General features: G+C 42.4%; 1 protein-coding gene across 9 annotated transcripts; it reads left to right on the top strand.

Moving 5' to 3' along the window:
- Window positions 1-32,480: 32,480 nt before the first annotated feature.
- LOC147642135 (zinc finger protein CONSTANS-LIKE 10-like) lies at window positions 32,481-63,623 on the top strand. Of its 9 annotated transcripts, none has more exons than XM_086803283.1 (7): window positions 32,520-32,853; window positions 32,957-34,045; window positions 34,896-35,243; window positions 35,361-35,606; window positions 62,790-62,856; window positions 62,992-63,157; window positions 63,238-63,623. In XM_086803283.1, the coding sequence occupies exons 2-7, from the start codon at window positions 33,440-33,442 to the stop codon at window positions 63,365-63,367; spliced, it is 1,563 nt and encodes a 520-aa protein (XP_086659409.1). In that variant the 5' UTR covers window positions 32,520-32,853; window positions 32,957-33,439; the 3' UTR covers window positions 63,368-63,623. The 9 variants fall into 9 exon arrangements, with proteins under 9 accessions (XP_086659387.1, XP_086659392.1, XP_086659382.1 ...); XM_086803272.1 differs by having other exon boundaries at window positions 62,790-63,157; window positions 63,238-63,405; window positions 63,517-63,623; XM_086803282.1 differs by having other exon boundaries at window positions 62,787-62,856.
- The last annotated feature ends 8,466 nt before the right edge of the window (window positions 63,624-72,089 follow it).

Below are 72,089 nucleotides of genomic sequence, written 5' to 3'. Positions count from 1 at the left end.
TAGGCCGCAATGGCATATTGTCCTTTGTGATGGGAGGTTTGGTCCTTTGACAATCGTCACAACGTTTCACATATTCTTCGACATCCATTTGTAAGGTTGGCCACCAAAGCCCAGACCACCTAATCAACTTAGCTGTGGTATTGCCAGAAAAGTGTCCACCCCCAACACCTGCATGTCCATGAGTTAAGATTTTCAGATAGTCAGCTTCACATACACACATGCGTAAGTTGCCATCCTTGCCCCTCTTGTAGAGTTGGCCCTCTATCAGCATATAGTTTTTCGCTTCAATTTTAATAGCATGCTTTCGATGTTTAGGAATTTTTTGATCCGTATGACCATGCTGAAGATAGTCCACAATATACTTACTCCAACTTGGTGTAGTTGAAATTTGGAATAATGTGACATTATGAATTGGCTTCTGAATTTTACATGAAGCACAGTTACGAACAAATGTTTCAGCATCTGCATGCATGGTAGGCCACCATTGCCCATCCTGAGAGATACGTCGCACACAAGTAGTAGCTGATGCATGGATTCCATCGATACCTGCATGTGCCCATTCCAAGATCTCCTCATATTGGTCGGGGTTAGGTATAAGCCTCAACACTCCATCATTACCCTCACGATATAATCTCCCTGAGATTAACTTGAATGGTCGCCATAGGTCCACATTAGGACCTGCTAGTTGTATCTGCCCACTTGTCAAAATTTCTAAAATGGATTCAGACCATCTAGGAGCTGTCTCTACAAGGAAAAGTGTTGAATCTAACATATCATCATCCACACCCACAGGAGCTTCGCCAGAGGTGATTCGAGACAAATGATCTGCCCTTAGATGAGTTGTTCCTTTTCGAACTGCAACTTCAAAATCAAACTCAAGAAGGATGATAAACCACCTCACAATCCTTCCAGTTGCACAAGGCTTATTTACCAAATATAGCAATGCTTGATGGTCCACAAAAAATATGAATTTGTTTGCCAAAAGGTAATGGCGAAACTTTTTCACTGCATATATCATGGACAATCCTTCTCTTTCTGTTGTGGTGTAATTCTTCTCAGCATTGTTCAACTGTCGACTAGCATATGAGATTGGGAAATCCTTATTATGTTCACCCGATTGAGCCAAAATACATCCAATTACAAAGTTTGAAGCATCAATATGGACATGAAAGATTTGGTTCCAATCTGGTGCCCGTAAGATGGGTGCAGTCACTAATGCTTGCTTCAACTTTTCATAGGATTCCTCACACTCATCAGTCCAATTAAACTTTACAAGAAGAGCATATAATGGTCTGGCTAGGACAGCATACATGTAGATGAATCTACGGTAATAGCCACAATGTCCCATGAATGTTTGTACCCCTTTAGGGTTGATAGGCCGAGGTAATGAGACAATGACATCAATTTTATCCATATCTGTTGAAATCCCATTGCGAGAAACAATATGGCCCAAAATTTTCCCTTGTCTTACCATGAATTTGCACTTGTCAGGATTCAAGCATATACGATAAAGTTGACACTTTTGAAACATAAGTCTCAGGTGTTCTATATGATCATCATGCTCTTGTGAGTGAACACATAAATCATCCATGAAAATCTCAAGAAATTGCCTAAGGTACTCCTTTAATACATGACTCATTAACCGCTGAAAGGTTGCTGGTGCATTTGTTAGACCAAATGGCATAACACGATAGGCAAAGATGCCATCTTCAGTAGCAAAGGCTGTCTTGTGTTGATCCTTTGGATCAATTGACACTTGATTGTACCCGGAGAATCCATCCACAAAGCATCAAGATTAGGCTACACTTAAGCATAAAAATGCAACTTATGCAAAGAATCTAACATGCAAAGAGCTATCACACAAGCCTCAACTACACATCATTTCATGCACAAGCTTCATCACATGCACTCTACAAATCAGATTTTAGCATCAAAACATCATTAAGAAATCTAGATTAGCAAGTGTGTAGACCATAACCTCATATCATTGAAAATGTAGAGAATAGAGAGTACAAGATTGAAGCAAGAATGGAGATGGAGAGCCTTGGGAGAGCACATGAGAAGGAGCTATGGAGCAAGCTCTCTCTATGAGCCTCTCAACCCAAATGACCAAAGAGTCCTCTAGCTCTCAAATGGGCCACCTTTTATACAAAAACTCTAGAACTCCCAAAAGTTCCCATGTGGGATTATTGTCAAGCCCTCTCCCACATTCATCTACAACTTGGAACTCTTTTCAAGAGCCCTAAGTGTCTTTTTTGTTGCATCATTGTATTGATCTTCATTCGTCATGCAACATATAGCCATCAAGGATTGCCTCAACGAGATGACATTAGAGCAACAATTTACAAAATTGGTGCAATGGTGCGTTGGATATCAAGGAAAGAGATTAGTAAAGACACATTGGAAGCAGCATGGTTAAACTCCATCGAGGCTGATACAATGGCTGAGAAATACTTTCCAACAAGTATTTTAACCATTCAATGTGGTTGATGAAGTTGTTGTGGCTAGGGTTGTCCATAGCCGATGGATGTTTTTCTTGGAGAGATTTATGAAGATACTTAAAGGATTTGTTCGTCAAAGAGATCGTCTTGAAGGTAGTATGGCAACGGGATGGCTTGTTCAAGAATCACTTGTATATATAACTGAATTTCTCAGTACGTCTAATCCAGATATGCCAAGATTATGGACACAAGATGAAGATGATCGACTAGTTGGGGAAGAGACACAAGGGAAAGGCCTTGTGAGAACAATGGATGTAGCATTGCATGAGAAAATCAATAAATTTTGCATCTTGAACTCACATGCTATTTATGGAGAAATGGATCGAGAGATATAACTTGGTTAAGGCTGAAAGGGACCAAGCTCGTTTGAGTTTTAGAAGGAGTCGAACAACCCACACACTACTATACCCAGCAGAACTTGCATTTCTTCTAGACTTTCCTTCTAATAAATGGCTCAAGCACACCATACTGCAAAAGCTAAACGCAATTGTGAATCAATAAGTGATGAGGAGGAGGAGCTTGCATATGGTTGTGATTTTCGTGTATGTGAGTTTGAGATATCTATGCATTGTCTTTTATGTTGTGCTTTCCGTGTATGTGAGTTTGAGATATCTATGCATTATCTTTTATGTTGTGCTTTCATGAATTTATACAATAAAAGTACTTATTTATTGTGCTTGTAGTATCGTAAGTTTGGGGCAATTTGGTCACGCGGACGTCACTTTCGAGTAGAAGGGATAGATAAAAAGAGAACAACATTTGATTATGGTGTGAAGGCTAATTTCATGCAAGAAAGTCGTTCAAGTACAAGTGATGGCAATACTGAAGTAGGCATGCTGGATTATTGTGGAACAATCCAAGATATTATCAAGGTTGGATTTAGAAAGTTTGATATGTTCATTTTTTATGTGAAATGGTTCAAGTTGGTAACTGAAGGGGCGCAAGTAACTGTACACAAAGACAAGTGTGGATTTCTTCAAGTAGACCGCACAAAGATATGGACTGACCAAAGGGACACATTTGTGCTACTAGAGAAATGTGAGCAAGTCATCTTTGTGGAAGACCTGACATATCATAAATGGTTGTTTGTGATCCAAATAAATCCACGTGGTAAACAAATATTTGAAGAGGTGAAAATAGTAGTTGACGAATTGCAAGATGCTGAGAAACGCCCTCCAAATCATGTGATGGTAAACAAATATTTGAAGAGGTGAAAATAGCAGTTGACAAATTTCAAGATGCTGAGAAACGCCCTCCAAATCATGTGATGGTTGAGCATCCACCACTAGCACCTATTGAACAACAAGAAGAACAAGAAGAAGACATAATAGTTGAGGAAGTAGGTGAGGCTCACACTCGTGGATTAGGATCGAATGAAGGTATACTCATTCAGAAAATACAATGAAGCTAACAAAACCCCTTTATATAATAACAGTCTTTGTCTTCATGTCCCCTTTTCACAGAAGGAGAAATGTCTCCTCTTTAGGCATTCCTGGATCATGTGTCGTGAAGACTAGCGTAGGACACACCACCCATTTCTTAGCTTCTTATTATGTCTTTAGTTCTTCAATATCCTTCTTGAGTTGGAGCATAATGCTTCTCTTATTGTGAGGTTTATGGCTCACTTTAAATGCCTCTAACTCCTGCTTCAACTGAGCCACTAGGTCATCTAGTGGTGTTACTGTTGGAGGTTTAGAGCCCACATCATGCTCAACATAAGGCCTAAGGCATGCATTTTCTAGTTGGGAGGATAGCTCTCCTAGGATTCCAACAATGTGGTTGGTGGTGGGGCCCAGGTAACTCTTTTAAATCTTCTATTGGGTGGTCCTAGGGGAAAGCATGTGTCACCCATTTGATGGACCATGAAGTTGCCATGGTATGTTGGTATAGGTGGTGGCCCCCAACTAGCATTGTGGTTCATGTCATAGTTCTAACGCACTCTCCCCTAGTAGTAGTTTTATAGTTTCCCTAGAGAAAGTGGCAGTCCTCATAGTTACCAGGTTGGAAGGTGTTCCTTAAGGTGGCCGAGTCCACGAAAAGGTCAGTTAAGGAAGGGCTTAACCATTTGTCTATAAATCCTTCCATAGTGGTGGATGAAAAACATACCAAGAAGGCATCCTTCTACTCAAGACCTCAGCTCTTACACACATGAAAATGGATGTGGTCATCTACATCTTCAATGGTGCATCATTTTAAAGTGGGAAGCTTGACCTTTACCTGGCCCAACACTATGGAAAAGGGTTTCATGCCTATAGGGTTGGCTAGGCCTCTAGCATTGTTACCAAAGGTGGGATTACCAAGATTGGGCCCGTCACATAGAGGGAAGGGCAGAAGGGGGTCCCTAGGAGGTACGTAATTGAACCTCTTCCATGTATAGTAATGTATTGAGAGGGGACTCTTGGTTGGGCTAACTAGACTAGCATGGTAGCATGTAGTGTATTGAGAGGGGACTCTTGGTTAGGCTAACCAGACTAGCATGGTAGCATGTAGTGTATTGAGAGGGGACTCTTGGTTGGTGGGCTAACCAAACTAGCATGTATTGGGCACATAAATTTTATGTGCATAAATAAAACAATTTTGCATGTATAGTAGTGTATTGAGAGGGGACTCTTGGTTAGGCTAACCAGACTAGCATGGTAGCATGTAGTGTATTGAGAGGGGACTCTTGGTTGGTGGGCTAACCAAACTAGCATGTATTGGGCACATAAATTTTATGTGCATAAATAAAACAATTTTGCATGCACAAAATTAACAATATTATAATTTCACGTGCACAAATAAAACAATTTTAAGTGCACAAATAAAAAAACTTTACATGCACATAATTAATAATATTAAAATTTCATGTGCACAAAATATGAATATAGGAATAAGTGTATGAATTCGTTGTGGTGGGTAGCTCTTATACATCCTAATGCATGCAAATGATTAAGATAACATAGGGAGGTTGTAAGTTAATGCCCTTTGCTGCTCCTTATTACCATCCACCATAAGATTAAAGATACCATCTAGCCCAAAATGAAAAACCAAGTACTCTCTCATGTTTGACAGGTTCCAATCACCACTTACTATAATGTGGTGCACATCATTTTCATGCACCATGATTGGAAGCTCAACTTCTTGCCTAGTGATGGTATGGGCTCCCAAACATTCCTAATATTTGTCCACCATCTATATGGGAAACTCCATTGTGATTTTTTGCTTGCCTATGTGAAACCTTATAATGGTCTTCTGCTTAACCACTGAACATTTAGTCAAGTCCACCTTCATGCCCTAGCCTTTAGGAAGTAACATATCAAGTGTTTTGCTGGCACTCTCCTTGCAAATATACATAGTGAATGTCCTATGCACTCCACACCTAAGGAAAATAAAAATAAAAACATGAAATGAACCAAGCTAAATTAGCTCTGTAGTATGAGCCATACGTGCACTTCATGGAGACATGGATGTCGATATGTAGGCAATGTCGATATGTAGGCAATGTTGAAAGCTTTCAATGGCCAAGTCATCGAGGAGAGGCCATTCTTGGTTGGTTAGAGATGGAAGAGAGAGAGGTTCAAGTCTCCCCATATCCATGTTGATGAAGGGACAATGTAAGATGCATTGTAGAAGAAAACCCCATCACCAACTAGCATAGACTCTTTCTCTCTGCAAATGAGATCTTTCCAAGTTCAGAATGAAGTGCTTTGAAAGACCCTAGCAAGCGTTCTAGGGGCTTCCACTACAATTTCAGGGAAAAATGTATGTGGCATTGACAAAAAAGCCAACACCAAAAGCATCAATAACCACTCAAGGAAGCCTTGTGATTATCATGCAATCGACTAAGAAGTTTGTACTTATAGTTTGCCTAAAAATATTTACATTGTGTAGCTCCAACTTTGTAAATGATGGTGGATAAATATGTTGAACTTTCACATGTTTACCATCTTAAACTTTCACAACATGTTCACCATCCCTATTGATTTAAAAATCAAGGATTCTACCTTTCCACCAATGTTGGCTAGGAGATAAGATGAACCTTCTTGGAATCTTATGAGCCCCTTTCATAGATAGTGTCAGTGTCTGGTCAAGAACCAGCACTTGCATGGTTCCATACCACCGAGTCGGCGGCTCCAGAGGAGACATCAGAGGAGATGTGACTAATGCAACTTCACCTAATGAGATAAGATAACATGCAATTGTTGAGCTACCGTCTGCCTAAGTGTGGGGATATTGAGCATGAAGGCAAGCAGGTTAGTTCCTATGTTTATCAAGATTCCAGGCAGCCTTTCACATCCAGACAAGAATAACTTAACACAAGATTGAATACAACACAGATAGAGATGAGTAGACAGAGAGCAATAGTGAGATGAGACACAATCCATTCCTCAATATTATAGTACAATGCCTTAGAGGAACGCTATCCATGAGCTGCCCACTCACTCTCCTATGTCCCTGTTCGGTACTGTTCCTCTCCTCAGAGCCTAAGTAGACTCGAGATGTCTCTCTATCCTAACATTTATGCACACCTTCTATAGTCTCAGTTTCGTAGACTAGACTCGTGCTAACTCCTCTATCCCCTTATCTGACTAATCCCTTCTTTCCAGTACTACCATGGGTACTGCCCATTCATTAAGAAGCTGTTACAAGTTTTTTACAAAACAAGAATACCTGGTTGTTGCACAACGGTCAGCTCTGGAGGAGACACGACTAATGCTGTAAGATTCCTCCCTCCAGCTTTTGAGGTGTAAAGGTGTAAGAACCTCCCTTCTGTTCTTGTCATTATTCCCCTCTTTGAAATAGAAGAAAGATCTTGTTTTACCTTATTTTGGCCTAGAGAGAGATAATCCAAAATTGAGATATCTTTGGATATAAAAATCCTCCTAGTTGTTAAAATGTCAAGCTCGTATACAGCTGGAGGATAGCACATGGGTGCTGACAGAGTGACAGTATGGTAGATAGATATCGTGTGGTGTGTTTATGACCGCGTCCAGCTGGTCATGTGTGGTGTGGACATTACATTAGGTTTACTTTGTAGTGTGGACATAACACTATGTTGTGTTCTCCTTTGTGTGTGTGTGAGAGATGGTGACTATGGCTTCTCTCCTTCTTTATGATTGATGGATATGGATTAGGGTTTGCTTCTCTTATGTGTGCTCTCTCCTGCTTCTGTTTTTTATCATGGTATCAGAGCCTAGGGCTTATTAGTTGTGTTGTGAGAGTGAGTGAGTGAAGAGGGAAGAAGAAGAAAAAGCTGTGAAGGAAGCCATTGGAGCTTGGAGCAAAGGAGAAGCTATGGAGCACACATCGGCATCAAATCTGAGAGCTAAGGACCATTGGTAAGTGTAGCAAGACCCCCTCTGCGGATTGCAGGTATCAAGAGCAAGTGTAAGAGAAGATTAAAGGTGCAAAAGCAAGCAGAAAATTTCTGTTTTTTGAAGCTTTAATGGAAAGCTTATGAAGGAGTGTGTCTTGGCAAATGTATTGGATCAAATGCAAAGCAAACACTGAGGCTCTCATGTATTGTGAATGAACACATGTATTAGCAACTTTGGGGCAAGTCATTGCATGGAAAATTGATGCATTACAGGCAATTTGTGAAGGAAAAAATTCTGGTTTTTTGGACTCTACAAAAACAGAGAACATATGCCTGGTGGAGGATCGAATGCGGAAGATTGAAGCAAAATTGAGCCAAACCCCTCATACCCATGATGCATTAGGTCATTGCTAAGAATCTTATCAACTCAATTGTGAAAAACCCCTTCTCTACAGGCCCGAGGAGCAGGCGGCGCATACTAGAGCAGATTCTGGACAGTTTTCATCATATTCAATCCTATTTGATCATTACAAGGTCTTTTCATGAGGTTGAAGTCACTTGGAGCTTAGCAAATACTTGTTTGGAGCTGACATTAACATTTGGGAAGCTTACTTGAAGGATTTGGAGCTCATTCAACTCAATAACCAGTCATTAGCAAAATTATAAAAATGTGTTGCAGAAACAGAGCTTCACTGATGCAAGCATTAATCTCTACTTGTTGAGAATTGGACTAATTTCTTTGGTACAAGCAAGGAGCAAGGTGTTCCTAAACTTTTGATTCAAAAATTTTTGAATTTGGATAAGATTTGAAGGAGATAGAGCATTTTTAGTGAGAGGTGGTACCTGACAGATGCAGAAAAAGGCAAACCAGGGAGCTACAAAAATTGGTGGTTCTCATTCACCTTGAAGAATTTGATCAAACCCTTCTAGGATATGTTGGAGCAATGTGTTGGGAAGCCAATGCAAGTTGAATCATTGAATTTGGACAAGATTTGAAGGATTTAGAGCATAATCTTAAACTGGTTACTGGCGAGAAATTACTGGCGAGAAAAAAAACCAAAAAATTCAACTTTACCCTTTTTCAATTTTGATGATACAAATGAAGTTCTTATGCAACATGAAGTCATTTGTGGTGTGAATGCATATGTATAGCACATATTGAGCTTGGTTCATAATCATTTGGAGCTTTGGAAAGCATCGGGAAGAGTGTTACATCAGGGTACATCACAGGTATTCAAAATGGGAGATGGTCCAGTACAAATTGTTGGAGAGAAGCTTGACAGAACCAACTTCCAAGTGTGGAAGTTTCGAATGAAGAGTTTTTTGAAAGGCAAAGGATTGTGGAGCCTTGTATCGGCGGATGAAGACCCGGAGCCATTCCTACCCCCTCAACCAAATAATGCTCAGTTTGGCTCACAAGCAATGGGTAGAGCGGTCTTCGAAAGTGTTGCATTATTTTTCAATATGTGTAACAGATGCCTTGCTTGTTCACATCCAAGATGCAAATACACCGAAAGAAGCATGGGGTATATTGTGCCAAATGTATGAGACAGACACTGGTGCAAGGAAGATACAACTAAAGCAACAGATTCACATTGTAACACGAAGGAATAGGAGTATACATGAGTATGTTCAGGAAATCAAGGGTTATGCAGATTCCTTGTCATCAATCCATGCCCCAATGGATGATGATGATTTGGTTGCTCTCACATTGCGTGGTTTAGGCAAAGAATACAAATCTTTTGACACTTCCATCTCAGTAAGGTTGGGAGGAATGCCAGACTTTAATGAGCTTGTGTCATTGCTCATTGTGGAAGAATTGAAGCTTGGCCTTGGTGGTATGAGTGTTACAGGTGGTGCATCCTCGTCAAGCAATGATGAGCATGCAAGGAATCAGGCTTTTTACTCATCTAGAGGCTTTCGAGGTAGGGGGAGATTTACCCCTCGAGGCCGTGGAGGATGTGGTTGGAATGACAGGTCTACTCAACCACAATCAAATCAGAATTTTCAGAATTCACAGTCATCATTTGGATCACGTGGAGGTCGTGGATTTCAATCCCATAGGGGGAGATTTGGAACAGGTGCTCGTGGTAGAGGACGATGGCAAGGTCCTCAAAAAATTTTGAATGGGATTGAATGTCACTATTGTGGCAAACTTAGACATATGGCAAAAGATTGTTACAAAAAGCAGAATAATGTGAGGAATGGAAGACCACAACATGGAAATTATGCATCTACTAGCAACAATGATGGGAATTCAAATCATCTTTTTGCAATGAAGCACATTATGGGGACAATGGATTCTCAGAATGCTGGAGATGAGTCATGGTATATGGATTCAGGTGCCTCAAACCACATGACATGTCATGGTGAGTGGTTTGAGAAGATGCAACCATTGGATACAAATGGTTATGTGGTCACAGGAGATGATACTCAGCATCTTATAACACATGTTGGCAGTGTGCCTTTGAGGATGCATGATGGAAATGTGAAGAATATGTCAGAAGTGTTATATGTACCATCCATCACAAAGAATTTGGCATCAGTAGGCCAAATGGTTGAGCAGGGATTACAAGTAAGATTCAATGAGAATGGCTGTTTTGTGGAAGACTTTAAGCATGGCTGTAGATTGATTACCAAGGGCAAGAAGGAAGGAAGGTTGTTCAAATTGGATGCAGGCATACCAGAATTGAGCTCAGCCATGTTTTCAAAGAGCAATGGGATTGTGCAGGACATTGACATGTGGCACAAGAGGATTGGACATGTCAATATACAGAGATTAAAGAACATGCAAACAAGAGGCATTGTCAGTGGATTGCCTCGATTCAAATATGATGGACATATGCATGTTTGTGAAGCCTATCAGTTTGGAAAGCAGGCAAGGTTGAGGTTTCCTAGAGAAGGAAATATGAGTAACAGGCCACTTGAGATAGTACACAGTGATGTATGGGGCCCTGCACAAAATCCATCTATCAAAGGAAGTCTATACTATGTGACATTTATAGATGACTTCAGCAGGATGACATGGATATATTTTTTGAAAGAGAAGAGTGAAGTGCTGGAAAAGTTCATGGATTTCAAAGCTCTTGTAGAAAAGCAATATGGCTGTTGGATTAAATGTTTGAGAACAGATGGAGGTGGTGAATACACCTCAAAAGCTTTTGAGCATTTCTTGCGGAAGCATGGGATAAGAAGACAGTTGACATGCAGGTATACACCTCAGCAGAATGGTGTGGCTGAGAGAAAGAATCGAGTCATATGTGAAGTGGCAAAGAATCGAGTCATATGTGAAGTGGCAAGGGCAATGCTCAATGAGAAGAGCATGCCAGATTACTATTGGGCAGAAGCATGTGCTACTGCAGTGTATATCCTGAACAAAACACCTACAGCAGCCATTCATGGAAGCACGCCAGAGATGCGGCTTACAGGTTACAGGCCAGACATTGGACATCTCAAAGTCTTTGGATGTGTAGCTTATGTCCATGTGCCTGATGAAAGAAGATGGAAGTTGGATCCTAAGGCAGAGAAATGTGTATTTGTTGGATATGCACAGGATCGAAAGGCCTACAAATGTTATAACCCTCAAACTAGACAAGTAGTCATCTCACGTGATGTGGTGTTTGATGAGCTTGCTAGTTGGTACAAAGCAAAAGATGAGGGAGTCATTGACTCACTTGAGGCTAATGTGCCTGTGAACTTGCCATCACAAGCAAGTTCTAGTTCTACTACTATGTCTGGGCCAGCAGAAGCTGAGAGTAGCAGTGTACGTCCATGGTCAGGACATTTGAGGCATGAGAGTGTGAGCACTGGGAGTAGTGCTATGGATAAAGGCAAGAAGAAAGTCGAAGGAATTGGAATCACAGGTTATGAGTCATCTAGTTCTGAGAGTCTGGATGAGGAGCTCGGCATACCTGTTTTACGCACACCTGGTGCTAGGCAGGACAGATATGTGCCCCCACATGCTAGAGTTACAGGTGTACAGAGTGACCCGCATGCATTGCGGAGTTCCCTTAGAGTCAGATATCCAGTTGAAAGATTGACATATAGAGATTTTGCTATGCACTATGCATACATGACATCTATGGTAAAGCATGTGGAACCTACATGCTATACAGAGGCTATTGGAGAGCAAGTATGGGAGAAAGCCATGGATGAAGAGATGGATGCTTTGGACAAAAATGATACATGGGAATTGGCTGAGTTACCTCAAGGAAAGAATGCAATTGGTTGCAAATGGGTGTATAAGGTAAAGTGCAAGTCAGATGGCAGCCTAGAGAGACATAAGGCAAGGCTGGTCGCTAAAGGATATGCACAAACTTATGGTCTTGATTATGATGAAACTTTCAGCCCAGTGGCTAAGATGGCTACAGTGAGGTCTATCATTGCACTAGCAGCACAAAAAGGTTGGGCTTTACATCAAATGGATGTAAAAAATGCTTTCTTGAATGGTGAACTACAAGAAGAGGTGTACATGGAATAGCCAGAAGGATATGTACATCCAAAATATCCGACTTTTGTTTGCAGGTTAAAGAAAGCAATCTATGGTTTGAAGCAAGCACCTCGTGCTTGGAGTGACAAGATCAGCAGATATCTTGTCAGTATTGGATTTGTGGTTGGAAATGCAGACTCTTCACTTTATGTGAAGAAGACACATGACGGTATCGTGATCATAGTCATTTATGTTGATGATTTGATTATCACAGGTGATTGTGGGAAAGGCATTGATGATTTGATTATCACAGGTGATTGTGGGAAAGGCATTGATGAGGTTAAGGCCTCTTTATGCAAAGAGTTTGATATGAAAGACCTTGGTGATTTAAGGTTCTTTCTTGGCATTGAGGTGATTAGAACAAGCAAGGGTATATGGTTGGTGCAAAGGCAATATGCACTTGACATGCTGGCAAAGTATGGTATGACAACATGCAAACCAATGTTGACACCATTAGAGCAAAACATGAAGCTTAGGGCTGATTTGGGTGATGAGCTTGATGATATTACCATGTACAGGAAAATGGTTGGTAGCCTTATCTACATGACCATTACGAGGCCAAATCTCAGTTATGCAGTTGGTTTGGTGAGTCAGTTTATGCAAAGTCCTCGTAAACCTCACTTGGATGCTGTGAGACGTATTATGAGATATGTCAAAACTACCGTGCATTATGGTCTTTTCTATGAGGCAGGAAAAGACATGCATGTCTATGGATATACAAATGCAGATTGGGCTGGTAGTGCATATGACAGGAGGTCTACCAGCAGTGGCTATGTTTTCAGCCTTGGTAGCGGAGCTGTGAGTTGGAGCAGTAAAAAGCAACCTACAGTTGCTTTATCTACCACAGAGGCAGAGTATCGTGGAGCAGCCATAGCTGCATGTGAGGCTATGTGGTTGAAGAAGTTGCTAGATGATGTCAGGTTACAGAGTGATATGAGAGTTGTCATTCATTGTGACAACATGAGTAGTATTCAACTTGCTAGCAACCCAGTTTATCATGCCAGGACCAAACATATTGAGGTCCACTATCACTTCATCAGAGAGAAAGTGCTAGATGGGCATGTTGATTTGACATATGTGCAGACAGATGAGTAGGTTGCAGATATCTTTACCAAAGCACTTGGTAAGGATAAGTTCGAGTATTTCCGTACTAGATTGGGAGTCCTAGAGATGGACATGTCGAGCTTGAGGGGGAGTGTTGAAATGTCAAGCTCGTATACAGCTGGAGGATAGCACATGGGTGCTGACAGAGTGACAGTATGATAGATAGATATCGTGTGTGGTGTTTATGACCGCGTCCAGCTGGTCATGTGTGGTGTGGACATTACATTAGGTTTACTTTGTAGTGTGGACATAACACTATGTTGTGTTCTCCTTTGTGTGTGTGAGAGAGATGGTGACTATGGCTTCTCTCCTTCTTTATGATTGATGGATATGGATTAGGGTTTGCTTCTCTTGTGTGTGCTCTCTCCTGCTTCTGTTTTTTATCACTAGTGTCTAAAATGGATTCCCCTGAAACAGAAGTTCAAAATGAACTTTCCAATGTGCATTAGGAATTAAGTGAAAATGGTATAAGGGACCTTAGCCTAAGGGTCTACATTTTTAGAAATTTTTGGATTATGGTCCAATTAAGGTTCCAATGGGCCAACTGGATTAATCCAAGTGTTGGGATGAGAGAAATCCAAGAGAATAAAAGAAAATACCCAAAAATGAGTAAATGCTCACATAAGATGAAGAGTTGATTGAGAACAAGGTTTATTAGTTAAAAATTATGAGATATTACTAAAAAAATGAGATATTTTGGAGTAATGATGCATTTTTGACACCTTGGTAAGGAAAGGGAGACTCTTGAGGTAGGCGCCTCTTTCACATGTGTGAAAGGATTTTTAATTCAAAAAAAATTGTGATATTTTTATCTCTCCTCTCTCTTGGATCAAACCAAATCAAAAAGGGAGCCAAACTGGTCCAAATCTTGTCCAAATTGAGTCAAACTGAACCTAGAAAATTCTAGAACCCAGTTGGACTTGGTTAGTGGCCTCCCTCACCTATAAGTATATCCTTAGTCATTTGTAATAAAATATTAGAGCTATACCATGCCAGTATTATATTAAAATAATTATATTTTCTATTATCCTTAAATTTTCCTCTCTCTTGGTAGCTTGGAGCTCTCTCTCTCTACAATAACTCTTGGAGTTGCTCTTCTCTTCTTGGTGGACCAATTGATTGGTCGGGGGCTTCACTGTTGCAATCAGAGAATCAAGCCAAACTTGGAGGTAAAAATAAATTTTATGGTTTTTTTCAATTTTCTCAATAACTTTCTTCGTCTCAACCCCTCTCAAGCTTGAGAAGCTTTCTAAATGATTGTTTTAATTCAAATCAAGCTTTTCCTTAAAGGCTTAATGTTAATTAAGAGAAAGTTAATATTTATACTTATTTGTAATGCTTTCTTTAAGTAAATCTCTCTCTCTCTAAAATAATAGCCATCTTTATGGCTAAATCCCTTGAAAAAGGATGCTTCTCAATGATAGTCTCTTAATTCAAAGCTAAACTCTAGGCTTGATAAGCTAGAGATTAAGAAAATGATATTTTCATGATTTTGTGCCTATGCAAGTTCTTTTAGATTATTTATGAGTAGTTTTAAAAACTACTCTAATTCATTCTAAATGAGAAATGGATTATCCAAACAATTCATAGTTTGATTTTAAGCATAAAAGAGGAACTACTATCATATTTTCATTACAAGCTTTTATTCTTTTAGAAAAAAAATTAAGAATTATCAGTAATAGCAGCGATGCTATGGTAAAATTTTCAAAAAATAATACATATCTTATTTTTATGCATAATTCTAAAAGAGGACTTCCTACCATATTTTAGGATTGGACATCCTATGCAAAAAGAATGATTTTCATCATATTCATGAGAATTAATTATTTTGTAATTATGCATAATTAATTGATTATGAGAAAACAGTAATTTTTGGTAAATTTATTTTTATGCAAAAAAAGAGGAATTCCCATGATATTTGAGATCCAAGTAATTAAATGATAAAAGAGAAATTTTTGGCATAATTCAAATTATGAGTATTTATCAAAAGCGAAACTTTGAGCATTACTAATTTTATTGGGAAATATGCCGGGGGAGAATTGATTTTTGTAAATCCCATGAATCTTTTACTCAAAAAGAAGAATATTGAATATATTTTACTTGAGAAATTTGAGAAAGAATATGAAAATATCCATCGAGAAAACTTGGATAATTCTTATTCAGAAAAGAGAATCTGGAATCCCTGGGAGGATTGAGGATCCGATAAGTAAACGGAAGTTTAGAATTAATTATCATTAATGAAGCTTAAGGAATGAAAATACAATACTTAAACGCTCTTTCTGAATTTTTACTATTCAATTCTGATAAGGTTTATTTTCTTTTTTTAAACCTTCAACAACACTCTAATACGTAGATTCAATGGGATCGAGAAAAAGTACCTTTAACTAGGCCAAGCAATTGGCAGAAACTTAGAAAAGTCCTATCAAGTATCGAAAGTGAAAAACGGTACTAAAAGTGGATGTGATAAGATGTGATGTGAATCTAAATGAATGTGATGGGATGTAAATAGATGCGATGTGATTAGATGTGAATGTGAATGTGATAAGAGGAGATGTGAATGTGATGTGATAAGATGTGATGAGATGTGGATGAGATGTGATGTCATGGATGTGGATGTGGATGTGGATGTGAATGTGAGGAGATGTGATGAGATGTGGATGAGATGTGATGTCATGGATGTGGATGTGGATGTGAATGTGAGGAGATGTGATGTGATGTAAATGGATGTGGATGTGAATGTGAGGAGATGTGGATGAGATGTATGAGATGTAAATGGATGTGGATGTGAATGTGATGAGATGTGATGAGATGTGATGATATGTGAAAGGATGTGATGTGATGAAAAATAGATAAGAATGAGATATAATATGATAAATGTGCATATGAATGAACGAATGGATGTGGATGAATGTGATGAGCTGTGAATGGATGTGGTGTGATATGGATAGATATGGATGTGATGTAATGTGGATGGAATGAATGTGATGTGATGTGGATGGACGTGAACGAGATGTGATGAGGATGGATATGATGAGATGTGAATGAGTGTGGGATGTGAATGGGTGTGATGAGATGTGAGTGGATGTGGAGAGATGTGGTAATATGTGAATGTGATGCAATGAGATGTGAATGGTTGTGATGTGATGTGGATCTAGCTAGATATGAATGGATGAGATATGATGTGGATAGATGTGATGTGATGTGATGTGGGCTTGGGTAGATGTGAATGGATGTGAAGTGATGTAAATAGATGTGAACGTGATGTGATGATATGTGGGTGTGATATGGATCTGAATGAATGTAGATGGATCTGAATGAATGTAGATGGATGTGATGTGATATGAATGGACGAGATGTGATGTAGATATGTTGTGACGTGATGTGATAAGGATATATGTGGATAGATGTGATGAGATGTAATATGATGCGATTGGATGAGATGTAATATGATGCGATTGGATTGGATGAGATGTAATATGATGCGATTGGATGAGATGTAATATGATGCGATTGGATTGGATGTAATATGATGCGATTGGATGAGAATGGATGAGATGTAATATGATGCGATTGGATGAGAATGGATGAGATTGGATGAGAATGGATGAGATGTAATATGATGCGATTGGATGAGAATGGATGAGATGTAATATGATGCGATTGGATGAGAATGGATAAAGGACGATGGGAATACATATGACTGGATGTGGAATAAGCAATGTGAATTGATGTAAAAGAACGTGGAATAACGAGAAATGATGTGGAACAATGTGGATAGATGATATGTGATGTGATGTGGGCTTGGGTAGATGTGAATGGATGTGAAGTGATGTAAATAGATGTGAACGTGATGTGATGATATGTGGGTGTGATATGGATTTGAATGAATGTAGATGGATCTGAATGAATGTAGATGGATGTGATGTGATATGAATGGACGAGATGTGATGTAGATATGTTGTGACGTGATGTGATAAGGATAGATGTGATGAGATGTAATATGATGCGATTGGATGAGATGTAATATGATGCAATTGGATTGGATGAGATGTAATATGATGCGATTGGATGAGATGTAATATGATGCGATTGGATTGGATGTAATATGATGCGATTGGATGAGAATGGATGAGATGTAATATGATGCGATTGGATGAGAATGGATAAGATTGGATGAGAATGGATGAGATGTAATATGATGCGATTGGATGAGAATGGATGAGAATGGATGAGAATGGATGAAGGACGATGGGAATACATATGACTGGATGTGGAATAAGCAATGTGAATTGATGTAAAAGAATGTGGAATAACGAGAAATGATGTGGAACAATGAGGAAAGATAAGAGTTCATTAGAAACTGTATTTATGACATGTTTTTAAATGACTGCTTTATGTCAAGAATGCTAGGGAAGCATTTTGACCATCTTGTGAATGAGGTCCTAGAGACCTCATTCACAAGATGGTCCTAGAGACCTAAGTGATAAAGTTGCAACAGCTGACGGAGAGTCAACGGAGGACATCTCGCGTAGCAAGGTCGGCCGAGGTCTTGACCGATTTAAATGGTGAGCTTCCGGTGGTTTGGTGGATAAGGGACCAAGAAAGCGGCCTATGAGTAAAGCGCTAGGTGACCTACGAAGGAGCCTAGAGAGTGCTAACCATACGGTGCTCGGGCTTTGAGTCACCGAAGATAACCACGCGTGCGTCGAGGAAGAAAATGGAATAAGGAGTTAGAGTTGTTTTCTAAACTCGGGTATGGATCTGGTTGATTGACCTTGTTGGTCCTCAACGGATGAGTCCATGAATCTTTTATATGGATCTGTTGGTTGATCTTGCTGATCTTCAATGGAGAGTCCATCTGGATTTTTCTTATGTGATTATATTTCTGGGTACTATGAGCTAAGAACTATTGAAAAAGCCCCTGAGAGAACAAGTGGTGAGCGTTCTGGTTGCCAATGATGCTATAGGTACATCGATGAAGTAATGATTGTAAATTGGAATTCAAGCTAGATATTTTGGAGGATTATGATCAGTGGTTTCATTAAAAGATTGTTTTAAAGACAGTTGAATCTGTGAAACAGGCAATTTCATATTGGGTGTGTAAGTGGTGTGACTATCTTAAAGTTTGCTTGAAGACGAGGGAGAGTAAAACAAAAGGAGTGAGAAACAAAGACAGTTATATATATATATATATAATATTAAAATACTTAAAGAAACCTTAACACACCAATGGCCACCATATTTAATTAATTTTCTCTTTGGAATACATTTAATAATTTTATCAAATACCTGTCGGGTTTGATATTTGTCACCAAAGACCATATAGTCTATTAGATAATAATCTATCAAGCCTAGATTTTCTTTTATACACATGAGGGCTATATTTTCTTCTAATTTTTCTAGACTTAAATGTATAATAATTTTAAAAACATCATTCCATCCAGCAAATTCAGCCTACCAAAGATATAATAATTTTAAAAACATCATTCCATCCAGCAAATTAGATAATAATAGACTATATGGTCTTTGTCACCAAAGACCATATAGTCTATTAGATAATAATCTATCAAGCCTAGATTTTCTTTTATACACATGAGGGCTATATTTTCTTCTAATTTTTTTGGACTTAAATGTATAATAATTTTAAAAACATCATTCCATCCAGCAAATTCAACCTACCATGGTCCATCCCATCCCCCATCAAAAAAGTGAGGCTCGAACTCAATAGCCATATTCACTCTTTCCTCAAAGGAAAGGGTGCTCCTCATGTACTCCAAAAAAATGTGAGTCACCTCTTACATCTGCTCAATCATACATACATACAAGATGTATGACATATACATAGATGTGATATGTAAATAACACATGTAATTACAAAAAAAAAACACATATACATAAAAAACATGAATATTTAGAATAAGGGTTCTCCTCTAACAATGAAGGATGTAATTTGAAAAGGATAATTTTTTTATTTATCTATATATGTATGAATGTATGTACACACACATACATACATACATACACTCTTATAGGTACATACATAAATATGTGCATGTATGTGGTATATACATACTTACATATGTACATTAATCTTATACATACATACAAAAAATAATCATATAGAATTACTAAGAAATTCAAAGTTAGGACATGTAAATGTATACGTATATGTTTGTGAGTGTATGGATGTCTATGTATGAATTTTTAGAGTAAAATTTGTACTCTACATGGATTATACTCTCATCGATATTGTGTCTAGATTTGGTCTCCAAATATACATACATAAAAAAACATGCATATTTAGAAGAAGGGTTTTGCTCTAACAATGAAGGGTGTAACTTGAAAACGATAATTTTTTTATTTGTCTATATATATATGTATGTATGTACACACATACTTACATACACTCTTATAGATGCATACATGTATATGTATGTATGTACACACATACTTACATACACTCTTATAGATGCATACATATATATATATATGCATGTATGTGGTATACACATGTATACATTAGTCTTATAGATACATATAAAAAATACTCATATAGAATTACTAAGAAATTCAAAGTTAGACTATATAAATGTATATGTATATGTTTGTGAGTGTATGGATGTCTATGTATGAATTTTTAGAGTGAGATTTGTACTCTACATGGATGATAATCTCATCAATATTGTGTCTAAGTTTGGTTTCCAAACATACAATGCTTTTTGTTAAAATATAGAAACACACCCACACTCTCACAAACTAAACACACCCCCCCACAATCTTCTCTCTCTCTCTCTCTCTCTCTCTCTCTCTCTCACACACACACACACACACACACTAACAAAGTGAAATCTCTCTCTCACACATACACAAACGCACACACGCACACACACACACCCACACACCCACAATCATAGACAAAAAACATGAAAGGGAATATTAGAAAATGTGAGAAGTAGGATTTAAAAAAAGAGAAACATACAGTACACACATTCACATACTTAAACTCCTCCTCCTTGTAGGCTCATCCTTTCATCTTACCCAAGGCTCAAGTCTTAAGTAAAACCTTTTTAAAGTGAGATTTGTACTCTACATGGATGATACTCATCAATATTATATCTAAAAATTCACCACACAAGACAAAGATTTGGTTTTCAAACATGCAACGCTTTTTAATAGAAACACTACCCCCCACAATCTCTCTCTCTCTCTCTCTCTCTCTCTCTCTCTCTCTCATACACACACACCCAAAGTGAAATCACACACACACACACACACTCACAAAGTGAAATCTCTCTCCCTCTCTCCCTCTTCCTGTCCCTCTCTCTCTCTCTCTCTCTCTCTCTCTCTCTCTCTCTCTCTCTCTCTCTCACACACACACACACACACACACACCCGTGCGCGTTGTTGCACCATAACACAAAGAAAAGCAAAATGTTACATTGCATCAACACTCTTTTATTCTGCGCACCTATTGTTTCACATGCGAACAAAACAATACAGAGTTTCACCACCAATTCTCTCTCTCTCTCTCTCTCTCTCTCTCTCTCTCTCTCTCTCTCTCTCTCTCTCTCACACACACACACACACACACACACACACACATATATATATATATATATATATATCCCTTAGCATTAATAAATTGATTCACACATATGACCCTACATTTCGGTACCATTCGCATATGATGACTCTTTAGTTACAATCTCACCTACTAAAAAATGGTTACTTCTCTATCTTCTCTCCCACAAAAACACACACACACTCTCTCTCTCACATGCATATTGTTATTTTAATATTATTGAACATCACTTTTTTGGGGATAATCTCCAGATGATTGATTTACACAAATTAGCGGGTAATTTGGTGCCTTTCCAAAAATATACTAGACCTACACTTTTTCTTATCTAGCATTAATCTCTTAGTATGAATGGATCGGTTTTGGCTTTACACTAAATAACACCCAAAAATAAGGTAGTGCTCACACATGCATAACTATTTTAACCATATTCCCTACACCCTGCATGTGGGTTCGCTCACTTGATCTCTTTTACTTTAAACATTAACTGGCCATGGCTATTCGTGGTTTAACATTCTGTGCAATGGAAATGCGCATGACATGAAATTCACTCTGGCTCAAATCGGCTATAGCATTTTGTGATTAATATTCTGAGGTGTGGGACAACCTCGTCAGAGCATTCATGGCTACAACCGGTGGCATCAGTCCAAATCCACGTGTAAAAAGCTGTAAAGGGTTAGTGCTTGGACACTCACTTAACCCGTGTCATTGTTCTTGCACCATGTCTATTGTGCTTGACTATAGGGAGTTCTTCTTTCTCTCAGGTAGATGATAGAGACTTGCTATTTTCTATGATGGTTTTCAACATAATGATTATGGGTTAAGGACTTGATGGAAACCCATAGTATGCTCTGTCTATAATTTTCGTGTTTTCAATCTCTAATGGTTGAAGTGGTACACACCTCTCGGGGTATTATATCTGGTATTAATGTTCTCTAGGTTTCCTGTTATTTTAGTTTGCATGTGGCACTCTGCATTTGATTATGGGTTAGGGACTTTTTTGAAAACTATTGTTCGTTCTGTCAATAATATTCATGAAGATTGATATGATTTATACCTCTCAAGGTATCATATTTAGGATTTATATTTGGTTATGTTTTCTGGTTTCTTTTCATTTATGTTTTGCATATGCACTTCGACTGTTATGGCTCGACTAACAATATACCTATTCTGATAATATGTGCATTTTATGCTATTTTAATGATGATTCATCGGGCTGTATTGTTGAGAGGATCCGTCCATCCTTCGAGCTTTACCTAGGGCCGAAGAATTGATGGTTATTATGAGATTAAAAAATTCATTAAATCTCTGCTGAAGGTTGGAACTGGGAACCTAATTATGATACACACATATTGTATGGGCATATCTGGATATGCTATTTGGAAAAAAAAAAAACCCCATACATGGCGTATGGGATCATTGATGATACAAGACTATGTCTAGTTAGATGCCCTGGCTGTGTTGCATAAAACAGTCTCCTTTACCTTCTGTCATACATAACTATGGACTTTTTATGGTTGATCATCTAGACTATTCTGTAGAGATTACCTCTCTGCCCTACTGGATATACTTATGGCCGAATGATTTGTGGCTATTATGAGATTAAAGCTTCACTGTGCCCCTTGCCGATGGGCAAAACCAGGAACCTAACTATAACACATACATGATGTTAGATACCCGTAACGCCACTACGGGCGTTACCACGAGAGGGGACGGCCTCTGGCTCACCACCCAGCCATAGAGGAAGAATGAGGATTGCCCCTCATCCCCCAGGCTCTATAGTGTGTGGCCTGCCGTCCACACTAGCCTGGCCGCCCATGACTCCGCATGGGCGTCCTCTCCCACTGAACCCCGGACATGGCCATCCGGTCTGCCGTCGGTCATCACAGGCATTACAACCTACGTGACATTACGCCCCCCTTAAGAAGAGTTTTCGTCCTCGAAAACAAACTGGGGAAACCTTTTGGAAATTGCACTACGGCGTTCCTAGGTAGCTACCTCCTCATCCCTATCTGTCCATTTAACAAGTACCTCTTGGTACACTTTATGTCGGGTTTGTCTGTCACCATACTATAGAATCTTTTCAGGTTCATGTGGTATCTTTGGTGGCTCTATCAAGTCCACCAAAATCTCTGGAGAAACTGTGTTCTCTAACCCGTGAACTGATTTCTTCAATTTACTGACATGGAAGACAGGATGGACTTGAGAACTCTCCGGTAACTCAAGTTTATTTGCTACGTCCCCAATCTTCTTAAGGATTTTAAAAGGACCATAATAACTCGGAGAAAGTGTATTACACTTTCTCGTTTTCATGGTTTTTGACTGCGCAGAAACCTTGAGGAATACAAAGTCACCTTCTGCAAAGGTCACCTTTCTACGTCCTTTATCCGCATAAGTTTTAGCGCAATCCTGAGCGCTACGAATGCTCTCACGTGCGGCTCTGAGCATATCATTCATATCTTCAAGGAAATCCTTGACAGATTGAATCTTCTCCTTTTCTAGGCCTACAGCCATTGGAGATCTCGGCTGGAATCCATACATTAACATGAATGGTGTAAATCCAGTCGCTGAATGCTTGGAGCTGTTATAAGCAAACTCCAATATGGGCAAATATTCTTCCCAATTTGATTGCTTCTTACTTACATAAGAATGCAACATATCCTCGAGTATTTGGTTAACCCTTTCTGTTTGACCATCAGACTCCGGATGGTCCGCCGTACTCATACTCAGAGTAGTATCCAACTTTTTGAAGACTTCCCTCCAAAAATGACTATTGAACTTTCTATCTCTATCTGACACTATATCTACGGGCAAGCCATATAGCTTGTAGAGATGTTCAATAAAGAGTTTTGCCGACTCTGGCGTTTTTACCATTTTCTTGGTGGCAATAAATTTTGCCATCTTGGTTAACCTATCCACCACCACCTAGACCGAGTCATTCCCTCGACTTGTCGTGCGTAAACCGGTGATGAAATCCATGGAAATGCTTTCCCATTTCCCTTGAGGAATGCTTAAAGGATGGAGCAAGCCCCCAATCTTTAGCCTTTCATGCTTATTGACCTGACACTTATTGCATTGCAGCACATAAGTCTGGATGTCCTTGAACAAACTAGGCCAATAAAATTGTCGTTTGACTAGTGCATAGGTCTTTTGTATCCCGGGATGACCAGCACTTGGACTATCGTGACTTTCTCTAAGAATGCATGCTCGAAAGTCACCAATAGTTGGTACACACACCCTACCCTTGTAGAGTAAGTACCCGTCGTCAATGGAGTAGTTAGCATACTTCTCCCCCCGACGAAGTTTAGCATCATCCTTTGAAACCGTGTCGGAAAACAAAGGTGATGAAGGGCCTACGTCTGAGCTCTCCGGCTCAAAACTATACCCCGAAGACTCGGCTAGCCTCTCCGGACTAACTCTCGCCTCGCTACCCGCCGCACCTACGGCCAGTCTCTCCGGACTAGCGTTACGTGCCGGCTAGGAAGGTGGGCGCGGTTGTGATAAAGTGCATACGCGTACAGCGCGCCAGACCTTTGTAAAGACAGGATCATGCTCACACAAGCCACGGAGTGATTCCAAGAACTCATTCTTGAAAACCGTAAAGCTTAACTCATTAATTTGTGGCATGCGGCTAAGCGCATCTGCCACAACATTATATTTACCCCTTTGGTAGCGAATCTGAAGGTCAAACTCCTGTAGGAGCTCCGCCTACTGAGCTTTCCGACCTTTCAACTTGTTTTGACTCGAAAGCCATGTCAGGCTTTTGTGATCCGTACGTACTTAAAAAGTGGCACCATATAAATAGTGTCTTGACTTTTTAAGTGCATGTACGATGACCAGTAACTTCCGCTCGTAAGCCGAGTAGTTACGCTGAGCCCTATCTAATTTCTTGCTCTCAAATGCAACAGGGCGTCCCCTTTGCAAAAGCACGGCTCCAATGGCCTCACCACTAACGTCTGTCTACAAGACAAGCGGCTCAGTAGAGTCAACTATAGTCAAAACAGGTGCAGCTGTTATGGCTACCTTAAGTTTTTCGAAGCTTCTTTTGTTGGTATCCCTTCCAACATATATTTTTTGTTTTTGTGCTCAATCGATCCGTTAACGGGACTGCGATCTTCGCGTAGTCCTTTACATACTATCGGTAAAACCCCGACATGCCAAGAAAAATCTGCAGTTCTTCGAGATTTTTCGGGGCTAGCCACTTGAGAATAGTTTCCACTTTCTCAGTTTCCATCCGCGTACCATGGGCGGATATAATGTGGTCTAAATAGTGAATTTCTCTTTCAAAAAATTCACATTTGCTCTCCTTCGTAAATAGCTTGTGTTGTCGCAATAACTGGAACACTAATCGCAAATGTGCCAAGTGTTCTTTACGCGTTTTGTTGTACACAAGAATATCATCTAGGAAAACTACTATGAATTTTCCTAAGTATGGACGTAAAACACTGTCCATCAGCGTCATAAAAGTCGCTGGAGCATTGGTTAGCCCAAACGGCATAACCAAAAACTCAAAGTGACCGAATCGTGTCCTGAATGTTGTCTTCGCAACATCCTCGACCTTAATTCTAACCTGATGATACCCAGATCTCAGGTCTATCTTGGAGAAATATTTCGACCCATAAAGTTGATCAAACAACTCGTCCATACGTGGCATAGGGTACTTATTGTTAATCGCGACTTGATTAAGAGCCCGATAATCTATGCACATGCACATAGAACCGTCTTTCTTCTTTACTAGAAGAATCGGTGATGCCCAAGGACTCGAACTAGGGCGAATAAACCCTTTCTCGGTCAACTGCTTTTCCACCTCCTGTGCCTTGGAGTGGCTCAACCTATAAGCAAGCTTGCTTATTGGTTTGGACCAAGGCATAACTTTGATGCCATGGTCTACTTCCCTTGATGGTGGTAAACCATCTGGAAGCTCTGTAGTAGGAAAGACATCTTGAAATTCCTGCAATAAACTTTTCAAAGCATCTACGTACTTTGTTTTTAGAGTCTCTTTTGCCTTGGACTTTGTTGTTTCATCATCACATGCATGCCAAACAGGGTTTTCAGAAAACAGTGGGTCTCTTCCAAGGCTTTGTTTTCCATGTTTGTCTACGCAAACATTACTTTTAGTTTCAGCTACGGAAACAGAATTTACAAGAGGGTGACAAGCGTATACTTGTGCTACCTAGCCACTGCGGACCGCGTGGCATAACTCGAGCGATGATATAAGTGGTGAAAAGGGGACACTACGGTCTCCCTGTAGGGTGATGATATTATCCCCAGACTCAAACTGTAATGTGTTGTGTAAATAACTCCGAACTAGGCTAGGACCGAGGCTATACAGCCACTCCCTGCCTAAGTAAACATCTGCTCTAGCCAAATGCATGACCTGGAAGTCAAGCACGGCCACATAGGACCCTGCATGATCAAAGGGACTCCCAAGACCGCGGTATTCCATACCTTTTTATCATAATTATTGGCCAAACCAACGGTATACTCATGATCACTTGCGGTCTCTTTAATTTCAACTTCTTGACCAATGAATAGTTCAAAAAGTTATGGCTAGCCCCATCGTCTATAAAGACAGTGACTCTACGGCCACCTATGGTGTCATACATGCGCACCATGTCATAAGGACCAACACTAGGTTGCCACATAGCTAGTGTCACTGAACAAGCGTGACGCTCGTGACAATGACTCACCGTAACCTCTCTGAACTCTCCGGCACTGAAAGGTAGCGTCTGCACCGTGTGCAACTGCCTAGAGGATTTACCATCGCTCTTAGGCGCCTTGCCACTAGTGCTTGCTTTTAACTTTGGGCATTCAGCCTTGTTGTGCCCCACTTCATTGCAGTTGAAGCAACGATTTTCATTTTGTGCTTGCAAGTACTGCTCCTTTTTGTGGGTTTCGGAACTTCGTTTTTTCTTGAAGGGTCTTGGTTTTTTGACCAACGACCCCCTGACTCCCTTCCATCCTCTCCCCTGTTTTTTCACTACGGAAACCCTTTCTTTTAAACCCCGACCCCTTTTTTTCTTTATCCACTGATCTCCCTACCCCATCTCGCGCACCACGGCGTTTGATGTCATCATAGATTTGCGCATACTTGATGGCCTGAGAGAGGTCCTTAGGCTGCAAGGGCTCTACATACTCAAGATAATCATTTGTTGGGCCTCGTTTGAAGCCCCTCAATGTTTGGAATGCATCGATTCCCTTCAAATTGAGTATGAGCTCTCTGTAGTCAGAGATGTACTGGGTGAGGGTCTTGTGTTCTATCGAACACTTGTCCCACGCATCCCAACTTCTCTCTTCTTCATTGCCTAGCAAAAACTCCTTTCGAAACATTGTTTCGAAAGCTGCCCAAGTGGTAGGGCGAGTGGTAAGACTCATCCACCACTTGTATGCCTTGCCAGACAATAAGAAACTAGTTTCTACGGGCTGCACATGACTAGGCTGCTTACGCAGCTCATGAATGTCCGACCATTTCGCTAAGAACATAATAACAGAATCCTTGTTACGCTCTCGTTCCTCGCCGCCAAAACTAGGCAACTTAAAATCTTTAAGTAACGCTGAGGCTGCCTCTACGGGCGACCTCGTAGGCACTGCGGCCTGTCCTTTCGGGACCACGGGTGAGGCTGCGCTCACGCGTGTCGCAGGCGGGCGTCTATTACGAGGAAGAGAAGAAGATGTCGGACAACACGTCTAGGCGTGTGGAGATGCCCTGCAGCATCATGACAACGTCATCCTGGACCCTCTATAAGGTCGTCAATTGCGTGTTAACATATCTAAACATCCCACTAGAGCGCTCCGTCTCCGTGAGGATGTCGGCAGGGTCAGTAAGGTATTGGTCAAAGTCGTGATCTGCCAAGAGGTCATCGTCCCCCTCGGCGACGTCAGTGTCCATATAATCCAACTCATCGGCCAGAGCAGGGTTAGCCAGGTCGGCGGCCTCTACGGGCATGCCAAGGTCAAGGGCAGGGTCACGAGACGTGGAAGGCGCCTGCGGGTCACGAGACGTGCCCGGAGAGTGCCCCTCTGAACAGGAGACGATCGGCGTCTACGGCCAGCCAACTCGGTCGGGGTAAGGCCTGCAACCGAGGAGAGAAGTCCTAAAAAACCTACCGGACTAGTGGGTGGGGACACATTGGGACGGGCAGACGTTTTTATTTACTTGCAATGTAACCATGCAATAAACTAGGAATACACAACAGAAACATCGGATTATCCCTTGCCGGGATTATCCCTCCCCAGCCGAGCCGAGAGAGAGGATCCGTATGAATATACTTTCATTTTTAATTTTACTAAAAATGAATAATGAAAATATATAAAAAAATAAATGATTTTTTTTTCTTTTTTCTTTTTTCTTTTCCTCAGCTCTGGTGGCGCCTGCTGCATTGGCTTGGTTGGCCGCCGCCACCGCGTTGCTGGTTGGTGGCCGTTGCCAGCTGTGCGTTGGGCAGGCCGCCCATATGCGCTGGCGCCTCAGGGATGGCCGCCCACTGGGCTAGCCGCGGCCGCCTGCCGCCGCTGGGCTGGCCACCTAAGGGCTGGCCCACACTTGGCCGGGCTTCAGCAGGGCGCTCCGACTCCGCCCGCCCGCCATCCACCTGCCGCCCAGCAACACCAGTGCCATCGCCGTAGGTTATGCGTCTTCACCTGCATTGCGTAGGTTGTGCGTCTTCACCTCTTCCCAGGCTTTCGACGGCAGAGACACAAGCAGGGGCAGGAAACGCAGCTGGCCTTCGTGGGGCTGGTGGGTTGGTCTTCACTGTGGGGCTGCTGTTCGCCCCCCCCACCTTCAAACGTTGCATTGCTTCAGCAACAAGTCGTGGGCTGGTGTCCGCCCCCCCCTTCACACACAAGCTTCAACGAATCTTTCGCAGACAGTGGGGCTGGTGCCGCCCCCCCCCACACAAGCTTCAACGAATTCTTTCGCAAACAATTTCAACGCAGAGAAAAAAAAAACAAAACGAAAATTGCTTACCTACGTTTTTCTTGCTGTGTGTGACGGGGAGGGAGAGAGAGAGAGAGAGAGAGAGTTCTTCCCTTCCATTCTGTCTTGGCCGCCTCCCTCCACACACTCCATCCGAGATAAGGATGAGAAGATAAATGGTTGAAAACCATTGAGTGGGCTCCAGTCCCCCGGTCACGCGCGGACTCTGATGACCCCATCGAACCACGCTCTGATACCAGTGTTAGATACTCGTAACGCCACTACGGGCATTACCACGAGAGGGGACGGCCTCTAGCCATAGAGGAAGAATGAGGATTGCCCCTCATCCCCCAGGCTATATAGTGTGTGGCCTGCCGTCCACACTAGCCTGGCCGCCCATGACTCCGCATGGGCGTCCTCTCCCACTGAACCCCGGACATGGCCATCCGGTCTGCTGTCGTCGGCTCACAGGCATTACAGCCTACGTGACACATGATGTCTTGCAATATTTTCTATGAATGTCCTACTGCAAGGATACTCTCCTAATGGGATTGTGATGTTAATTTTATTCGGCTTTTCGGGGTTGACTACCTATAAGGGCGATGATATAGCTATTATTCTAGGAAGACAAAATGAATGCTTTGAGGTGTTATAAACACACTGCCTCTGATAAGCTTGCATGATTCTTTCTAGATTTTTTTAGTAGGATACTAATATGACAATTAAATGTCTAAATCTTGGGTTTATGAGTTAAGGTAACTCTAGGAACATCTGTTAAGATACACTAAATTCTGAAACAAATGCATGTTAGGTTCTACTTACACAATAGGAGATAGATTGAAAATCCACTTGGCTATTGAGATTGCTATAGGGCCAACTGTCTTGATTATATCTGGAAGCCAACAATCTTCCATATTTATAGATTAAGGCAGGGATTGATTCCTTTACTTATGGATGATACTAAGGTGAGAAACCTATTACATATCAAGGGTCCAAGATCCCTTTACCTCATAAATCATAAGATATTTTGGGTGACATCTATAACACATGGTAGATCCTATGACACCTGCAAGACACACACCGGCTAACTCTTTGTCTGTTTGGATGGATGCAGGTAACATGATCTATTCTCTCAAAATACCTTTGGGTTTATGCTCTACACCAAAAGTTTCCAAATAATGGAGTCACTGGCTCCACATACTTGTAACAGGATTATCGTATACAAATCTGTTGTAATATAATCATGTTTAACGTTTTCACTGGTCAAGTTGGATAAGGTTCTTGGATTTTTCTCACTACTGCTGATGTAGAAGACTGAAAACACACATATATATCTCTTTAAAATGGGAGATATATGAAACCTCTAGCTTGATATTCTTGACCTTAGAAGTCTAGCTCTCCTCACTATCATTATGCTCAATGAGCTGATAGGTTTCAAGTAGGTGGATTTACTTTTGGAGTGAGATCAAGGCTCACAACAAACAAAAAATGTGAACGACAAAAAATCACCACACATTTAAAAATTAGAAACACATAAACACACCTGTGTGTGTTGCTGCACCATATCACAAAGAAAAGCAAAATGTTACATTGCATCAACACTATATTGTTTCACATGCAAACAAAACAATATAGAGTTTCACCACCAAGTCCTTGCTAGCGATATCCAACAATTAGTGCACAATACCTAGCATGTAGACCTTCATTGGCATTAGTATCTCTTTGGTCTGCTCAGGTTCCTGCTGCTGCAAGCTTTCAAAATGCAAACAAGCGTGACTACGTTTGAGGAGAGGCCTTCGTCCCACATGATCCCAAAGCAAATAAAAGTTCTTCTCGGTCGCTCCTATGCTGCATTTGGGGAGAGGCCTTCGTCCCCCTTGCATGCAAAGTGCTATAAATGATGCACACGAATACAAAAAAAAGAGCACAACACCTGGCACAACACACACACACACACACACACGCATGCGTATAACTCCTCTCTCTCACACGCGCATATACAAAATGAGTGATTACTTTAAAGCTCTTCTTATTCATGGGGTGAAGCTTGCATGGCACAACGCATACGTATGTAGGGAAGGTGAGACCATAGATCCTTGATATCTGAGGGGCCAAATCAAGGTTGATTTCTTGTGTGGAGGGTATCCTTTCAAAATCACAAATTTTGAAATGTTTTTAAAAGATTTAGTGTATATTTGGATGGAACATGGCTTTTGGGGGGAACACCTCCTACCCGTTGTCAACCTGCCATCCAAAGAGGACATGAGAACTTGAGAGAGAGAGAGAGAGAGAGAGAGAGAGAGAGCACAGTACCAAGGGCGAAGAGGATGATGGCGCGAGGAGCAGAATGCGGTTGGTGAACACCTCCACATAGCAGAACGTCGGCAACCTGCATATAAAGAAACATGAGAACTTACGGTGAGAGAGAGAGAGAGAGAGAGAGAGAGAGAGAGAGAGAGAGAACGCTCACCAGTTGAGTGCAGCACGAAGGGCAAGAGGACGATGATGAACAGCATGTAGGGGATGGCTCAACCAAAAAATGTGCACGAACAACAACTAAGGAAGACAAGAACACGCGACTCTATGATATTCAAAATTCTATGCACGAAGGGCGGCTCTGGATGTGGGACAAGAGACGGCGCGTTCTTCATGCATGAAGCTTTTCATCTATGCAACCTGTGAGACAAGAGGCGGCAAGGGGCGACACGTGGAAGCAGGGCAAAGTCTTTAAAAAAAGGCCACATGGAAGGAAGTGCAAGGCTTGTTATATTATATATAGATATAGATATAGATGGATGGTTAGCATACTAATATGGCTACCAAATTTTAAAATGCATTAATTACTTGATGAAGGATGGAGTGAATTGCAAACCTTAGGAGGAAAGGGTGCTGGAAACCTTAGCGACAAATAAGGAAAAAAAAGGTGTGTTCTAGACACTTCCCATAGCCGCTTCAATGAAGGTTATATAAAAAGGGTTTCACCGTAAGATTTACAGCCTGAGCAAAGCCCTTGTGTCTGTGTGTGTGTGAGAGAGAGAGAGAGAAAGAGAGAAAGAGAGAGAACGTTTTGTGTGCGATCCGTCTTGTTTTTTTTCATGCGCTCTGGTCTCTCGGCTGTAAGGAGACAATCCTTTTTTTTTCGTTGCATCCGCCTTGCAGACAACCGAAAGTTAAAACCTTAGGGCCACATTAATTAATTAGTGCCCGGCACTAATTAATTAATACTCGTGATAGCCAATGCTAGTGCTGGTCGGAATACATTACACCAACAAAAGACAAAACAAAAGAAAGCCACTATTCTCCAAATTTATACATAAACATATAGTTATAGAGGTTAGAACTTAAGTCTTAGGGGCTTAATTTCAGGCTAGTAACTACATAGATGATAGGTGCCAATATGCATGGAAGGTGAAGAAGGAAGCATGTCACCTATTGAAAACTTACACGTACCAGAAAAACCAATGACGTAGGGGTGAGTCCCGACAAGCCATGGCGGCGAAAAGCGCAAAAAGGTCAGGACACGGATAATATTCAATAATAATAATAGAGCGTACAAAAAACTTACAAAAATGAAAAAAAATCAAATTACCAATACATGCATGCAAATGGATATTTCTGCGTGCAAAAAAATTGAAATATTTTGGGGTGTTTATCTATTATCTCCGTGTGATCGCTTGCAAGCCATTAGTTAGTCAGCTTGTGTATTGCAGGTTTTACCTGTTTTTTGCAGCTTCATCGAGATTTCTTTGCAGTTTTTCTGAATCCACTCACAGAGGAAACCTTCAAATCGCAAGAAGAAGGTTCTCTTCTACAACGTCCTGTGTTAACGTTGTATCATTGTTGCGACGCTAGAAGAAGAAGAAGAAGAACTCCCTGGATTTCTGCTGGCTTTTGTTGACACAGACCTCACAGCGATTTCTGCAACATCTAGAAGAAGCAGAAGAGCTTTTCTATGCAAAAGCCATGGTTTTCTTCTTGTTTCTGTTGAGGACAATACTTTTTTTTTTGCAGCATGACCTTTGGATAGCTTGAAGAATGACTCCATGATTTTTTCTGCGTGTTATGTTAGGAAGAGTGACTGTTCACAAGCGGACAGCTACGGTCTTCAAAGGCTATGGAAGAGAAGCACAGAGACTCGCATCTTTTGAGAACAGAAGGTAGGTGCTCTCCCAAGGATATTCGCCTTACCATTTAACTAGGGTTCTGCGAAGCAAACCCTACTTTGCAGGTACCGGTTGTGAAGAGAAGATAGGCAAGGGTTTCCGGATTCACTGTGCGAAGCAAACCCTAACTTATTTACGATGGCTGTAAACAAGTGCTATTTCTGAAATGCTGGCGGTGAACAGAAGATAGATTAAGGCTATTCAACCAAGCAACACTGGGTGAAGCAAACCCTGGCCGTGTACAGAACTTAGGGATAGGATTTCTGCACGATTTTGCAAACAATTCCCGAGCTTGGAGAGAATGGCTTTGTAAAGTAGGTAAATTAAGGTCAAGAACAGTGTTAGGGCTAGAGTTTCTGCATCTTCAAGCGAAGCAAACCCTGCAGGTAATGGAGGTCGCCTGTGATTACTGTGGAGAGGCTCCATCCACTGTGTATTGTGCGGCTGATGCTGCACGCCTGTGCTTATCATGTGATAGGCATGTCCATGGGGCAAATGCTGTTTCAAGAAGGCATTCCAGAACCCTCCTCTGTGATGGCTGCAACCTCAGGCCAGCATCTCTGAGATGTCTCACAGAGAACCTCTCCCTCTGCCAATCCTGTGACTCAGACAAGCATGGAAGCTCCCCTATAGCATCTCACCACAACCGCCGTACAGTTGAATACTTCACTGGCTGCCCTTCTGCAGCTGAGCTTTCTCGTATATGGGGATGTGACCTAAATGAGACCGCAACAACAACAGTTCCTTCTTACTCTGAGACTTCCAGCTCTCTTGTTGCTTCTTCTATTACTAAAGTTGAGAGCTTCACCTCTGATCAACAGCAAACCAAAAATGCTGGAATTTGGTGGAATGGCAGTGGGGCCACAGTTGATACGAGGAGGGACTCGAACCATGCTGTTGGCACACATGGAGATATGATTCAGAGTGGGAACCCCATGGTTCTAGCCAAATCGTCTGCAGAAGAATCACCCAAAATATCCTTGCATTCTTGCCAGGTACATGCTTGTCAGTTACTTTTGAGTAGCAGAGTATGTCTGTGTGGGAAAAGAACACTTTTCTGGTGAAATTCTCAATTATTTTGGTGGAAAAATTCTAGTGTATTGTAATTCTTGGTGGAAAAACATTTGCATATTTGTTCAGTATGGAAACAAGAAAGTGCTTAATTGGTTTGATGGATAGAGTGAAGCTGAAGTGGGAAGGGCATGCTTCCTTACAGATGTTTTGGCTGAAAATTAGACTTTCTATGCAGTGTGCCTCAATTCATGCAGCTTCTTTGGATAAAAGAATTGATCCCTGAATTCATGACGTGGTTTTGGAAAGGACAAGAAATGGATTATTCTGGGCTAGCTTGCTAACATGATCATAAAGGAAGAGTGTTAGTAGGCAAAAGTGAAAACTTGAGAGCTCACACATCCCTCTTCTTGGACGAGTATTAGATATCTAGAGATGTGCCCTTAGCTTAAGCCTTAAACGACTTAACATAGGTTTCTGTTACACCCAAAATTACATTGGCTTTTCCCTTTAGTTGCTGAGTCCCCCCTGCACCTCTGGAGAGAGAAGAAACTTAGCAGATTAGTCTGTGTACAAAGATACAAACATGAAAGTTGGCATGTCTCGATGTGCTTGCAATAGTGTGATGACACCAATAGTAGTGCCACCATCATTCGTATTACATTTTGTTGGTAGACATGGAGTGGTAAATGTTCCAAAAAGGTTGGTGTGAGTTCATCCTTTTCTGATTAGGTGAATTAAGCAAAAAGACTTATCCAGATTAGTTGTAATGTTTACATTCCTGAAAGCTAAACCATACGGAATGCCAATCTGTAGCTTGGTTTCCTTTTACAGGATCACAATCTCGCGGCTGTCACTGAGAGCCTGAAATATGAAATGCAGAATATTGAGCAAAGTGGAAAGCAGAAGCAATTTGTAGTCCAACAATTGCGACAATTGCAGAAGCTACAACTGGAGGACACGCCTTCTCCAATGTATGAGCAACTATCAGGTCCTCCATCTTCAGGATGCTTCGAGACATATGGATCCAACAATTTTATTTGTGAAGGTTTACTACAGAAAACACAGGCAAAGTTAAGGGACAAACACCACACCAGTTTAGATTACCACTTGCCAAAGCAGCCTTTCATGGATCAGATTTTACTTTCGGAAACACCTCAACCAAGAAGTGGCAATGACCAGGTATTGTCTGTACAGGCTACAGCATATTGCTTTTATCGAGTCAGTGCATGCTTGTAACTCTTCATCTTGAGTCACACAAAAAGGACTGAGATTATTTGAGTTCTCTGGCTTATGCAGATCTGGTGCACAAATATCGAAGACCTAGAAAATTGTGGTGAGGATGATGATATCTGTCAAGGTTTTATAATGTGTGAAGATGACCTCAAGTTCTCCAGCTATGAAGACATTTTTCCTATCCCTCAGGATCAATCATTTGAAGACCTAGTGTCTGCCTGCTCGTCTATGGGACAGAGCTCATCGTTCTCTGAATCTAGCGCCCATATGGAGAGTATACCTGAGGGAATTGTCCTGGACTCACAAGTGGTACATTTCCTTTTCTGCCCTTGTGTTTTATATTTACAAATTTGTGTAATGCCTGTTATTAAGTGGTTTATCAGTTGGAAAGCATTCATTAAAATTAAGGTATCCATGGCATTCAGATGTATCTGTGGCATATGCATTCAGAATCCTTTGATTTTACTCCATAAAAACAGTACCAAGTGACTGGAACACTTTACAGGCGTGCAATGCATCACTCTGCTATGATGCTATGAGACTCTTGAGAGAGAGAGTCAATGTAGAGATTATTATGAAGTCAACGTATGCATTACCATAGACATCAACAGCCTTTTTCTCCTCACAGCACAATACAACACTACAAAGAGCTACAAATGCAGCAATGCACATGTACTCATTTTCCATGCCTACAAAGCCAGGAGTCTGCCAAATTGATGCCAGTCTTGTTCTTTCCTGTAATGTACATCTCCATTCTAACAATCAGAAACCACAAAATAAAATCCTAACGCACTAAGGCACTTTGCCTTTGCCCATTGTCAGCCCAAATTAATTTTCAGCCATCAAATAGCAACAGGTCAAGCTCTGAGATGTACCAAAATTGGCCTCTGTTGTAGAAGTCTTTAGTAGGATTTTATCTGGCTACTACCTCCGATACAAGGAAATGCGTGGTGGGCTGATTTAGATGTGCATGAGGAGCTAATTGCAAGACAAGTGGACATTGTGAGGGCTACTTGATACACTGGCTACCTCTGGTACAAGGGTATGCCTGGTGGGTTGATTCAGATGTGCATGAGGAGCTAATTGTAAGACAGGAGGACATTGTGAAGACTACTTGATGCACTGGATACCCTTAAACTTGTTATGACACATCCATCAACGGCTGGGTATCTCCAGCTAAAGTGACGTTGCTGATTTTCTTGATGATCTTCAGAGGTTTCCTATTGGCACCAGCTGGCATACCTGGTTTGATATTAAGCTTCTCGTATGCGTCTATGGTGGGCCTTGTGGATTACCCCCTTGATTTGTTTGGAAAATCTGATCTACTCCGTAATGACCAGTGAAAAAGTTCACAGGTATTGCAATTACTTGAGCTAAGCGCCCGTCCAGACACCCCAAAACCCACCCCTCCTCCCAAAAGAGAGAGTCAACCTCTACCAAGAGTGCAGCTGGCCTTGTCTACATAGCCTCTTGAAAAGCTTGAAACAATGAAAGTCACTCATCAATTAACTTCTTGTCCAGGTTCTAACCAAACATGATGCACTGGATATTGGCTGGGTAATTCCAGCCAAAACGTGACATTAATGGGCTCCTTTATGATCTTGAAAGGGCTCCCAGCTTGGCTGAAACTTCACCAAAGAGAAGATTAACCCTGCCATCAGCAGATGCAACCAAGTAGGGGCATCATAGATGACTGTAAATAATTAATACTTATGACTGTAAATAATTAATACTTATGACTTACTTGGATGGAATCCTGCTGCTCGTGCAAAACCTTTTTACACGTGGGAATGACACAAAATCGGCCTTTGCAAAAGAGCCAACCCGTGTGGTTCCCATAATGCTTATCATGTTTGGTTAGAACATGAAACTACCATTTACTAAACCAGGGACAGAGGACAACTTGTCTACCAATACTTCGGTGGTACATTAACGTCTTTTTTCTTCATGGTCCTCTTGCTGATGGGCAAGTTTTGCTTCTCGTCTTCGCGAGCATTTTCTCGCTCTTGACCCTCCTGCGCCCGCTCAGCTTCCTATTTCTTATGGTCAGCAGCTTCTCTATTTTCGTGGATTGGCCGTTCTTTGGCTTCATTCTTGTTCATTCCTACTGATACTGGGCTTCGCATTCTTCTCGGGCGGCCTCCTGTCCTCCTGCTTTTGATGGTATTTGGCCTCCTATTCCTCCTGCCCTTGATGGTATCTGGCCTCCCGGCTTCTCAAACGGCTTCTTGATCTTTCGAATCCTCTTGGTCATGGTTTTCCGGATCTTTCTTCTAGGCTTGTCACCCATGATCATACCACCCATTTTGGGGTTGTGATGAACGCTGTAGGGGGCAGAGAGGTGGAGCAGGTGGTGTGGGGAAAACTGGCCTGGGCTAATTCATGGATGATGGAAGACAGCTGTGATCTGAGGGTGGAGAGGTGTCCACTGGAGTTCAACTCAGCGGGGTGTATCTTTGAAAGCATAACTCCATCTGCATGGGATCATAAATATGCACCTGCCGTATAGCAGTCCGTGCATTGAAGTCACCCAACATGAGGATGTCTTCTTGTTGCGAGAGAACTCCGCAATGTTTGCAAACAAGGGGAATAGACTTTCCGTTTTGCAGCAAGTCCAGTGCAACGGCAGATGTCTTGGGTGGGAAATATCAAAGTGCAATTTGCATAATTTGAAATCCAGGCATGGCTAACTGCATCCACATGAATCGGACCTCCTAATCCCGTTTGAGGACTCTGAGTACCCTCTGCATAAGTGAGGCTTAAATAGGCATGCCGCACCTCTTAAGCCGCGTAATACCCCACACACCCCAGAATGATGTGTCTGTGCTGGTATATGTCTCGGCAAAGCATTGTAGTTCCATGTGGCCATATGAAGCATATCTATGATCTCATGCACCCCACACCATCATGTGGGGCTTTTGTCACATGCACAAGGCAGTGCGATGTCTAATCCCTGATCATATCCCTCATTAGGCAGCAATATTAGATGCATTTGGGGCATCTTCATCAGCATGCTTCAGGTCGGCAGCAGTTCAGCGCACATATCAGGTCGGTAGCAATAGAATATCAGTCGACAGCATTGTGTGAGAGTCGGCAACATTTATCAGTAATTATGGTAAAGAGTTTGGCATTTTATGTCACACATGTCATGTTAGAGGACAAATTAGCTGGATGACCAGCATCCACACATCATATAAATAGAAGTAGCATATTTTGGATCGTTTCATCTCTCTCCATCTTGGAGTTGGATCATGTATAGGCAGTAGTAGTAGTTAGTAGCCCTTTTGGGAAGGCCTATGGCATATGTAACCTTTTTCTATGTACATAATACATTATACTGGAAAACCTATCTATCTCTCTCTCTCTCTTCTCTCATGCGTTTTGAATCAAGGTTCCTACAGAGTGCTTAAGGACTTTGATTAAGACATGAAGGCTTCCACTATGCCACATTGGTATCAGAGCATCAAGTGCAGCCACATCACCAAGCACTGCAGGCCCCACAGCTTCACATCAGAATATGTAAAGTTTCCATACCTGGAGGAGTAGTCATTCCTTGACTACTAGCCACACCTACCCTACCTTCATCATGCAAGGACCAACCTCCACTCTAGGGACCTCGTACTTGCACCACAAGGGCATTGTCATAAGGGGTGTATAGGTCCAAGCAAGGTAAACACAAGTAGTTATGAAGCATCAGGAAGGTTAGGCATGAATTAGGTGAATCCTCAGCGTTTAGCCCATGGAAGTTAGGTCCTCAAAGGAGTACCTGAATGACTTCCTAGGAATAGGATGAGCAACCTCAGTTAGGTGCCTTGATCAACCTCAGTCATGAATCATAAGTCAGTGCATTCAGGGACAAGGGTATGCATGCAAGGGGACAACATTGAAACAGATGCACATTCATGGAGTGGAATTGAGGCAGAACTGGAGGTTTCGTTAAGTTGCCAAGGAAGAAGTATGACAGTTGGAATCCCAGAGCAATCAAGAGATGATGACAGTCATCCAAAGTCAAAGACAAAAAAAGTTGGATTCCCGTCATCAAGCTTAGCAACAGGGGATGTCACATGCACAAGGCAATGCCATGTCTAATCCCTGATTGTATCCCTCATTAGGCAACAATATTAGATGCATTTAGGACATCTTCATCAGCATGCATTAGCAGTTCAGCACACATATATCAGGTTGGCAGCAATAGAATATTAGTCGGTAGCATTGTGTGAGAGTTGGCAGCATTTATCAGTAATTATGGTGAAGAGTTTGGCATTTTATGTCACACATGTCATGTAAGAGGGCAAATCAGCATCAGCTGGCCAACCAGCATCCACACATCATATAAATAGAAGTAGCATCTTGTAGCCCTTTTGGGAAGCCTATGGCCTATGTAACCTCTTCCTTTGTACATAATACATTATATTGGAAATCCTCTCTCTCTCTCTCTCTCTCTCTCTCTCTCTCTCGTGCGTTTTGCATTAAGGTTCCTACAGAGTGCTTAAGGGTTGTGATTAAGACATGAAGGCTTTCGCAGTATCACAGCTTTGCTCCGTAATGATGACAAGACTGTCTTGATAGATGATCCATTTGCATGCCTTGTGTGATTTCATGACCTGAACCATCCCGATTTTTCATTGCTTCATTTGCAAGGTCGTGAGATCATCACTCACGTAGATCTTGGTGGTTCATAGGGCCACCTTTTTTCCCAAGAAGCCTACTCGTGATTCTTGATCCTTAAACTTGAGGAGAGGTGGCTGTAACATGTAGCGGAAGTATTCGTAATTAAGGATCCTGTCACACAAATTCTCACACCGCCTTCTGTATCCTGAGTTTTGCGAGTTTAGCAATCCACTTTTATGACTTCAAACTTTAAGAGATTTTGAGAGAGAGAGAGAGAGAGAGAGAGATAGAAATTGTACACCGTATGGTGTTCCGAATTACCCACTGAAGGGCCTCCTATCTCGTTACCGGAATAGTATTTGCTTTATTATTTTGAAGAGACTAACTTTGGACTGACGATAAGCCAAACACAAGATCTCGGAGGACCAAGAGTCGGGCTTAACTATACATGGTTGTAGAAGCACCAATGATGTTCAATCTCGAGCCTATGCACTGAATGTTGAGTTCTACCTTCACCAAAGTGCTGTAGCAAAACGATGAAGATAAGTATGTTGAAAAGTTCTCCCATGCAGAAAAATGTAAGGTGACCTGAAGGGCTGAATGCTGTAGATGCTGCGTTTTGATGAAGAGTGGCTGAATGCTTCATGCGTCAATGCTCCTTGTGCTGTGTACTGAAAATGCTGAATGCGGAGGTGGTCTAGGGCTGAATGGTCAATCGCTTATGCTTCTTGTGCTGAAGACTCCAACGCTTGATGGCTGATTATGAGATGATTGAATGAATGGTGCAAAAGCAAGACTATTTATATGCTTCTAAGTGGCTGGTCGGTAGGCTAAAGGGCTGGCCGACTGGACACTAAATGCTTTACACGACTTGTTTATTATGGATAAATGGTATTAAATGCTAGAAATTATGAGAAAAATGCCAGATAAATGCTAATAAATATTCTAAAAATACTAGATATTATTTGAATGCTTCTGCAATGATCTATATGCAATAGATGAATGATATGCAATATGCAGAGTGCTTTCTAATGCAAACCCTAAGGTTTCTACTGACTCTACATGCATGAATGAATCTCTTCAGGTCAAGGGACTTGATTGACCGATTGACTTGCTATGGCTAAGGAATGACCTACGTAGCTCGTGCCTGACTTATCATGGACTGAGGATTACAATGGGGTCACGGCGTACGACAATTATCATCCTGAAGGGTACTAATAATGTACAATGTTGCACTGATGATAATGAGCCATCTTGTCACCATGCACTACAGTGCAGAGTGCATGTGACAATGGCTTCCTTCTCGTGTCTATATCCACTCACCATGTATGGACAATGAAGAGGGTTCTTGTGATGCCTATTTGTCTACACAGTGCCTCTCCATCCTCTTTGTGTGATGCAGGCTGGTAACCCTCACATTCAACACCCTTGACTGCCTACGTTTGTCCTCTTCCAAGGTTGCCATCATGATGGCATTTTGGTGGGGTCGGACAGTTTCGTTGTTTCTTTGCCACGACCATCCATTAGCAGGTGTCATGACCCTGTGTTTTTCTCTGGACAAGATGCAGATGTGCACGGGGACATGGTGGACAGTGTGAATGGCATCAGGTGGGAGTGAATATGGAAGCCCATGTGTGGATAACCCCATGTGTGAAAGGGGGCAAAGGAATTTTAACTTAAAAGGTTTTAAAAACCTTTAAAGTAATTTTTAATGCCATTTATGAAGAAAACGTGGCCCATAAGCTATTTTGGGGCCACGTGTGCTCTTTGGGAAAGAGGAGGGGCTGGCAGGTAGTAGGCGCCTATCTCTTGTGGACATGTGTGCTTTTTTGGGAGAAGTGGACTGCGCTGGCTTCTCTCCCTCTCCTTCTCTTGCATACCGGCAGGCTAGAATGTGTGGCTACGCAGGTCTGCAGGGAAAGGCTGGCGGGCAGCGCAAGGGAGAGGGGTTTCTGAAAACAGGCAGGCTGCAGGGCTGCGCTTCAGCTTTCTCTTGTTTTTTGGAGAGAGTTGCAAGCAGGCAAAGCTGTTGTGTATGCAGGCGCAGCTGAATTCAGGCTCTGAACTGACTCTTGAAGAGGGAAGCTACTGGCTGGTGTGTTGCACAATAGGACAGAAACACAGATCCTTTTTCTTCCCTCTCTTTGGCTTTTTGGAGGATAAACTGGCTGCTGTGCTGCAGAGTACACAGGCGCCTGCAGGTTCTTTCTTCTGTCTTTCCCCTTTGCTTTTGGCATGAAGTTGGCTGGCTGCGCTGCTGTCCATACAGGCAGAGTTGGACACAAAGGTGTGGACTGCAGGACAAGAAGGCAGGACACAAAGGGGGCATTTCCTCGTGTCTTTCCCTCTCTTGTGGAAAGCGACATAAAGACTGTAAGTCTCTCTTTCTTTGTGAGCAAGTGGGACTGCAGGTGATGTCTTTCGGAGTCTCTCTTTCCACTGGCTCAAGACTGTTCCAGAGTGGTTCTCTCTAGCCCTTTGTGAGAGGAAGGGTTTGACAGTTCAGAGGGTGGAAACATGACAATTTATGGGCTGTTTTTGTTTGGTTGCAAATTCAGCTATGTGCTTGGGTCTTTGGCTGCAAGTACAAGGTTACTTGGTTATGTTTCTTGGCATGGGAGTGATGCAAGCTCGCATGGCTACGTGCTCATGGAGCAGATTGTTTTCTTCCTGCTAGAAAGGAACAGTGAGACCTACAGTTTTGGGCATCTCTATGTTGCCAGATGTTTCATGAGGGAACAGGTAACTAGATGTATGCCGTTGTTGACGAGGAAGCATGTTTTTGGGTTTCTCCAGGAGATTGGTCACATGTAGGCAGAAAGTACAGGAGTGGACACATGTTTGGTACAGCCTTGCTACTGGTTGGACAGGGGACAGGGAATCCATGACAGAGATGGATAGTACCCTTGGAAGGTAGAGAGGGTTTGTACAGGTGTGTCGACTGTATGGTATGCTGTGCTGTGATACTCTTTTGAGAGACAGTTTGGGAGTCTGTGTTGTGATGCAGAAGCACTGGATGTGTCAGGGTGTGATGCTGTTCATAGTGTGAGAGGCTATGGATGGTTGTGGCAGCCTTGATCATGGGAGAAAGCTTCTGTATGCAGACTCAATGTGAGAGAGTCTTTCGATGCGAACAATGGCTGGACTTGTTTGTGGATGCCGAGTGGACAAGAAGCCAGATGCAGGTTCTTTGCAGGCTTCAGGGGTTCTACTGTGACGGCTGAGTTCCCAGCCTTATATTGTAATCAAAGCTCTTATAATCAATTAAAGAAATACCGCAAGGGGCGCCACTACGATTTGGGGCCAATCGGTGTCCGTGTACTGTTTGCAGGAGCACTCTAGCTCCCCCTGTTTGTTTTCCTTTTCTAGGTCCTCAATGGTGTTGAAGTGTTTTATGTGCAAGTGTTTGTTTCACCGCCCTTTGCTTTCTGAAGGCCGGTTTACAAGGTTCCGTTGCCGGGACACATCGTCGACTTTCTCAAGCAGGCGAGTCCGTGGTTGCTTTGGTCGGGACAATCGCCAACTTTCCTAAGGGGGCGAGCTCGTGGTTGTCTCATGAGAGTCACATCAAAAGCTTCAACATGAGGAAAGTGAAAAGGAAGTGCAGGACACAGTACAGGATTTTGTGTCTTTGCCTATATGAGGTGAAGAGCAAGAGCTGAAGATGAAGCTCAGGAGAAAAGACACCAAGGACAAGAAGTAGTCGGCCAGGAACAAGAAGCAGTTGAAGTGTTATGGTGCAGGAGATGCGTTGAAGGCTATGGCTTTCGACAGTTTGTCACCGGTGGTATCTTCATAGAGGCTTCATGGGTTCGGAAGACAGTTTCTTTCTATGTTTAGCAGTGGTGATCTACTATGCTTCATCGAGGACTTGTGCTTACCACTTGGGTGGAGTGCAAGCAGGTTTTGGGTGCCTGAGGATGTATCAGATGAGACTCAGATGGAAGTGGAGGAACTTGACGAGGTTCTTATTCCTGAGCAAATACTGGCACATAAGGAAAGAAAGGTACAGGGTAAGGTTTCCCGTCGCTATCCTGTGAAGTTCAAGAGCTGTTCACTGATGGATACGAAGTGGATGGAGGAAGTTCACTGATGGATGCGAAGTGGATGGAGGAGGGTGACTTAGCAGATTCACCTCAAGATTTGCAGCTTTATCTTGATGCCTTTGAGTTGGAGTCGACTCTTGTTACGGCTTATTCAGGTTCAGCAGAGCATGGGTCTGGAGCATTGCTTGATGCTTAAGAGGGGGGTAGCACCTCCGTTCCCTTGTTGTTACAGACAGGCTCATTTGTTATCTAGGAGTCGCTTGGTGACATCTTTGTATTCACCCGAAGGTACTGAGGCTGACAGTACATCTGCTTATGGGACTTCTATGATATTGTGTTCTAGACACATGAGATGGTGGTTGAGTATGGTTCACAGTCGCGCGCATCTTGAACTATAACTGCAACTATGGATAACTCTATGGAGGGCATAAGTCTTGCGAGCAGTCCTAGAGTTGGTTTGGTTCATGGAAATATGGATCGAACTCTATTCGTGCATGTATGCATACACTTTTTGAGGTAGAGGTATTTTTGTATTCTGGTGCCATTGGATCCTGGTACCATTGAGAATACATTGGGAAATACTCTGCATTGTGTCATGTGCTGCATGTATGTTGGTATGATACATCAAGTGCTTTATTATGTTCATGGATGCACCACTGGGTGTAACTCCTGCGGGATGGCCATGAGAACATATGTGGGAAAGTACTTGGTAGATGTAGTGTTTGGATGCATTGAGTGCTTTCATATGCTCATGTTTTACCATCAGTCGTGGGTCCTGCGGGATGCCCATGGGCGTAAGGCTTGCGAGCAGTCCTTAGACTGTTACTTTGGAGTAGGTAGAGCATTTTGAGGAGCATATTGTTTGCGAATGCATATGTGTGTCATGCATATGTGTGCCATATGTAGAATGATGCATGGTTTTGTTTTTGGCAGTTAACGTGTTTCCATTTGGTTTTAGACTTTTGCTGTAGGTTCTGAAGGAACAAGCAAGCTTTGTGTCCAACTCTGCCTGTATGGACAGCAGCGCAGCCAGCCAACTTCATGCCAAAAGCAAAGGGGAAAGACAGAAGAAAGAACCTGCAGGCGCCTGTGTACTCTGCAGCACAGCAGCCAGTTTATCCTCCAAAAAGCCAAAGAGAGGGAAGAAAAAGGATCTGTGTTTCTGTCCTATTGTGCAACACACCAGCCAGTAGCTTCCCTCTTCAAGAGTCAGTTCAGAGCCTGAATTCAGCTGCGCCTGCATACACAACAGCTTTGCCTGCTTGCAACTCTCTCCAAAAAACAAGAGAAAGCTGAAGCGCAGCCCTGCAGCCTCCCTGTTTTCAGAAACCCCTCTCCCTTGCGCTGCCCGCCAGCCTTTCCCTGCAGACCTGCGTAGCCACACATTCTAGCCTGCCGGTATGCAAGAGAAGGAGAGGGAGAGAAGCCAGCGCAGTCCACTTCTCCCAAAAAAGCACACATGTCCACAAGAGATAGGCGCCTACTACCTGCCAGCCCCTCCTCTTTCCCAAAAAGCACACGTGGCCCCAAAATAGCTTATGGGCCACGTTTTCTTCATAAATGGCATTAAAAATTACTTTAAAGGTTTTTAAAACCTTTTAAGTTAAAATTCCTTTGCCCCCTTTCACACATGGGGTTATCCACACATGGGCTTCCATCTTCACTCCCACCTGATGCCATTCACACTGTCCACCATGTCCCCGTGCACATCTGCATCTTGTCCAGAGAAAAACACAGGGTCACGACATACCCCCCTCTTGAAAAATGGCAAGCGTCCTCGATTGCACTCAATGGCACAGTAAAGCATCTCATGAGCAAAGACACCCCAGATGGCAAAAACAATGGCCCTCCAATGCATCTGGGTGATAATACAATCATCCTGCACAATAGGCCACACTGTCCTGCGTGGACTGCAGGACAAGAAGGCAGGACACAAAGGGGGCTTTTCCTCGTGTCTTTCCCTCTCTTGTGGAAAGCGACATAAAGACTGTAAGTCTCTCTTTCTTTGTGAGCAAGTGGGACTGCAGGTGATGTCTTTCGGAGTCTCTCTTTCCACTGGCTCAAGACTGTTCCAGAGTGGTTCTCTCTAGCCCTTTGTGAGAGGAAGGGTTTGACAGTTCAGAGGGTGGAAACATGACAATTTATGGGCTGTTTTGGTTTGGTTGCAAATTCAGCTATGTGCTTGGGTCTTTGGCTGCAAGTACAAGGTTACTTGGTTATGTTTCTTGGCATGGGAGTGATGCAAGCTCGCATGGCTGCGTGCTCATGGTGCAGATTGTTTTCTTCCTGCTAGAAAGGAACAGTGAGACCTACAGTTTTGGGCATCTCTATGTTGCCAGATGTTTCATGAGGGAACAGGTAACTAGATGTATGCCGTTGTTGACGAGGAAGCATGTTTTTGGGTTTCTCCAGGAGATTGGTCACATGCAGGCAGAAAGTACAGGAGTGGACACATGTTTGGTACAGCCTTGCTACTGGTTGGACAGGGGACAGGGAATCCATGACAGAGATGGATAGTACCCTTGGAAGGTAGAGAGGGTTTGTACAGGTGTGTCGACTGTATGGTATGCTGTGCTGTGATACTCTTTTGAGAGACAGTTTGGGAGTCTGTGTTGTGATGCAGAAGCACTGGATGTGTCAGGGTGTGATGCTGTTCATAGTGTGAGAGGCTATGGATGGTTGTGGCAGCCTTGATCATGGGGGAAAGCTTCTGTATGCAGACTCAATGTGAGAGAGTCTTTCGATGCGAACAATGGCTGGACTTGTTTGTGGATGCCGAGTGGACAAGAAGCGAGATGCAGGTTCTTTGCAGGCTTCAGGGGTTCTACTGTGACGGCTGAGTTCCCAGCCTTATATTGTAATCAAAGCTCTTATAATCAATTAAAGAAATACCGCAAGGGGCGCCACTGCGATTTGGGGCCAATCGGTGTCCGTGTACTGTTTGCAGGAGCACTCTAGCTCCCCCTGTTTGTTTTCCTTTTCTAGGTCCTCAATGGTGTTGAAGTGTTTTATGTGCAAGTGTTTGTTTCACCGCCCTTTGCTTTCTGAAGGCCGGTTTACAGCAGGTGACATCAATGTCCTACGCCACGTCTACCAAGTCCTTCCGAAGCGTATAGATACTTTGATAAATAACTTTCAACAACTTTGTTCTTGACAATGTATAGCACAATGTAATGAGAATAAGAGTGCAGAGAGAGAAGAGAGACAATACACAGTGTTGTGTCCCAAATACCTTGTGAAGGCCCCCCACTACGTATGGTGTATTTGCTTTATTGAATAAGTAGAATGACTTACTGTTGGCTGTAAATAACCAGGATTGAACTAATCTTGGAGACCTTCACTTGGCTGAGGTAACTCTCAGTCTAAAGATGACCCTTGATCTTCACCTTCCACCTTGCCCTTGGCTCGGATCGGCTGTCTAGGCCCTTGAATCTTGGCACTTGCAAAATATATGAGATGATTTATGCAAGGGACTGAATGGCTATATATATATCCTCCATATGTTCTAGTCAGTCATAGCACTACTGTCGGATCTGTCAGTCTGTTTTAATGCTCAAGACTTGCAAAAAATAGCATTAATCGCTATTCGCATGTGTGTTGTTGGGTTGTCACCACTGCTGCGAGGCCGACAACCTCTTTTGCTAGCCGATTGGGAGTTCTAGGCTCCATAGGGCAAATAAGATTAATGCTATACCTATGTTTAGCAAAGACACATAAGAGAAGAAGAGAGAGAGACCTAAGCTACTGTATATTGCCAAAACATGCTATATATACAATGATCTTGCTGATTCATAGCTTCATGATGCATACCAAAGATCCTTGCAGCCCTTTGCTTGCAATCGGACAAGAGAAGCTCCTGTTGGTCCACCATTGTGCCCTTGCTGCCCTGTGGACTCGGACAAATGGATCCTCTTGATCTTTGAATGAGTCTTCTAATGAATGCCTAATGATTCTATTTATAGGGAAAAGATATGAATTCGTAATCAAGTCGGTTTTGCCTATTTTTTTTCACAAAACATTATCCAAAAAGTCATATTTTGTGTCCAAACTATGCCCAAAAGGTGTCCCAACCACTGGGCTATGTCGTGGGCACTTCCGGGAGCCTGTAGGGCAATGAAATTCGCTCTAAATCTGCCTCTAAATTTGCCCATATATTTGCTAATGAGAATATATATGTCTATGAGCATCGGGATTAATGGATGCACATGACTTCCCCTCCTGTGCCAAGCTTGGAGCACTGGGGCAATCCATACACCTTTGCTCCAATTCCGTTCCGGTCCAATTGAAGACTGCACTTCATATCCTTCAGCTCAATCCCCGAGCTCTTTGACTTGGTCTTCAAGGTCTTTGGCTCGGTCTCTCTATCTCCTAAATTATATGTAGTCTCTTTCTCCTACTCGCAGGATTCGGAGAGATTTTCTGGAAGCTCCTCTGAAACTGTTGGGACGACCTCATCCTCCTCCAAATAGGATTTGGAGAGATCCACCTCCTTGGAAACTATCGGGTTGACCTCATCCTCCAAATAGGATTTGGAAAGATCCACATGCTTGATCTGCAGTTCTAGTTCTCGTTTGGCTTCTGGCTCTAGCTTTGTCTCTAGTTCTGGTTCCGGCTTTGGCACCTGCATCCCGTTTAATGGCACCTCCTTAGAAACACCTCTTTCTGTGGTCACGTCTCTCAAGAACTCGTCTTAGAAGCTCTCTTTTCGTTGCGTCAATGCTTTCGGTCATGGGCTGCTTTACAACCCTAGGTGATTCCTCCTTGGCCTTTGTGGATGTTGCCATGAACTGTGCCCATGTTTCCTTGAGTTGTTGTCATGTGCACAGTGGGTATCTACCGTGTGCTATACGCATGCAAGACTAGTTTCGAGGCTTGGGGAAGCTTGGAACTAGGCAGGCTGATTGACGAGCTGAGTTAGGGAAATATTAACGGGCGGGCACCCAAGTATGGACGGGCGGGCGGCCAAGTGTGGACGCTCGATGACCGGCCAAGAGCCTATAAAAGGGTGGCCAAGGTTAGTTATTGTATTATAGAGAGTCTCGCGAGTTTGTGAGAGCTCTATGGTCTTGGAGCCTGGATCTAGTGCAGACGTGCACCTGCTTTATGCAGCCGAGGCCGGCAGCAGTCTCGAGGCCCGCGAGGGCAGCTTCGTGGCGGTACGGGACGTCGCGAGGAGGAGGTTGGTCGGTACGTCATCCTAGTTAGCTCAGCTCGTGGCTCGGTGGGGACAGCCAAGACTGTGGGCTTGCCCACGACTGTCATGGTTGGGAGGTGAGTCAGGCCTGCACCCCCTTGCTTGTTTGTTGTTCGTTTGTTTGCAGGATTCGAGTTCGAACCAAGATCGATCACGAGGGGATCCGTGGGGATTTGACAGTGGTATCAGAGCATACCTCGTGAACGAGCAAGTCGGTAGGTAGAGAAGAAGAGGTCGAAGAACGGTATGTGTTAAAAAGCTTGCTGTTTTTCTGTGCATACTGCAGTTTTCAGTTTGGTATGTGTTTTTTCTTTATCAAAGAACCCCATGTTGAGGGGAGATGGTAGTTAAGTAGGGTTGATTGCTTTTGCAAAGAAGAGGCATGTTTGTTGTGCAGTCGCATAACCTGTAGGGAGAGAAACAGAAAAAAAAATGCATGTTTGCTTTTCGTTGTTTTTTTGGCGCATGAGAGAGAGAGCGAGAGAAGAGCTGGCGAGTGGGTTGCTGGTCGGGTTCTGTTGACGCGGCAGGCAGGCAGGTACGTTGCAGGTGGGCAGGTGCGTCACCAGGCGGACTAGGCCTGTAGGCAGTTGGGCGGCCAAGCCAGGCGGCTTGCGCAGCCACCCCAGGCCGGCCAGGCCTGCGTAGCCAGGCAGCCAGGCCTACGCAGCCTAGCGCACCGGCCAGCCCAAGCCACGTACAGCAGGTTGGCGCCCAGACCATGCACAGCAGGCGGGCGCCCAGGCACTCGTGGGCAGGCGCAGGATGGCGAGTAGTCAGCAGCCGACGGCAGGCGTGCAGGCGACGGAAAGAAAGCAGCCGGCAGCATGGCGACGTCAGCTCCACTGGCGGGCTAATCCAGGCGCCGGCAGCTCACCGTCAGGCTAATCCAGAAGGGAAGCGAAAAAAAAAAACGCAAGCAAAGCATTACGTTTTTCTTTAGTGCTTTCGTTTTTTTTTTGGGAGTTTAAATTTTTTTTTATAAAAGGTTTAAAAGTTCTCTCCTCTCTAAGGTTTCCAAGGTGTTTTTTCTTTTTTAAGAAAAGAGAATATATATATCCATATATATATATATATATATATATATATATATATATATATATATATATATATATATATATATATATATATATATTCAAGAAAAAAAAAACACAAAAGCTAAGCTTAGCTTTTGAAGATTTTTGGCTTTTGGGAAACCTTTATAAACCCCCTGAAGTGGGCTTCTTGCCACACATCACTCAAGTTCTCAAGTTTTCAAGCTCTCAAGCTCTCGAGTTCGCTCGCACTTTCATTGTGCAAAGATCGAATTTTCTCTCCACGTACCCTCTTCACGAGTCGACCCAAGAATCAGAGTTGGAGCCCCTTGTGGAACGCGAAGGCTTGCCGGCTACGGAAGGTACCGATGCCGATCTTTTTGACGATTTTGTGTCAAAATCAGATTTCCAAGAGTTCAAAGTAGCTCTCGAAGCTTCTTCGACGGAACGTCAGGCACAAATCGCAGTTCAGATGCAAGCTTTGCAGAACTCCATCGCTCTATTGACCACTACCTTCTCTACTTTCTCGGGTATGGATACCTTGGCTTCAGCTTTAGGCGCCAACATTACTCCGGAACCATTTGGGGGCGAGCAAAAGCAGCGAACCAAGGAGATCGTGGACATGTGGCTACACAAGTGGTAAGTTCACTTTCAGTTTCATCCATATGATGATGGAAAGAAGATACAGTTAGCAGCAGGTTTCCTGTCCGGCAAAGCTTTGCTTTGGTGGAAGGAACTGAATCCTAAGCCAACGACTTGGGCACAATTTGAAGACATTTTCAAGAAATAATTCCTCAAGAAAGAGGATGATTACGATGTTGTTGCCCGGTTTTCAGCTTTGACCATGACCTCGCAACACCTCACTTATGAGGTCTACCTCCTTTCAGGGACCTCTTGTAAATACAATTGATTTTGGAAATATAATGGATTCTTCTTTGTATACCGCTTTCCATTGTGTATTGATTCCACTTTCTTCTTTTCTCATCCCTTCCATGGATGTGAATGAATTAAGTGTGTTTGAAAGCAAAGAATTACAGAAGATACTTGATTACTTTCAAAATGTATTTCCTAAGGAATTGCCATCGGGTTTACCACCTGAACGGGCAGTAGATCATCGTATTGACTTGATCCCTGGTGCTCATCCTGTGAGTATTCCACCTTATAGGATGAGCCAAGCTGAGGAAGATGAGTTGGCTAAACAACTCAAAGATTATTTGAGGATGGGCCAGATCCGTCCAAGTAAATCACCTTGGGGTGCACCTGTGTTGCTTAGGAGAAAGAAGGACAATACTTGGAGAATGTGTATAGATTACAAGAGATTGAACAAGCTGACCATTAAGAACCGTTATCCTCTCTTTAGATCAGATGACCTAATTGACCGGTTAGCAGGAGCGAAATATTTCACGAAGATAGATTTACGTACTGGCTATCACCAGATACGTATTCATGAAAGGCATGTCGAACGAACCGCCTTTCGGACTAGGTATGGCCATTACAAGTTTCTCGTATTACCTTTTGGGTTAACCAATGCTCCAGCCACTTTCCAGCAAATGATGAACGATCTTTTTCGTGAACATTTGGGGAAATTTGTGGTGGTGTTCTTGGATAATATTTTGATTTATAGTCGTACTCTTGAGGATCATGTCAGACACCTCATGATAGTCTTATCTATTTTAAGACAGAATCGACTATATGCTAAGTTGAGTAAATGTGAGTTCTTTATGACCGACATCGTTTACTTGGGACACAAGATCACTAGAGATGGATTGAGCATTGATTATGACCGAGTTCAGAAGGTTTTGGATTGGCCTATACCGCGAACAGTGAAACAACTTCGTTCTTTTCTCGGTTTTGTTGTTTTTCTTCGGAAATCTATACGGGAGTACTCTCTGCTCACACTACCGATGACCGACTTATTGAAAGGTCGTGGACGTAAGTCAAATCAGCCTATCACTTGGAATAACGATTTGGATATGGCCTTCAGACTTTTGAAAGATAAAGTCAAGGAAGCACCTATCTTAGCATTGCCTGATCCTAGTCGGCCTTATGTTCTTGAAACTGATGCCAGTGACTATGTATTGGGGCTACTTTATTTCTAGATGGTAGACCGGTTGCTTTTGAAAGTAAAAAGCTAGACGACACTCAATCTCGTTGGCCAACCCTTGAGAAGGAGCTTTATGCTGTGATTCATGCTCTCAAGGTTTGGAGACATTATTTATATGGCTCCAAGTTTGTGGTATTGACTGATCATCAATCAATCAAGTATGTGTGTGATGCGGATGATTTGAGAGGAAGGAAAGCTCGTTGGGCAGAGTTAATGCAAGATTTTGATTTTGAGATCCATTATCGGAAAGGGTCCATGAATAATATTGCAGATGCGCTTAGTCGGATTAGAGAGGTGAATACTTTGTCGTTCACCGAGATTTCTACTGACTTATTTCAGTCATTGAGAGGGCTTTGCAGGACTGATAGTTATTTTGGTCCATTTTGGCAGAAGATCCAGGACGGGAGCTCATTGATTGACCAAGACTCGATGACTGAGCAGTCTACTATTCAGGCTGCAGGAGGCCAATGGATGATTCGGAATGGTTTGCTATTCCGTAATGACAAAATTTGTGTACCACAGATCCTGGACATTAGGTCCAAGATTCTTAAGGAGTGTCATGACGCCCCTTCTGCTGGACACCCTGGGGTACACAGGACACTATTATTAGTGAAACACACTTTTTATTGGCCGAAGATGAAAGGGTATGTAGAAGATTATGTTCTCAAGTGTCAGATTTGTCAAGCAAATAAAGCTGAACGCTTTAGACAGGCTGGGTTGTTGCATCCTTTGCAAATCCCAGGTAATAAATGGGAAAGTATTTTCATGGATTTTATTACCGGATTGCCAAGAACACATCAAGGCCACGATTCTATTTGGGTTGTGGTAGATCGCTTGACAAAAATGGCTAGATTTTTACCGACCCGGAAGACTATTACAGCTACGCAATTAGCTCGGCAGTTTATCGAGCAATTGTTTAGACTGTACGGGTTACCGTAGGACATAGTTAGTGATAGGGACTCTAAGTTTACAAGTGATTTTTGGAAACTTGTTTTTGAGAAGTTGGAAACAACTTTGAATTTGAGTTCCTCTGATCATCCTCAATCTGATGGCCAGACTGAAAGAGTGAATCCGATTTTGGAGGATATGCTTCGAGCATATGTATCCAAAAGACAGAGTTCATGGGAGGATTATCTTCCTATGTTAGAATTTGCATATAACAGTACTAAGCATACGAGTACAGGGTTTAGTCCTTTCATGCTTATGTATGGTTTTCAACCAAGATCACCTGTTACAGTAGGATTCTCAGGACTTCAGCATGATGTAGCACGTAATTTTTTGCAAGATATGCAAGAAATGTTACAAGTTGCAAAGGAATCAATTAGAAGTCCTCAAGACCGAGACAGGTTTTATTCTAATAGACATCGTTCACCTAGAGAGTTCTCTGAAGGAACGATGGTGTATTTGCGAGTTCCGAAAGATTCCGAGACTTTACGGACAGGTAGATCTCTGAAATTATCCCCTAGATACTGTGGACCATTTCGTGTTACACGACGGATTGGTTCCGTTGCATATGAATTGGATTTGCCTTCTCATGTGAAAGTTCATCCTGTATTTCATGTCAGTAGACTTAAGGAAGTACTGGGTGGAGCAGATCAGTTAGTTACTCCTCAAGAAATTATAAATGTCGAGGACATGACATTTGTTCCGCACGAACCTGAAAAGATTCTTGGCTTTCGTGAACGAAGATTGCGTCATACGCTTATCACGGAATACAAGATCAAGTGAAAGGATCGTGTTGAGGAGGACGCTACATGGGAGACATTGACTTCTCTTCAAAGAGATTACCCTGGCTTTTTAGTGAGCTCAGGAGTGAGCTCTTAGAGGAAGGGGAGTATGTCATGTGCACAGTGGGTATCTACCGTGTGCTATACGCATGCAAGACTAGTTTCGAGGCTTGGGGAAGCTTGGAACTAGGCAGGCTGATTGACGAGCTGAGTTAGGGAAATACTAACGGGCGGGCACCCAAGTATGGACGGGCGGGCGGCCAAGTGTGGACGTCCGATGACCGGCCAAGAGCCTATAAAAGGGTGGCCAAGGTTAGTTATTGTATTATAGAGAGTCTCGCGAGTTTGTGAGAGCTCTATGGTCTTGGAGCCTGGATCTAGTGCAGACGTGCACCTGCTTTATGCAGCCGAGGCCGGCAGCAGTCTCGAGGCCCGCGAGGGCAGCTTCGTGGCGGTATGGGACGTCGCGAGGAGGAGATTGGTCGGTACGTCATCCTAGTTAGCTCAGCTCGTGGCTCGGTGGGGACAGCCAAGACTGTGGGCCTGCCCACGGCTGTCATGGTTGGGAGGTGAGTCAGGCCTGCACCCCCTTGCTTGTTTGTTGTTCGTTTGTTTGCAGGATTCGAGTTCGGACCAAGATCGATCGCGAGGGGATCCATGGGGATTTGACAGCTATGCCCATCTTTGCTCGTATAGAAGTTGGCCTTGACACACCTCTTCCTGAAGCTTTACTTGATGTGCTTCCTTCTCTCGTTGTTGTCAGCGGTTCTCTTCTATGAGTTGTTGCCTATACTCGGCGATCATTTGTTTGTACTGGGCTTGGCGATCTTGTTCCCTTTTGTATCGTTCTTCATCTTCCCCTCTCCAACGACTCCATTTCTGCAAGCAGTAACTTACAAGACATGTAAGCTACTGGATGGCCATTTTATTGTAACATAGCTCCAATCGTGATGTTACTTTCATCGGTAATTACTTGGAACGACTTGTCCCACGAGGCAAGCGCTAGACAAGTAGCTTCTGACAAAGCCACCTTGAGGTTCTTGAATGCCTCCAATGCTCGTGGAGTCATTTGGATCCACTACCTTCAAGTCTTGACACCCTTAAGGAGATCAATGAGATCCGCTGAGAGGTCAGAGAATCTGTCTATGTGGGTGGAGTATGCCTGGCATATACCCACAAAGGATCTGATGTCGTGTGCGGTCTGTGGTATCTCACAATTGACAATCTCAGCCACGTTGGCCGGATCAAGTCGGATGCTCTCAGCCCTTATTATGTATCCAAGGTAATGAACCTCGAACAAATAAAACTCTGACTTCTTCTCATTGACGTAGAGCTCGTTGCTTTCCAACATCAATGTCATGTTGCTCAATCATCGTTGAAAATACTAGTATGTTGTCCGAAAATATGAACACACACTTTCCAATTAAGTCCCTAAAGATCCGCATCATCATGCTGTTCAATGTGGTTGGGGCATTCGTCAAGCCAGAAGGCATGACCACAAATTCATAGTGAGCCCGTTCCGTATGGAAGGCTGTCTTGAGGATGTCCCCCTCAACAATCCTCACTTGATGGTACCCACACTTCAAATCGAGTTTCGAGAACACCTTGGCTCCATTCAACCTCTCGAGAATGTTATCTATTCGAGGCATCGGGAACTTACTCTTGATATAGTTAGCTTATTGAGTGTATGATAATCGACACACAATCGAGAAGACCTATCTTTCTTTGTACGAACAGGATCGAAGCTGCAAATGGCGACACACTTGGGCGTATGAAGCCAGATTGCAACAGTTCTTGGAGTTGGCGGTTCAACTCCAATTCCATTGCCTTGGACAAGCGGTATGGAAACTTGCTCGGGGATCCGAGCTTGGAAGGAGGTCTATCTTGTGGTCCTCTGGTCTAGACGGGGGGAGCTGGAGAGGGAGATTGTCCATAAGAAAAATCTTCTGAAACTTTTCATGGAGAGCGTGGTACTTCTCTGAAGCACTGGCCACTATCTGGGTAGTCTGCATATAAATCATTGCACATTGTGTGCCTTTTTAGATTTCTCATTTAGCCTGCAAGTGGCTTATGAGATGAAAGTTCGAGATTCTTGGCTCACATTTAATCGTCAGTGGGGCTTTGGACACATTCTGGATAATCCGAAATGTGTGCATGTCCCAATCAATATCTAGCTGAAACTTGTGAAACCATTGAATTCCCAGAATTATGTCTGCTCCTACAAGAGGGACAACTATAAAATCTCACACAAACTCTATGTCCTGAATCAGTAATTTAGAACCCTGAGCTTCAAACTTCATGCTCATTCGTGTGCTAAATCCATCAATCTTCTTGTCTACCGAAGTCAGGATGAAATAGGCTCATCGAGCAGCCTGTCCTATGACCACATCCTTCGTGCTGGCGCTGTCAAACAAGACAATGTCTCTCTGGCCACCTATGTAGCCAAAGGTCTTGAGCAGTTCATTGCGCTCATACCCCTGGTCTTGGGCACCCTTCTTCTTATCTTCAAGCTCTTGGCTAACAATTGCACCAACCGAAGAACTAGAATCCGAAGAAGAAGGAACAGCCGCTGGGGTCTCTAGGGAAAGGCTGGGGTGGTCGTCTATGGAGTGGAAGTCTTCTAGGAATAATTCTTATAAGTGTGTCTTTTTGTGTGACAAAAGAAACACCTACCCTCCTTGTTGTACTGAGTTGTCTCCTTAGTACTCAGTTTCCCACTGGTCTTGCTTGCCTGAGCTTTCTAGTATGGAGTAAGCTTGGGTGGTTCTTGGAGCCAGAGACTCCCGTACTCTGTCTTGGGGAAGACTCCATCTGGTTCTGGCCTTTTCCCCGAGGCGGGTGCCCAAGGTTGCAGCCGTACGTACGTACGGATCGATCCGTACCGTACGGATCGATCCGTACGTTTATTTTTAAAAAAACCCCCTTTTTGACCTTCAACGTACGAATTTGGGCTTATTTCGGAATTTCGCTTGCAATGCTCTGTTTCGCTCTGTCCCTGCACACTGTGCACATTGCAACCAGGTAATTCTCACGCTCTCTCTCGCTCATGGCCTTGGTTCCTCATGATGCATCTCTGTCTCGTACTGTACTCTCTCTCTCTCTCTCTCTCTCTCTCTCTCTCTCTCTCTCTCTCAACCGCAAGCGGCCAATGTACTACATGATTAATCTCGTCTCTCTCTCGCTCCCTCCCGAGTCCCTCTCCCTCTCTCTCTCTCTCTCTCTCTCTTTCCTCCTTTGGAGTATGCTCTAAGCTCTCCCTCTCTCTCTCTCTCTCTTTCTTCCTTAGGAGTATGCTCTAAGCTCTCTCTCTCTCTTTCTTTGTGTCACACAGCTTCCAGGATCCAATATGCCGAAGCCATGCAACCCCTACTGGCAGGAGCAAACCAATGTCATCCGTGTTATTAATACGCCGACCCAAGCTGGTTCTGGCACGCGTAGATGACAGTGCAAGTATTGGAACTTCGAGCTCACGAGTACAATTAGCAAAGACCTTATTAGATTGTCTTGTAGGTCTCTCTCACAATTTAAAATGTATTTGGATCTTTTTATGTTTATTTTGATATGAAATGCCATATAGATTGATATTTTTTACAATGGTACGTATTTTTACGTACACAAAAATTTTATCTGTACGGAACAACGTACAAATACGTACCGTACATTACGTACAGTACGTACACATCAACCTTGCGGGTGCCTTGGGAGTGGAAGGCTAGGAAGTCTTGGGCTTTCCGCCATCGTACTTTATTTCAGCACTCTGGGCAAGTGAGAGTGCATCCTCGAAGGTGGCTGGCCTAAACATATGCACTTTCCATTGGATTTGTGTGTCATGGCCATAAAGGAACTGTGTCAAGGCCATAAAGGAACTGCTCTTTCTTGTCCTTGTCAGATATGCCTAATTAGAAATATAAGTTCAAAATTTTATTGGCAAACTGTAGGATTGCATTAGGAATTTTTTGGACCCAAAAAGGGCCTCCTAAGGATTCCTAATTTTAAGGAATTAGAGCTTAAACAGCTGGGCTTAAGGGAGACAAAGGCTATGATGACCCCTATTTTTTGCCTTGCGACATCAGCCATACTCCCCTAGTTTCACTTTTTAAAGGGAATATTCTCATACTCTCTCTCTTACTTTTTGACTTTTCTCATACTTTCTCTTTTACTTTTTGAATTTTTTATCTTCACTCTCTATAAATTGAATCTTTCTTGTCAGTTTGAAATCTCCTTTCTCATTAACTCCCACCATATCTCCCTTCCACACATCAGCAAACCATTCTCGTATTTAGGTGGGCTCCAAAAAGTGAAATTTTTTTATTTTTTACTTTTTTATATTTTGAGATGGAAAAAACACCACCCAACCAATATGTATGATGAAAATAAATTTTTTCCTCCAAAAAGCTTGTAATTCAGGGTCACGTCAAAAGCCTGTCAGGAGCCAGTACATCCATAACTAACTGTCAGGTCTCCACAACTCCATAAACATAACTAACTGTCAGATCCCGAAATTGTGGGGACCCCAAAAAATTATTATTTTTTAATTTTTCTCATAAATATAATTTATTGATAAAAAACTCCATGTTAGTATATTTGTATATCAAAAATATCATTTTTTACTTAGAAAAACGGATTTGTGTTAAACCTGTAAAGTTTTAACAGTCTTTCTCACTCACTCCCTCTCTCTCTCTCTCTCTCTCTCTCTCTCTCTCAACAGCAAAGTTTTAACAGTCTCTCTCTCTCACTCACTCCCTCTCTCTCTCTCTCTCTCTCTCTCTCTCTCTCTCTCTCTCTGCTTTAGCTTCTTCCTCTGCTTAGCTATGGAGCCTTTGCAAGCTGTCTGTATAGCCCCTTGTGAAGCTAGAAAACGGAAGGTTGATTTATACATTCGTATTCCTGAAGAGTATGGCAGCTCTAAAAAAACCCATCCTACTGATGCACAATCTGTCCAAGCTCATAGGATAGCTAAGGAGAAAAATGTAGATCTTTGGGTTGATGGACATCTCTATCCAGTTGACCCTCCTTTCCGCAATTTATCATCTTTTATGCAATTTGTTGGTAAAGGAGAGCTTGGCTTGTTAGGATACTGCAGAGGATTGACTACAAGTGGAGCTTGGCAAACCCATATTCTCCAATCTCAATTGCAAGCATCACAATTCAGCCTTTTACGAAGAACTTAAAACAGCATCAGATAAAATGAAAGAGATCCTCGCAGAGAATGTGGAGAAGGATGCAAAGATTCAAAGGCTAGAGGAACTTATCAAACGACTCAAAGAAACGCCAAATGGTGCTCGTGAACGCAAAAAGACATTGGCTGGTATAGAATCTCTTGCGTTTTAAAGGTGGAGCACGGAAGAAAAGGATTCGTACAACAAAGTAACATAAACTTTCATTATGCACTCAGTGATTCAAACAAAATAGTCATGATTTGTGTTCTGCCAGGAATTTTCTGCAAGAGGTGTGTGGTTCTAATGAAGAGAGATGGAAGGATTTGGTCAAAGCCATTCTGAATACCAAGGATATTCTCTCAATTATTACTGACCCTCATCATCCTAAAATACGCCAAGCTGTTGTCAGCAATGTAATGAGCGAGATTACCACCTCCATCAATTCTTCATTAATTCAACATGCTTGTGATGCGGCTGGAATCAGCATGAAAGGGTACCAAGCAATCCGTCAGGTTGTAAAAGACGCATTTCTAGGACAAGCACTCAAGGTGATTCACAATGTCAAGCGTATCAATAATGATGATGTGCAGTGAGCTAGAGGACAGTTTTATCACGTTGAGGGCACACTAACATTAGACACAGGGTCGAGCTTCAAGCCAAGGAAGTCCCAACCTCGCCAACGCACTAACACAACACAGAGAGCTCCAAGGAGAAGGATGCGCCAAGGGCATAGGGCTCTACAAGAAATCAAGTTTTATCAGAGAAACACTAAGTTGCTGATAAGAAGAGCCCCTTTTGCTCGCACAGTGAAGGAGATTCTCCAACGATATAGAACAGAGTTCCGTTTGCGTTTCAGTCCCACAGCCTCTCTACAGGATTGCGTTTCTGTCCACAGCAGTTTCCAGCCCTGAAGATTCAGTCTACAGCAGTTTCCAGCCCTGAATCTGTTGTTTGCATCAGTGTCCAGCCTTCTATGCATCATCCACGCATGCAGTAGTCATCTGGTGAAGGTAACACAGCATTCATAAGTGTTTTCAGCATTCTAACATAGTGTAGAACAGTCCACCTTCTTATTCTCTCAGCCTCAGGTGTGCAGCCCTTCCTCATGCCCTTGGGAAGAGTGCATAGGCTCGAGATCAAGTCATCGAGGTGTTTCTACAGCAGTGTACAAATCAGCCACTCTCCAATCCTCCGAGATCTTGCGTTTGGCTTATCTACTGTTCACAGTCATTCTCTCTAAAGAAATAAAGCAAATACTATCTCGTTATCGGGATAGCCTTCAGTGGGTAATTCGGGACCCAATCTGGTGTACAGTTCTCATATCTCTCTCTCTCATCTCTTTAAAGTTTGAAGTATTGAAATGGATTGCTAAACTCATGCGAAACTCAGGATACAGAAGACGGTGTGAGCATTTGTGTGACAGGATCTTCCAATACAAAGACTTCCGCTGCATATCACACATTCCCAAGACAACATTTCGCTTTCAATGGACCCACAAAGAGTTTGTGGTCATGCCCTTCGGATTGACAAACACCTCGACGACATTTAACCGCATGATGATGCGTGTTTTTAGGGACTTGATTGGAAAGTGTCTTTATTTTCTTGGATGACATACTTATATTTTTAGCTACAGTAGAGCAACATGACATTGGCGCCGAAAAAGTGTGAAGTTGCTAGAAAGCAATGAGCTTTATTTCAATGAAAAAAAAATGGAGTTTTATTTGTTCGAGGTTCATTACCTTGGATATATTATTAGTGCTGATGGCATCCGATTATATCCTTGCAAAGTGGCAGAAATCCTGAATTATGAGATTCTTGAAACAACATATGATGTACGATGGTTTGTGGAAATTTGCTAGGCATATTCCACCCATATCGACAAGTTTTCTGACCTCTCGGTAGCTCTCATATATTTGCTCAAGGGTGTCAAGACTCATAGGTAGCACATCCATATGACTCCGCATAGACTGCAGGTTTTCGAGGACCTAAGGGTTGCTTTAGTAGAGGTTCCTTATTATTTAGCACTTGCCTTATGGGATGATTCATTTCGGGGTAAATCACCAATGCGAGTAACATCACCATTGGAGCTATTTTAGAGCAGAATGGTCATCCAATTGCTTACGTGTCTCGTAAGCTGATCCTTGCAGAGAAGAATTACTTGGTCTATGATCAGGAACTCCTTGCGATGGCGATCTAGGCCCTGAACTATTGAAAACATTTCCTACATGGGTGAGACTTTGAGGTTCGCACTAATCATCAGGCATTGCGTTGGCTTTAGATGATGCCAAGTAGGCCGCCAAGATAATCTCATACGGCACTGCCGGCTTAGTTCGGAGCATGTGCGAAAGCATCATCACCGGCAATCTCTTTGCCCTCCTCCAATCCTCCTCTTCTATCTCCCACCATACATCACTGTAGGAGGGCACACCAAAGTGCCCAAAAGCCAACACTACATGCAGGGCTCTTGGAAGTGGTCCTCGAAGCATTGTTTCTCCAGGCGGGCCAGAGCTATGTATCCTCTAGTGAAGTGGGCCTCTTTGGCTGGAGAAGATCACATCTGTGAAGGTCACTGTAAACATAAGATGAGAAACTCCATCTAGGCTCCTCTGTATAGAAAATATCTGCTGCTCGCTGTTGGTATGAAGTGTTAGCGACCATGACCTTGGTTTTGCCAAGATTAACGTGAAGTCTCTCTCATCACAAAACCGCTGTAATGCATCCAAATTCTCTGTAGCCCCTCCATAGAGTCAGAGATAAGGACTATGTCATCTGCAAACATCAGAATGTCCCCAACTGCTTGGGCCAGCTGTGAGCCTGCCCCCCCCAAATCTGTCCACGAACGATGAGATCTCATCGATGTATAGCCTGAACAATGTAGGAGAGAGGGGGCAGGCCTGTCTTGCCTAAAGTGGCGATGAAATGCAAGGGAGACACGGAACCTCCACACGGGAGGGGGGGGGGGGGGGGGGGCACCCATGAGCCGATGCCCCAAGGGGTATGGCATTTCCTACTCAGAAACCCGCCAGGTTTGAAGGTTTGTTAGTGGGTGAGCCCCGCGGCAGGTCCCACAGTACCTAGACCCCTATCCGGGGTACTTGGTCATTGTCACACCCAGATAAGGGTCTCCCGGGGTAATTGCCTCGAGGGAGTGGAAATAATCTCTGTCGAAACTAGTGACAAAAGCCAAAACGTCAATTCAATGCCATCATAAAATTCAAGAGGAAGAGAATCATGTTACAACAGTGTCTAAACAAAGGGGACTCAAGGCTATAGGGATTGACAATTATTAAAAATCGAACACTCAGGTGCTGTAGTCATGATAGGTCTATATGAGAGAGAGAGATTCATTTTATGAATGCTGCATATCTGTGTGGGTTTGCCGGTTCATAAGAACAGGCCAAAAGCTTGAGTGAAGTCTCCAAGCCAGAGGCTCTGTGTAGTTGAGGATGCATATCGTTAAACTTTCAGGCAATTCCATTAACTTATTTAATGCTTAGACCATGCCCCACTTTGTGTATGATTGTTTGGTACTGAGAGGGAGAATAGCTTGCTCACTTTGAAATTTGTGGAAGTTTAGCTACTGCTATGTGAAAAATGTTTTCCTTATCTTGCAGCAGGCTTATGTGGTGAGGCAAGCAAGCTGCATCTCATCGAAAATGCAGGCTTCTCAACCATCGGGGTCAGGTGCCCGACAAATGCAAAATTATGTTAGCATAGATCCAGGAGTTCATGTAAATCAAGGACTATACGGGTGCAGCAGTCACATAAATTCATTCTGTGTCTTACCGACTTGCACCACCCTTTCTTTGTCTTTATCAGGGATGAGTGCAGATGGCAAGAGTACCGAGTGTATTGACTGTGGTGCATCATCTTTAGTTTCAATGAATGAGTCTTCATGGGGACCTGCGAGTGCAGACATGGGAGCTATGGCTCAAGCTAGGGATAATGCCATGCTCCGATACATGGAGAAGAAGAAAAACCGGAGGTATGCATGGTGCTTGTGTTTCTGGATAAAATCTCTGTTTTTTCAAGAGGTATAAATGCCATGCATTTCTATCTGGACAGATATGAGAAGAGGATTCGGTATGTGTCTCGTAAAACTCGTGCAGATGTACGTAAACGTGTGAAGGGAAGATTTGTGAAGGCAGGGGAAGCCTATGATTATGATCCACTTGCTGCATCCAGAAGCGCATGACAGGAATTCTTCTGCAAGACAGCTTCAATTATCCTCTTGTGCGTAAAGCAAGCATAAACTTACTGAACTAGATGCATCATTTTTAATGGGTCTGTAATAATGAATTTCTCACATCCCAACATGTTTCTTTCTGGTGTTGTATCTATCAGCTATTCCATTGTGGAAGTTCAGCACATAAGGGGACTTGCAAGTTCTTCGAAACAATCCAATATATAAATATTAACTTCTCGGTTTGATTGATCAACCCAATATTAATTTTTCTGTTTGGCTCCTTGTTATGTCACTTTAATAAATTACTTTAGAAAGCTCACAAAATAGTAATGTGAAACATATTGGAAAGATACTGTAGATGGCCTTAAAAATCTTGTTCAATTTCTTTGTAAAAAATTATCTCTAAATTTAGAAAGAGAAACACAAAAACAAAACCATACATATTTTTAATTTATGTTGACAAAAATTCCTATGGATTCAAAATTATTAAAAATATTATTTATTGCACTTTCATGTGATTACAATACTAGTATTCTCTTTTTTTTTGGCACAAAGGAATATATTTTAGCTTGTGGATGTTCTCCTCATTGTCACTATCATCACCTTTACTATCTATAGAATGTTCTCTTCCACTATCTCTTTACCAGGTCTATGTGCTTGCTCTTCCTCTATTATTTCAATTGTTTGCTTATTTGCCTTGTACATTCTCTACTATTTCATCTTTATTTAAGGTATACATCAAGTCATCAACTTCATTCTCTCATGAAGTTGATCACTTGCTTTTGCATCTGTTCATGAACCAATCTAATCTTGGATGTGAAGCATGATAATTTTGTTTGTTGATGAAAATATCAAAGATATCTTTTATTGTTGTGTTGGATGAATATACCATTGTCCTTAAAGAGAGTAAACTTTTTGGAGCTTCATTCCTCTTCCTTGATATGGTGTTATCCAATTAGAAGATGGGTAGTACTTTTTGGAGCTACATTTCTCTTCTTTGATATGGTGTTATCCAATTGTTTGCTTATTTGCCTTGTACATTCTCTACTATTTCATCTTTATTTAAGGTATACATCAAGTCATCAACTTCATTCTCTCATGAAGTTGATCACTTGCTTTTGCATCTGTTCATGAACCAATCTAATCTTGGATGTGAAGCATGATAATTTTGTTTGTTGATGAAAATATCAAAGATATCTTTTATTGTTGTGTTGGATGAATATACCATTGTCCTTAAAGAGAGTAAACTTTTTGGAGCTTCATTCCTCTTCCTTGATATGGTGTTATCCAATTAGAAGATGGGTAGTACTTTTTGGAGCTACATTTCTCTTCTTTGATATGGTGTTATCCAATTAGAAGATGGGTAGTACTTTTTTGTCTTGATCATTTTATGAATGGTTGTGAATAAATTATTGCCTAAAAGATACTTTAAATAGAACTTCCAAAAAGACATCAATGCTCTATTAAAAAAATGTTTGTTGGATTATGTGACACGTTTTTATAATGAGGCTTGTCTTTTAACACGGGGTTGTGACCATGCAACATTATATCAGCATTAGGCTTAGCAAGGCTAAGTGCTGAAAGTGTCCCAGAAGAAGTGCACATGTCTAAGGAGAGTAACTCAATATGTGTCAAGACCCCTAGAAGTTGGTTGGTGTTACGAAGACCAAGGAAAGGGTTTCATGCGAGTCGGTAGCCATTTGGGGCTGTGAAGGAAGGCTTTTATGGAGAAACTCCCAGGAATGAAAATCATCCAAGGGGTGGAGCCAAGGGTACCATGATCAGTTTCAAGAAGAAGGATTCATGTTTGTGTTCAAGGACAAAGCAAGAAGACAAGGGGACAAAGTGAAACACATGTATAGATCTCTACATCATATTTGGAGTGAAATTAGAGACACAACAAGGTGTTTAGTGAAAAGGTTGCCATAAAGGGAAAGATGACGAATGTGGGAGACCATATATGGAGAGAGGGGATGCTGACAATCATCCAGGATCAAAGGTTGGAATTCCATCATCAAGTTTAGCAGAAGGGAATGCCATGTGGATGCACATGGACATGTCTAATCCAAGGCTAATCCCTAGTGTGGACACCAAATAACATTAGATTATGGCTTAGATTTGTACAAAAGACCACGTTGTGGGCAAGGACATTAGTTGGCCAAGTGCACAACATGCAAATGAAGTCGAGAGAGCATATATGTATTATTATTATCCATGGAATTGGTTGACAGTAGGTCAACTAGATGGCCTAGTTGCCAAGAGCTTATGAAAGGCATAATATTTTTCATTGTTAGACATCTCTCTCCCCTAATGAGTTAGGTCATAGATAGGCTTTTCATTATTCTTTTTGGAAGGCTAAAGGCCACATACTATTGTACCTTTTTGTATCATATGAATATATTGAATACACAACCATTTCTCTCTATTTGTGTTTTCACTAGGATGTTCCTATCTCAGTGTCTAGGGCTAAAAGAAGACATAGAGCTTCTGTGCACGTAACACTATTATGCTAGCATGAGAATTTTTGACCATGAAGGAAATACACCATTATTGAGTCGGAGTTTCTAGCCATGGTGGTTGCACTACTGGAGAAGTTTTGCCATTACCTTCTTACCCACCCACTTTAAGTTCCTTGTGGTTGACTTTACAACGGAGTTTTAGGGGGGTCCCTTCACCCTAGCATAATTGTAAAGCATTAACTATCACACACTCATAAGATAGCACAAGATGAGTATTGTGGGAGTTGAGTTCATTTCAATTAACATATACAGATTTAACTCAACACTATGAGTATCCAAGAAACCTTCAAACACATCCCCTAGATGTTCCAAGTGAGGATTTTAACCTTTGAATGCATAGATATAAACGCTCTACGACATATCCAACTCAATGGGCTCGAGAGCCACCAAACATCTGACTTATTACCCAAGATAAGGACTTACCCAATAGGAAGAAAAGAGAGGTTTTAAATCTCTTTGATGCATTACAACCTGATTTTCTGTGTTTGCAGGAACTGAAAATTGAAGGCGACCACCCCCTCAATCTCACCACCGAGCGGGAGGAAGTGCCATCTTGCTCAAACTAGGGTGGATGTACGTAGAGCAATTCAAGGAGGAGAACGGACATGTTTTGGTGCTAAAGGTAAAGAACCCCTCTGTTCCTTTTACTCTTTGCATTGTGTATGCTCCTAATGACTCTACAAAGAGGGAAACCCTTTGGGAGAGATTAGGAGCAGTACTTGAGGGAGATGATGTAATAATGATTGGTGACTTCAACATGGTTGAGGCAGCAACTAATCACTCCCACCTTGGGTGGACACCTATCGAGCTAAGAGGGAAGCATGGCAGACATGTATATAGAAATGTAACTGGGTAGATGTTAAGTAAATCTGTAGGCAGACTGATACATGCAGTTACACGTGGATGAATAAACAAGGAGGGCAAGATTGGCGAGCAGCCCGCTTAGATAGATGCTACGCGTCCGGAGGTTGGTGGGGGGTTCCGCCTTGGGACCTTTGCACTCTCCTTGATCGTGGCTACTCAGATCACTCTCCTCTGATGGTTTCCTTTGACCTCCCGACCTCTTCCCCGTGCAGATCCCCCTTCAAGCTTAACATTTCCCACTTGGGGAAGAGCGATTTTGACTTGGGGGTTGAGATAGTGTGGGAGGTAGCAAGAGCCCAAGGTGGGGCCCCCACTAGAGAGATGGGACATATGCATTCAGTATACAATGAATTTTTGCAAGAAGTATAGTAGGATGAATGCAAGAGTAGGGAGAGCCAAGCTCACCATAGCTGAAAAACTGAGGGAGAGCCTCATGCAAACATTGCAATAGGAGGGTCTTGACCGAGTCAGCACCACACTGATTAACAACCTAGACTCCTACCTCCTGACGCAAGCGAATGCCAAAGATGAAGCAATCAGGATCCGCTCCCGCACACGATGACTAGCCAAGGGTGATGCTCCAACCAGTTTCTTTTTCCAGAAAGTCAAGGAGAAACACAAGCAAGAAAGAATAAGTAGGTTGATGACGATCAATGGCTCAATCATGAAAAATGAGGGTGAGATAGTGGCACTTTTCACCCACATCTATCTGCCATTAGTGGGTCACCCCCATCCATAGAGGCTCGATACAGAGAGATCACAAAACTTTTTATCAAGGATAACCTCTATAGTGGGCTCTCCTCCCTAGTAGTTTTAAGTAGGGCTTTCACAAAGAATGAGCTTGATTTGCTGCCAAGCAAGATGGGTGAAGAAAAGACCCCAGGCTAGATGGGCTACTGATAGAACTTTTGGCCCCCCCCCCCATTGCTTAGCTATGATCTATGAGCCATGCTCAATGATGCATGCAGTTGTGAAGAATTATCTCAGGAGGTGAACTGGGGGCACATTAAACTTATCCCAAAGCGAGCTCACAGACTAGCGGTAGGAGACTGGCATCCTCTAACCTCCTATAAGGTTTTTGCTAAGGCTCTTGCACTTCGAATCAAGTTCATTCTACCCCGGGTGGTTGACCCAAACCAATTTGGGTTTATTCATTGCTGGCAAATCCACAAAGCGATCCTCAACATTCAGTGTGGGATTGATTATGCCCTAGCCCTCAACCAACCTTACATGCTTCTTAATCTTGATATGGATAAAGCATATGGTAGAGTCCAATGGGACTTCATCTGGCCATCCTAGAAAAAATGGGAATTGGATGCGCCCTGATTGGAATGGTTCGTGCTTTGTTGCTAAATGCGAACTCAAAGGTCATCATCAATTGGATGGCAAATATGTACTACAGAGTTCTATTACCCGGTTGCCCCTCTTCTCTTTGGGGCAGTCACACTAAGCCATTGTTGGCCAATGTCCGCTACTTCCAAGAAAGGGGTTTGATCAAAGGGCTCCCCCTCTCGGAAGGAGACCTAGAGATGACTACCCAGTCCTTCGCGAATGATAATAGCTCGATTTTGTCTGATGATGATACTAACATTGACACGTTCCTGTAGAGGTAGTGGATGGATTTTTTCAACTCGCTGGCTCAGTGAACAGTACTGCCAAAGCTGAGCCCTACTACTCGACAGAGGTGATAAAAAACCATGGGACCACAAATATGGTTTCAAATGGATCCCGCACGGGACTCCACTCATGCTGTTGGGCTACCCTATTAGAACAGACATCATCAATAAACAGAGATTCAACAAGTTTTTCCCTCGAGACTGCAAGAAAAATGACTCACTGGAGCAAGCGCAGCTGTCCTTCTTTGGAAGGCTAGTGGTGCTTAATCATATTCTATTGTCCTACATGACTTACCTTGCCTCCTACTACACCCTTAACAATCCGACTAGGCCAAAGTGGACAAACTCTTTAGCGATTTCCTATGGAGCAGAGCTGAGGGCAAGAGCTGGCATGCAATCTCATGCACACAAGTCTATTCCCCCAAACAAAAAGTTGGTTTGGGCATAACTAACTTGAAGATGAAAGCCAAGATGCTCATGATTAAGTAGTTGGAGAAGATTCACTCAGCGTGACCGTGGTGGGGAGTAATTACCAAGCTTTTCATTCAGAACACAATAAGACATTAGGGGGAATTTGGACATATATTTTGGGGCTTTTACTAATGAAAGTAATTAGCAACAGACCAATAGGAATAGAGGATTGTGCACATTTGGTCTCCTTTGAATATTGGGAGGGAGACTAGGCTGTAGGGAGGGGGACTAGGCTTTCAGTACTAATAACTACACTTGTCCCTTTAAAAAAGTAGGAGGTTTAGGGTAGGTATGGTCCCACCATTTTCGTGGCTCAAAAAATGCTTGAAGTTTTGAAATTTTTGAGATCCCCCCAAAAACCCATCTCAAATTTCATAAAAAATTTCATTTTCAAGTTCGCTTTTCCTCTTGAACGTCCAAATTAAACTCTTTCTCCCTTTCTCTTCCATCTCTATCTCATTTGCCCAACCCTAATGAAACCATCAAAGCCCAAAACCCTAAACTTTCTCCATCTTAATCTCCCTCCCTTCTTGGAGCTCCATCTCTTTCATCTTCAAGGCTCCCATAAAACTCTAGTCTGCACATCATCTTTGATCTCTTTCCTTTTTACTCTAACCCTAACCATTCTACTCTAGCTTCCAAGAAGATATGGCCACACCAAGAAGTCCAAAAGATGAGATTAAGGAGATATCCCTACACAACAAGAAGGATGATGATGGTGCTTGGGTGGGAGAGCCATTTCGTAAGAGCGCTTGGGTTTATCTACAGCTTGCTGCAATCGGGCCTCACCAAGTTCGACACCGAAATGTACTGGAGCACCATTGGAAAGGAGGCTTCAAGAAGGCAAGCAATGGAAAACTAGTGGCCACGGTATAACATGTTTACACAGCACAAGATATCCATCTTTCGCCAACAAACTCGATTTCCATACAATTGTAAGTATCGCGGGTAGAAAGAGGCATGTGAGATTTTCTGACAGAGATGTTTCAATCTAAGTGAACTTATTTCTTGTTTGCAGATATTTTTCCTTCAAACATGGTAGAGGAGCAGCCATTGGAAAGCGAAACATTTCAAGCAATTACAGACATTGGTGAGGCAATGTTTTCTTGTAAAACAAGTGCAGAACTTCTTAAGCAAAAGATCTTCTTTTACCAGCACTCCTATCTGGTGCCAAAGCAGGACGGTGCGTTTGGTAAGCTACAGATAATCACATCTCCACCTCTATCTTCTATAGAATGGCCAATTCCAGATGCTTGGATTGTAATGGTCATTAAATCAAAGATGCTTTGTGATATACAAGGGTCTTTGAAGTTTTCAAAGCCCTCTCGATCACTGGGTCTTAGTTAGTTATGCCCAATACATCTTTTTGCCAAGATGTTCAATCAATTTTGTTTCTCACAACAAACACCTACCATGTTTGTGTGCAATAAGGTATTAGGTGATGACATGGTAGCCTTGCTTGGAGACCAATGGAGGACTGTAGAAGGGATACATAAGGATGACACATTCAAGTGCAATATGGTAGAATCTAGTGTCTCATTTCGGTATCTCAAAGCTCATGCCACACTACACATACGCTTCTATTATGAGCGGTGGATGAAAAAGAATAGTTGTTGGGTCCAAATGTAGGTAGATGAACAAGTTGTTTTGCCTCTTGACATATGTGTTCGGTTGCCCAGTGGTGCAGTGGAAGTTGTAGGTGCAAGTAGACATTGGAGTCTCCTAAATATTAGAGAGCACCTCAATATCGTGGGAGGTGAGGATCTTAGATGAGCACAATTCAAAGTGAACAATAGGAAGATTCAAAAACGACTAGAGCCAAAGACCTTGGTAGATCTCGATTGGGATGTTGATGGTATATTGCTCAGTTAATGGGGATTTTGAATTTTGTGAATTTTGAAGCTACTTCAAGTATGTTAATTTTGTAAAGTCCTTGCCCTCAAAAAAGTGTTCTGAGAGCAATGAATTTTTGTCTTGTAACAGCTATGAATTTAGATTTTTATATTAAAGTTATAATATAGCTCAACAAATGTACTCTAAAGCTATCTTGTATGTGTACAATAATGGTCAGCTCAGTGTAGGTACTAGGGTTCCTATTCCAAAATGGTTTAGTGGCACAAAATGGTCAGCTCAGTGTAGGTACTAGGGTTCCTATTCCAAAATGGTTTAGTGGCACACAGATTTATAGCACATGGTTTTTTTATGTCGATGGTTTTGGAGTCCATCCAAAACAGTTTATAAAGACCAGTCCTAAGGGAATTGAGAACATAATATCTTACAACTTATAAGCTTTATACAAAAGCCGCCCATGGATGCAAATTCTTCTAATGAGAGGACTGTTCCTAGCAAGGTTGCTAGGCTAGCTATTTCAGTTGTTTCTTCTGATGATGACTCCTATTCCTCTGTTGGGGATACAGATGATCAACCTATCCAGATATCTGAAAGCTTCAAGAAATGCCTTGAAGATGTAGACAAACTGATAGATGAAGCCAAAGAGGTGCATCAAAGAATTCTTCAGATGAACAACCCAAAGAAGGAGACTGAGGAAAAATCTGTCATGCAAGATTAGAAAGGTCTTGTATCGAGGGACTTAGGCCCAATAGAAGTCATTGTAAGACTTGTACTGAACTCTTGTATCTTAGCAATGACTAATGTGATGAAAACTTTCTACATGGACATGTGTCTACAAAGTACTCATAACAATTTTGAAGCAAACGTCTTTAAAATTTAGTTTTAACCAAAGATAAGTTATGAGAAGAAAAATTCTCAACAATCTATTTTATTATGGCAAAGCACAGTACTCATAAAATACAAAAATGAGTAGGGCTCAATAAAAATACAGAATGTTTATACAAAAATGAGCCGATCTCAATAAAAATATAGAATCTTTACAATGCTTTGTCAATGGACATATACAAAATGCCTCTAAGTGGTTTTGGACTCTATAGCCTTAGCTTTGGCCTCCTCAGCCTTGGCCTCCTCCTTTGACTCAGCCTTCAGCTCTGTCTCCTTTGTTGTTGGCACCTTGCTTGCCTTGTCCTTGTCCTTACCTACAACAAATGGAAGCTTCCTCTTTGCCTTGCCCTTGCTTCCCTTCTCAGGGACTCCTTATTTAAAGCTGAAATGCTTAATAGGGGAATGAAATGGCATCTTTTTTCTCTTCTTTGATGCACTAGTGCCAACTGGTGGAAGTGGCGAGTCAGGGTCATCAGGCATAATTGCATTGTTGAGGATAATGTTTATTGCCTTTGCCCGCACACT

The sequence above is a fragment of the Cibotium barometz genome, chromosome 1 (assembly GCF_041138505.1).
Source record: "Cibotium barometz isolate CiBa-2024 chromosome 1, ASM4113850v1, whole genome shotgun sequence".
Lineage (NCBI taxonomy): Eukaryota > Viridiplantae > Streptophyta > Polypodiopsida > Cyatheales > Cibotiaceae > Cibotium > Cibotium barometz.
This window is presented reverse-complemented; position numbering and strand designations above follow the sequence as displayed.

What these genes read in the sequence shown, in the direction of transcription:
- LOC147642135 (XM_086803261.1), top strand. Translation starts at nt 33,440, where the DNA reads ATGGAGGTCGCCTGTGATTACTGTGGAGAGGCTCCATCCACTGTGTAT. An exon ending in TATCCTTGCATTCTTGCCAG is followed by an intron (nt 34,046 to 34,895) that starts GTACATGCTTGT and finishes TTCCTTTTACAG; the next exon opens with GATCACAATCTCGCGGCTGT. An exon ending in GAGAAGAAGAAAAACCGGAG is followed by an intron (nt 63,158 to 63,237) that starts GTATGCATGGTG and finishes CTATCTGGACAG; the next exon opens with ATATGAGAAGAGGATTCGGT.